The 72089-nt window shown below is 51.7% G+C and overlaps 2 protein-coding genes across 2 annotated transcripts in view; both read right to left on the bottom strand.

Annotated features, from left to right (window-relative positions):
• LOC119110910 (death-associated protein kinase 2) overlaps window positions 1-8369 on the bottom strand; it is a gene marked incomplete at its 3' end in the record, with an annotated part of 80187 nt that extends 71818 nt beyond the window's left edge. Inside the window, 1 exon segment of the mRNA XM_037234786.1 lies at window positions 8203-8369. Coding sequence (XP_037090681.1) covers window positions 8203-8276 — 74 coding nt within the window.
• Window positions 8370-44469: 36100 nt separating this feature from the next.
• LOC119110909 (DNA-binding protein SMUBP-2-like) lies at window positions 44470-70960 on the bottom strand. Its single transcript, XM_037234785.1, has 4 exons — window positions 70430-70960; window positions 69332-70351; window positions 69169-69247; window positions 44470-44570 (listed from the first exon to the last, which is right to left on the bottom strand). Exons 1-4 carry the CDS (start codon window positions 70958-70960, stop codon window positions 44470-44472), a joined length of 1731 nt encoding a protein of 576 aa, XP_037090680.1.
• Between the last annotated feature and the right edge of the window lie 1129 nt (window positions 70961-72089).

The following is a 72089-nucleotide window of genomic DNA, read 5'->3' as shown; positions in this document are numbered from 1 at the left end:
TTTCTGTTGGACCAGCTGCCACGGTTCACCTGACATCTCCGTCTGACCAGCTGCCGCGGTTCACCTGACATCTCCGTCTGACCAGCTGCCACGCTTCACCTGACATCTCCGTCTGACCAGCTGCCGCGGTTCACCTGACATCTCCGTCTGACCAGCTGCCACGGTTCACGTGACACCGCTGCCGGACCAGCTGTCGTGGCTGGCCGTGACTCTGCGCGCCGTCGCGCTCTGAGTCGGCCAGCGGCGGTCGGCGTCACGCACGAGCGGCGCTGCAGGGCCGCCGGACGGCGTCCGCTGCAGGCCGAGAGCCGACACCGAGGCGGCCGGAGAGCGGCTCGAGTGTCGGAAGCCGGTTCCAGCCGCGAGGCACGCTTCCTGGCGGAGCTGGAACCGCAGCTCACGACCTGAGCCCTCACATCGGGACCCGTCCCGGTCATGATCGCCACAGGACGGCGACGGAGCGTGAATCGGCCGCGACCGCATCGACCGCAGCGGAGACGCAAGTCACAGAGCACGGACTGTGATGACGCAGTGTTCCGACAAAATACGACCATCCCGTGGAAGCGGCGCCGTCCGCCGATCTACGCCGTGCGTGATAGCATTTTCAGCTACTTCCTCCTCGTCTACACCGCATGCGTGCGATCCTGCAGCACACACGGGCATGAATTGGTGCTCTGCCCAGTCGTATCCCACGCCACGCCTGGGAGAGCACGACTGGCACGCCATCTGGCCAGTAAGGCGGCCACTGCGTCCAGAGGCTCGGCTGCCGGCTCGGGAGCGCGACCTCCGACAGCCGGCCGCCATCGAAAGTGAGGTCAGCGGGCCACGCAGCCGCCGTCTCACGGCCTCGGCGACCGGCCCCGCCGCGCTCGGCATCAATCAAACGTGGCGCCCCTGCAATTGAGTGACAATGGGAGGGCATTACGGCCGGTCGTCGGTACCTGAGGGGCCGGCCTGCAGAGTCAGCTCACAGCTACCTCTCCGGCGCTTGGTGGCTGGCGGCGCGGCGAGCGCGCACGAGACACGAACGTCGCGCCGACAGGCCAAGAGAGTCACGCGTTCACTGTTTACGGCCTGAGCTCATGACGCCAGCCTGTCGGGCTGGGGTGGTCTCCCTTGCCCCCTGCGTGCCCAGTGGGCGGCGAAGCATGACACAGACCGGTCATGCTGGCGCCCTGCGCTCGCCCAGGCTGCGGCCACGCCGGCGCCGCGCCCCTGCAGATGGGGTGCTGTAGCCGCGGCGTGCGCTCCCGGGCGCGGCGTCTCTCCCCGCAGTCAGGGTGGGCAGCGCAGCGTGACACGCGGACGACGTTTTCCACCGGTTCATGGGCCCGCCTTCAGAGCAGTGCCGGCCGCCGAGTCATGCACCGGTGGCGGCCAGTCTCGCCCGGCCCGTCAGCTGCCACCACACGCTGCACCAGCCAAGCTGCCACTCCATCGCCCGGACACGAGCGAGCCCGTAATGTGCTGTAAGCATGAGCATCGTGTGTGCACTCAGGCCGGACCGTGTGGCGGTCGTAAAACAGCCGCGATCACTGCGGCGCCGGGCGCGGAGCGTGAGGGCCACTCTTGACTAGGCGCTGATGGTGGTGTAGAGCAGACCGGTGCCAGCGATGCTGTGCGGTGGCCGCCGGCTGCTCCGTCAGCCGTCACACGGTTCAGACCGGTGCTGACCCGGCGCTGACCCGCCGCTGATTAGCCCGCTGCCGGCCGGCAGACGTCCGTCGACCGTGGCTCATGCTGTCGTGTCAGTGTGGGGAGGCCCGGTGGCCGAGACCGCACTGCGATGGCATGGGGTCCAAGGGTCCGGGTCCGGGTCCAGGTCCGGGTTCGGATCCGGGTCTGGGTCTGGGTCCGGGTCCGGGTCCGCTACGATAGGCACCAGTTGGCTCGCACCACCTGTGGCCCGTCTGCAAGCGTCGGCATGTGCCTTACAGTTGGCACTCTTATAAGAGCACGCCGACGTTTGAGCATTGAGGCTTCTATAACTTTTGCCTTGTCTTTTCTTCTTCTTTTTTTGCTAGGGTAACCGCGCATTAAGCCAGAATCATCGGGAATCTAGGTCAGAGCGTTAAGGGCATGAGGTGCGCTTAAGACAATGCCTGATTCCGCATTAATTAAAAATAATTGATCCTGAGAACAACGGGGAATAATGTATCAAAATCAAGCCCACTTTCTTACTCATTGCTTATTGTTTTTGGTATCACACAGTCTCTAATAGCGAGCTATTCTTTGAACAATGCTGATAAACCTCAACGATCACACTTATCATACATGAAAGCTGATATTTAGTTGTCTGACGCCAAAATAGAACGCATCTCATCTGTTCAAGGCATATATATCTCAATTGAAGCACAAGGAATGACATAATCTGGCGTTAGATTGTCACCACTACGATATACACATATATATATATATATATATATATATATATATATATATATATACGTCAATCAATCAATATTTAAGGGGCAAAACCCTGCGCTTGGTGGCCTGCAGGGTCACAGAAGAGGGAAACAACTTGGACAGTGCAGCGGAGCCGAGCTCAGGGTTCAGAGCTTAAGGTCAGGGTAATGTTGCCGCGGGACTCAAGGTCAGTGTTCAGAACTCAAGGTCAGGGCTCAGAGCTCGAGGTCGGGGTCAAGCTGCCGGAGAGCTCAAGTTCAGGGTTCAGAGCTCGAAGCTGGAGTCATGTCGTAGCGGAACTCAAGGTCAGGGCTCAGAGCTCAAGGTCAGGGTCATGTTGCCAAGGAGCTCGAGGTCAAGGTTCAGAGCTCGAGGTCAGTGTCAAGCTGCCGGAGAGCTCAAGTTCAGGGTTCAGAGCTCGAAGCTGGGGTCATGTCGCAGCGGAACTCAAGGTCAGGGCTCAGAGCTCAAGGTCAGGGTCATGTTGCCAAGGAGCTCAAGGTCGAGGTTCAGAGCTCGAGGTCAGGGTGATGTTGCCCTAGAGCTTGTACCGGCCCACAGCGTTGATGGGATTACGACCTGCAGTTCAACAAAAACGGAAGGCTCATGGATGGCGGTGCCGCGTAGGCTCCCATCCATGGCTGGCCGATATGGTCGCCGACGAGCCAAGCCTGCACTGCAACACATTTCAGACGGTCGCTGACATTCATGTGGCAGCGCCGACCTGTCGTCAGGGAGGCCAGCCTCCCACGCGCCCGGCCGCGAGACGTTCCCCAGCGACCTCAGGCTCAGAAGCCCCTCTACTCATCGCCTGGCAGGCCCAGATGCAAACTGATCGACACCAGAAATATACGACCGTCTGTATATGGACACGAACAGAGGACGGATAGCTTTGATCCCAGTGACGTCCCTGGGTGGCTGACATGAGGCACGTTAGGCACAAACTCTGTACCAAAGAAAATAATACAAATAGACCAAATATGGTGGGCGCCCCACGAGGGTTGCTATGCAAGTATCTGTACCGTGTGAGGCAGGGGTAGAAGAACCTGTTCCGCAGCCTATCTGTGGTCTGCTTCTCAACTCCAGGCCACTAGCAAGCCGCGGTTCCGTGGGCTTTAACGAATGATCGAGGCTGCACTGATGAAGGACCTATTCCGCAGCCTGTCTGTGGTCTGCTTCTCAACCCCAGGCCACCAGTAAGCCGAGGGTCCGCGCGCCTTGACGAATGATCGAGGCTGCACTGATGGAGTACAGTTGGTTGATAGACCTAAGCCGCGGGGAAGATATCGGGCGTTGATGTCGATAGCTAATGCACCACACGATAACAACCGACAGAAGGCCCTTATCAGGATGCTAGCTACGACTGGTGTGGGGTAAATGTAGATGCGGTGTCAATGTATACAAAGCAAAGAAGGCATCAATGGGCTATAGAAAGCTAGTGAAACATTGAAAGTCGAATATCCATAAAAGGGTCAAATGCATTATGAGGTATGCGAATAGCTGTAAATGTTAAAAATAATCTCAGAGCATCTTGCCGATATTCTCGGTATTTTTCCAACCGATCTTTCCCAGCGAGCAATCCATGGTAACAGTTCTTGTAACCTAGGCGGAGAATCGGCGACAGTCACTGAAACATATGGCTGGTAAAATATACATGCGGAAGAAACGGCACGAAACATCCGGCTTTCGGTCATGCCTTCAGAGAAACGCGGTGAACGGTTCGACACGTCCGTTAAACATGGCGCCTGGCCAGCCGGGGCACGGAAGGTGGACTCCCCGGGACAGCCCACCAGTAAAACAAACCCTGACCGCAGGCAGCCCACCAGGTCAATTAATACCGAGCGCAGACATTCCAGCAGGTCAACTAACGTCGACCGCAGACATTCCAGCAGGTCAACTAACGCCGACCGCGGACAGCCCAGCAGGTCAACTAACACCGACCGCAGACATCCCGGCAGGTCAACTAGCCCTGACCGCAGACATCCCGGCAGGTCAACTAGCCCTGACCGCAGACATCCCGGCAGGTCAACTAGCACTGACAGCAGACATCCCAGCAAGTCAACAAATGCCGAGCGCAGACACCCGGACAGGTCAACTAACGCCGACCGCAGACATTCCAGCGGGTCAACTAACGATGACTGCAGACATCTCGGCAGGTCAACTAACGCAGACCGCAGACGCCCAAGCAAGTCAACTAGCACTGACCACAGACATCCCAGCAGGTCAACCAACGCCGAGCGCATACACCCGAACAGGTCAACTAACGCCGACCGCAGACATTCCAGTGGGTCAACTAACGCTGATTGTAGACATCTCGGCAGGTCAACTAACGCCGACCGCAGACATTCCAACAGGTCAACTAACGCTGACTGCATACACCCGAGCAGGTCAACTAATGCTGACTGCGGACACCAGAGCAGGTCAATTAACCATGACCGCAGATAGCTGTGCGAGATCAGTGGGCCGGAGTGAGGCGGGTCGGCGACTGACGCGTCCCGTGGCCGCCGACCGCGGCGACACCGTGTGGCAGTTAGATGCAAAATTATTCATGGATCGGATGATGGATGGTGGTCATCTGGCGGCTGCTTAATCACACACGGCTGCGGCGGGCCGAGGTGGCAACTCTAGCGCGAGGCGTGTCCTATGCCCGATCCGTCAGCGCTGCCTCCGGGGCCGCGTGTCCCGTGAGAGGCCCCGTCCAGCGGAGGTGGCCTTTCACCAACGTGAGGCTCTCTGACGAGTGGCTTGCCGGTGCCGTCTCCGGCGCCGCGTGACCCACGAGAGGCCGGGGCCTCCCCGGCCGGCGGAGGTGGCCTCTCATCGACGTGAGGCTCCCAGACGAGAGACCTGCCGGCGCTGCCTTCGGCCTCCCGTGTCCCGCGAGAGGCCCGGCCGGTGGAGGTGGCCTCTCACCAACGTGAGGCTCCCTGACCAGAGACCTGCCGGTGCTGCCTCCGACGCCCGTGACTCGTGAGGGAACACCCCGTGGTGACTGGACACTGGCCTGCGCTGCTTCCGTTCGCTTGCCGCTGGCGGGGTCGCGGCTGGGTCAGTGACCTGTGTGGAGGTCCCGCTAGCCGGAGAGGCAGAATCGGAGGCTGGACAGGGTGCAGTGCAGGACGGCAGCGGACAGGGGGCGGAAGGGATGGTAGCTAATGGCGCAGGCGCCAGACATGGCAGCGGACAGGGGGCGGAAGGGATGGTAACCAACGGCGCAGGCGCCAGACATGGCAGCGGACAGGGGGCGGAAGGGATGGCAACTAACGGCGCAGGCGCCAGACATGGCAGCGGACAGGGGGCGGAAGGGATGGCAACTAACGGCGCAGGCGCCAGACATGGCAGCGGACAGGGGGCGGAAGGGATGGCAACTAACGGCGCAGGCGCCAGACATGGCAACGGAAAGGGGGCGGAAGGGATGGTAACCAATGGCGCAGGCGCCAGACATGGCATGAGGAGTCCTGCCCGTCACGAGCAATGGCTGTTGGCTAGAGGTGCCAGTCCTAAGGCTATGTTCCTGCTTGCCAGGCGGCTGAATCTGGCAGCCCCATCAGCTGAAGTAGACCGCAACAGTCGGCTAGCATGGTAGCATTTGGTAGCGCCCCAAATTCATGAACCCTCTCGCTGGGTCATCCGGTCGGAGTCAGCCGAATCCTACGGCCAGTGCAAACCAACGATATGTTCTCCCCATTGTAGAAATCGCACAGATAACCTATATAACTGCACAGATAAGGCTGTTTTCATAAGCTGAGGTTCCCCGACAATCGTAGGACATTTCTTTCGCGCAAGAACATAGCCGAGAACAGTACTCGTGAAGTCACCCTGTCCTTTATAGACCAGGCTCCAACGGGCCAGTTCAGTTCGAATCCCCGGCGCTGCAGGCTCTGCGTGCACTGGTCCGCTCCGGCATCCCGTCATCGTCGGCGCCTGGCAGCACAAACGGGACCCGAGAATCCGCGCAGTCATATTCTGGAACAAGCGGCGCTGCGCTCGATTTGTCACGCCAGATGCGACACGCGTTCAATGCGAGGCAAGTGGCGCGTGCTTGCTGCGCGGGGCGCGCCGGCAGGGGTCGCCATTTGCACCATGACCGGTCGGCCGCCGCCTGCCAAGTGACGTCTATTTCCGTACGGAGAGGGCGCCGCGTGCGGCAGTAGCGTCAGAGGACGACCAAGTGTGAAGCGGGGGCGTCCGCGCTGGACGGCCGCGGTGCTTTGTGGCGCTTTACCCGGCGCTGCTGATTCAGCGTGCGGCTTCCAATGAACCTGGGTCCTTGGAATCGGCAACAGACTATCCTCGTCCTGTCTTTGTGTTCCCGTTCTTGCAACAACAAACAAAACAAAAACACACGCGATAACGGTCAAGCAATAGGCGTGGCGCTGTTTACCACATGCATGCAGGCATTTGTTTGTATAATTCGAATGTGCGAGTGAGGACAGCAGGCATAAAGTATCTCAATGGCCTATGAGAGGAAACGCCGTAAGAAACGAGAGCCACTTCGCTGGTTACCTTCCGCTTGGTATTTAGCCCGCACGTTCGTTAACAATAGGCTTAGTATTACACTATGTGCTTGCCGGAAACTGGACAAAATTGAACAAGGTATACTACAGGTGTTTGAACAAGATATTATGCGTGTATATATATATATATATATATATATATATATATATATATATATGTTTATTTTTGTTGAGCTTGGCCACTCCGTCAGCTGTTCTGATTACGGGAGCAAACACAGCACAATACTCTCTCTAGTCCGCCGAGCTCTGACCTTAACGTCGGCCCAATGAAAGGCAAGTGCCCGCCGCACAGTCACGGCTGAACAATGCTGAGAAGAGATGGTGCGGCCAAACTGCCGGGACGACCATCTTACTGCGACAAAACGTTGAACTCATGAAAATTTCAATGGATGTTGACGTGGCCCATTCTGAAACCAACATGCCGCATAATCTGCTAATGCACGAAGTCATGGTTCATTTATGGCAACGTTTTTGTTCATAACATTCCGACAGACTCAAGGAGCAGGCAGTGTTCATGTGCTCGGAATTTCTTGTGCCCAAAAACTGTGTCTTGAAATTGTAAATTTCTACTTATTTCAGGAACGAATATAGTAAGAATGCCTTGTTTGGCCCATTCTCACTAAGACTACGCTGTGCACCCAATAACCCACCCCACACATGCCACATAGAGCTCCACGAAGTTGTTGAGGTGGCCAGGAGAGTGCCTTTCAAGCCAAGTTATTATTTTGTCATGGTTACACGTGCCAAGCGTACCTGTAATCATACGGCCTCAGTGGCTGGAGAAATGTGCCTGCGCACAGACAGTTGGTTGGATACCCCGCCTCTCGTAGAAGATTTCGTTGTCGCCCTTAAGAGCCCTTATACATTATTACACAAGCTGACAGGGAACAGAGACACCCATTTCCCGGAAGATGGAATTGGCACACGTAGTACGTTGCAGACGCACGCTTTCATCGAGATCTCAATGTACGCACGCCGATAGGGAATATGTTGGGCTAAGCTTCAGCATGCAAGGTGTGGCGTTTCAGCGCATTTAACGGAAGTTTCATCATCGCATGTGCTAAATTTTTGAAGTGCTGAAGGACGTAGAATCAAAATAACAAAAGGTAAACATCAGATAACGCTTACAGGCCAGTAACATAGCTAGGTTCCGCCAAGTTCTTTAACGACACAGTTATCGATACGTTAATTTGTTGACACCACACGTTTAAACGACTTCTAGCCGGATACCAGTCAATTCAAGCACAAAACTTGATAAATCCTATTTTTGCGAGCTTACCTGCCAAGCTCCTCGAAAATGTCATAGAAATCCTCCAATGGTTCCGTTCGAAACTCCATATTCACCGCACTCATCTACAGCACTGTCATAGCACACCGTCTGTCGTACCAGCAGCCGCCGGCCCCTGACCGACACGCGCGCACGCACCCCCCCGGCGCCCTCCGACGGCTGACTGCCGACGCTGGTGCTGGCCGGGCACGGCCGCCCGTTTTTGTCCGAACCGCCAGTGTCAGCGACGCGCCGCCCTCTCGCGGCGCGCCGAGCCACCGTGCGCGTGCCGTACCTGTCCGTGCCTTCGGACGGACACACGTGGTGCCAGCCGGAATGAGATGGCCGATCAAAGAGTCACAACTTCGTAGATGTGGCCTTGAGCGAAGAAGATGTTGCTGCTGTAAGTGTGCCAAGAGCTGAAGCAGCGGAAATTTCAGAAGGGCCTGGGGCTTTTCTGATCTGTTGCTTTTCCGGGGGGGGGGGGGGGGGACTGAGGACGCTGCAAAGAAAAGCAGAGTCTGTCCCATTTCCCAGAAGATGAAGACGCAGAAGCTTTCTTGCTTTCTTGCTTTCTTTTTTTGCTTTTGCAGAATACGCAGATCTTTATTCTCCCGGATAAACGCTTCACATGGAGCACTGGCCCTTTTAGGGTGATTGTTGGCGCCAGGTGCGACCTGGTTCAGGAACAATGCTGGTCCTGGGTTGGTCCTATCAAAAGCGCTAGTTCTATACGAGCGTTAGCAGTCGGGATTCAGGTTCGTGAGAGATGTGGCGCATGTCGTCATCACCGGAGCTCAAAAAAGGAAAGAAAAACGCAAGTATTATGCTGGTGAAAGCAAGGAATACCGGCAGATTTACACGAAAATGTGGAAATCTACGATAATCAGCTTATAACTAAGTACCAAGAAGGCTTAGATTACTCAGCTTACAACTCAGAGCAAGATGTGTTAAGTGTTTAACTGTCAGTCAGCGAGATGAAGTATCTTCTCATAAGGTCATCGTCTTCAAACTCCAGGTCCTCGACCGCTCGTTTCACTGTGTGAACTTCGAATGAAAATATTTTCTTTTCGCATGCTGGCAAAGGATGACATTTTGGCTCCTCTGATGGTTTTCTGCGCAAATCGAGGATGACATATCCATGGTAATACGTTGAAACATTTCGGAGACAAAACGTTGGGCTTTTGCTCTCACAAAGCCTCTCAAAACAATCCGTTAGTAACACAAATCGCGCTTGTATGATCTTTCTGAGTACTGCCGTCCGCAAAGGTATTTTTGTTTGGTCAGAGCGTTCGGCCGGTAATCCTTGCGGTCAAGCGTTGTTGGTCCTGGGAGCGACCCGAGCACGCTTGGTCCCCGTGAATGTAACTCAATGGTCAATCAATCATGTATTCTTGCAACCTTGACAATGTGGCTTTTCTGGCTATGTGTCAAGTTTTCAAGGCACACACACATGGATCAAGACACACTAAAACCGGAAACCCTAGCTTCGGCGGGTTATCCCCCGTGCGCACTCCTCGCAGCTCTAAAAGGCTGTTGGCGGCTCCTGGCAGCTCTAAAATGCTGTCGGCGGCTCCTCGCCTGACACTGATTGGCAATGCATCGCTGTGCGGCGCGTGTTCTCTCCGAGATATCGCTGAGCAATGGGTAAGGTTCCAGCTGAGCGTCCCTGGGTAAGCGTATTAGAATGAAGTCACTTTTGATCGGATTTTCCTTCAAACCATTTTAAGTGATCTAGGAGCCAACTGACGCCAAAATTTCCCCGATGTTATTTCTAAGACGATTTGAAGCGTTCGGGTGACGTGTATCGACAAGCTATAAATCATTCGCATGCAGTCGTCAGACGAGCATGCAGTCGGCGATGTGAGATGGAGCCCGTTGTAAACAATAAGAATAAATTTGGTACTAATATCGAACCGTGGATCACACCGTATCTCAGCCGAAAGGCGTCATTTCCATCGAGCGCACGCTGTTTACGATCACAGGATCAATTACGGAACCAATGGGAGCCAGTGTTACGCCACCCAAGCTTCTCCATGAATTGGCCATGCTCGACGCTATAAAAAACGTTGTGTGTCATTCGCCGTTACCGAGTCTGTGTTTTCCGTTGTTAAGTGTTTCCGAGAGATTTATCACCTCATCCAGCATTGCCGTCTCCGTGGAGACCACGGTCCGGAGCCATGTTGTTGATCACAGCCTGAAATCGCGGGATAAATGCATCATCAGTGAACCGCACAATACCCGTGTAACGTTAAGCTGTTATCGCCCTGTTCCGCAGTGGGCGAGAAGCAATTATGAATGCAAGCAGTCTCTGTATCCGTTCGTTTCAGCTCAGTATCCATTTAGCAACACTGCACCCAGCCCAGCGTCCAAACCTCAAAGGCCCAACCCTCTCCGCACCAGTGCGCGCGCGTGCGTCTTCCCTGCCTTCCACCTCGCCCCAGTTGGTGCTGCCATCTGGCCATCCACAGTCACCGCAACTACAAGTTATGTTATTATTTACTAGGTATCGGTAGGTGCACAAGCCAAGCCAAGTGTAGGGGAAAGCGGGGCAAAATGAGGCACCTGGTAAAATGGGCACCCCGCGATTTCGGCTGTTATAGGTGGCGTCATCGGAAATAAACGGTTTAAGCTAAAGCTTCTCTGACAGGGGACGTAAATGACGCGCACCGGGCCTTCCTGTCGACGGCCGTCGCTGGAGGAGGACGTGAGTTTTGGCTTTCCATCTTTTGTTATTATTTTTATGGTGATTTAAACGTTGTTTATTCTACGAGTATAATGAATCGTGAATTCAAAGTTGCTGCGCTTTGATGGTGCATGCATGCAGATTCCTTGTAGGCAATTATGAATTTTTCGGGTTAGTTTTCGTTGCGTGTCGAATCATGTTGTGTTGTTGGCGTCCATGGGGCAGAATGGTTGGGGCAAAATGGGCACTCAGGGGGAAAATAGGACACAAAAGCTCCCGTTTTGCCCCACCTGAAATATGACTATCGCAAGGAAAGTTTGGTTTAAATAAGCCATGAACACAATGTTTCAATGGTAGTAGCAGGCGCATGAGGGGAGCCCGAAAAAAGTGAATCGATCCTGTTTCAGTTCTATGATTAAATAGTGGTCAAACTAATGCGTCAGACTGGGAATGTGTGGTCTTGCGATTTGTCGTTTATTAGTTATTGAAGGCGCGCATGTGATTGCTCTATATTTATCGTTCCTTTTAGGCCTCATTCATTGTAATTCTGTTGTTTAACAAAGCTTATTTGTGAACATGAGAATTGTAAGTACCTACCTGTGATGACTTGATTTAGTATCACGCATTTGCCCATCTCTTTGATAGCCTCTATAACTTACTTGTTAGTCAGCAAACAAGCAACGACTTTCGACCGACCCGTTAGGAAAAGAACATCCTAAAAAGTAGCTTTGACTATGAAAAAGGTGAAAAGATAATACATTTTTGGTCATTATTGCATAAAACTCACAATACATCTCGTACTTTTCCGTACATTTAAATTGTGTATTTCTCTGCATGCACAGGCACTGGCGTAAATACTAACGCGTAGGTATTCTGCCTGACAGAACTGGCGTAAAATACAAATTTAAGTTTTCTTTTCTCTGTTTATGGGCAAGACTCAGCAAATTGTAAAAAGTTTTAATGTTTATTTATCATGTTGTGCCCAGAAACGCTGCCAACTCCAATAAAGTGGGAAAAGCCTTACATTCGCTTTAGACATATACGATTCAGTGTTTTGTTTTTAAATCATTAAATAGTTCAACGGCTTCTTGTTCCTTAAACATTAGGACTGACTTATTGTAAAGTATCACATAGAAGGTGTTTTATCATATCGCCCTTAATATTAAACGTAACTATTTTAACACAAGGAATGCAATGCCCTATAACCAACTAATTATAGGTATGCATTTAGGCATTTTGCTTTGATAACTGTACTTAATTTTTCATCGTAGGCAAACGTTTTCCTAGTTTATAAAAAGGAATATAGGTACACTGGCGGGTCCAGGGGGTGGGGTGGGAAGGGAGGGAGGGGGGGGGGGGCTTAAGGGGCAAATGACCGAAGAGAAAAACCGATCGGCAATCCTGGAAGCAGGATGCGATGGCGAAGACCATCAAACCAGTCAAGATGGAAAAAATGTCCACCAAAGAAGCGGCAGACCGCTTTCTGGTCCCGAAGTCGACTCCCGACAGACGGCTGAAAAAGGCACGAGCAATGTCAATAACAGAGGCCACAGAGAATGTCCTGGGTCGACACGTACCTGTTTTCACGGAAGCTCAGGATCCAGATTTGGTACAGAACATAATGGAGCTCCAAAACCTGATGTTCGGAATAACGCTGACTGACCTCAAGAAGCTCGCATATGATTTCGTTCGCATCGTTCGCAGACAGAAACAAGATCACTCACCCATTCAACACGGTGACGAAGATGGCAGGGGAGGTGTGGATGCGATGCTTCCGCAAGAGGAACCCCACGGTCTCACTAAGGACACCAGAGGCCACAAGCGTTGCTCGTGCCGCGGCGTTTAACTCAGTTAGTGTCAACGCGTTCTTCGACAACCTTGAGTCGCGGATGGATTCTGCCCAGTTCGGTCCCACACGCATCTTCAACATGGATGAAACGGGATTCAACACAGTCACAACAAAACAAGAGAAGGTGCTGGCGAGGAAAGGGTGCAAGCAGGTCGGCCAACTGACATCTGCGGAACGAGGCACGCTGGTTACCGGGGTGATGTGTATCAACGCTGCGGGGAGCTAGATACCTCCAGGTGTGATATTCCTAAGAAAGAGGGCCAACCAGCAGCTGGAGAAGGGTCTTACCTCAGGTAGCCTGGCGCTGTACCATGAGTCTGGTTGGATGCAGAAGGAGCTGTTCGTGAAATGGCGTGATCATTTCATACAGCACGCGAAGCCCTCGAAACAGGACCCAGTCCTTCTCATACTGGATAGACATGCCAGCCACACCAAGATCCTCGCAGCCATCCTGCTGTGCAGGGAAGCAGGTGTGGTGATGCTCATTACTCCTCCGCACACCTCACACCGCCTTCAACCACTGGACCGGACGTTCATGCTTCCCGTCAGCACCTTCTTCTTCCAAGGTCAGAGAACGTGGCTCCGAAACAACCCTGGTAAAGTCACCACGCTGTATGAGATGGGAGAGCTGATCGGGTCAGCCTACGTGCAGGCGGCAACAGTGAAGACGGCGTTGAAGGGCTTCGAAGTCACGGGGATCTTTCCCACAAACCGCCATGTGTTTGCGAAGAAGACTGCGCAGCGGCAGAAACAACGAACATCTCGCTGGCCGGCACCGCAGACGCACCAGTGGGTCTCAACTCAGCAGCAGCTCCTCTGCCCATGCCTGGGCCCTCTGACGTGGATGTCTTGGTGAGCACGAACGTTTGAGAGTCCTCGGAAACTGTCGCCGGAGACGCAACGCAGGCTGGAATATCGGGGCAGGGAAGCTCGACTAATGCCGAAACTCCGGCAGAGTTGCTCACCGCTGGGGCACTGCCAGATGATTTCTCAAGCTCTAGCGATGACAAAGATGATTTCCTGATGTTCCCTCACATGTGAAATTTATTCTGCCCACGAAGGCTAACATCTATCGGAACGAAGACCTCGATCGCTCTGGAGTTTAGCTTGAGAGTGATTTTGTTCTATTCCATTGGTATGTTTACATTATATTTCATTGGTATACTTACATTTCATGCCATTAGTATATTTACATTTTGTTTCATTGGCTCATTGGAGCACGGACCGGAGCGGTGGTCCGTGCTGCAGACGCCGAGCACGGACCGCCCAACGACGCGCCGACGTCCGGGTGCCCTCTCTCGGCCATGCAGCACACTTGACATTCACGCATCGTCCGCTAAGTTAGCGACACGTTCGTATTTGAATTCAGCGTCGTGTACCGATTCCGCTTAAAATGAGGATTTAGGTCAAACACAACCTGCTGATAACGAAACCCAGGCTCACGCTCCTCTATCTCAACCAGACTGACCCCAAAAGGTCAATTGACTAAGTAAGCACGCCGTACACCACCGCATGACATTGATAACTTTGAATCCGACCTGATTTGGAAGCCAGTCATCAGTTCGGGCCTGCGATATCAAAACGTCAGATTTCAAGGTCCATTGTAGTGGCAAAAGCAACCCTAAAAGCACATTTTCAAGGTCAAATAACAATGTATTGTCGCGTTGATGCTGTATGAGACGGATTTATAGAAATAAGGCGGCATTGGAAAGCCCAACCATACTGGTTCTCCATAAACACCAGGGTCAAAGCCAAAACCCGTGGTCAAATTCAAAGTTAAAAGACAGGGTATCGCCGCATTGGCGCTGTATGGGACTGATCTTCACAAATAAAGTGACACTAGAAATTCGTCATTAGGTTATCCATTGCCGATTCCAGTTTGTGCCTTAACAAACATCAGATCATGCCAAAACCCAGGGTCATATTCAAGGTCACCGTATGTTGCTTCACGGCAAGTTTTGACACGTAACAGAGATTCTCCACAGGGGCGTATGCAGGATTCTATAGGGGTGGTCTCTTTCTGTACAGTTTCAGCATCAGTTTAGCGCGTTGCGATCGAGAGAAATACGCTACATGGCAATGAACAACACGGTGTGCTTTCGATTGCTATTTTAACGCATCTAACCCGATTTTGGCCTTCTGTTTTGCATGGGAACAAGCGTTTTACATAAACAGGTGTCATTTATATGGAAATCAGCGAAATCATATTGGCCCACGAAACCAGTCCTGTTGGCTTCCATGTCAAAGAGAATATTCCACATTTGAATTTATTCAAGCAAGCATTAAATATGGTGAAATAAACTCACCTGTACCTATTGGTATGCTCTTAAGTGAAAAGGTTTTTCTCCGCAAGACAATGTGCATATTTAGTAAAAGTGCTATTTTAACGTGTCATTGTTTGATTGCACAAAGGGCTAACGTTAAGAGAGGTCTACACAAATAACAATATACTCGGGTACTAGCCCTCATATCAAACCAAATAGATATAATACAATAGTTCAGTTCATTACATTTGTATAGATAAATGCAAATATAATTAATTTGAAATAAATGTGCTTAAGTCAATAATAATAATACAATAAGTATCATATCAATACCTATGGTACTCATGAGATAGTGATGACGTGCTGTATTGGTTTCTGCAACAAGAAATGCCATTCATAAACTATTTGCTATTTTCCATTAGTCATGTCATGCATATTAAGCATGAACGCATGGCATACCCGCCGTATTTGGGATAAACGTAAAATGCGCCGTACTCGTGGTACAGCGACTCGGGGATGAGTACCTTAGCGACAGCCGGGTTTAGCCAGCCAGCCAGCGTTCAGCCAGCCAACAGCCAGGCAAGCGTTCGCGGGCCACACCACCCTGTTCTTAACGTCAGCACTGAGCCACAAACTATCAGCGCAAACCCCTCACACCATGACAAGTCAATGTAGCTTTGCAACGGGGTGCGGTCGCAACGTACAACATTCTTGCGAACTTGCTGCTTGTATCCTTTTAAGAGTTCTCGTGCCTTGTGGGCACGTCGAAGGTGATGCTAGGACGTTGCCGTCCTCAAGTTATCGGTAAACTGCTTCTGCAACATTCCGCAACCTTTTTCAACAGTTTAAAAGATTTTCTCTGAAATCTATCGTGCTCTGGGAGAGCTATCGTGCTCTGCTCGGAAATATGGAAGACGCTATCGGCGAAGACGCCTGCAAATGGAAGACGCTATCGAAGATGAAGCATAATTAACAACCTTATTTCTCGCAGAATAAACGTGAGAATGGAGAGATCGATGTGATATTTCAGCTGCACGGCTTTATCAAAACGAACAGCGGGAGTAGCTTAAAAATTGTTTGCCAATCCTTCTCGATTTTTCAGTTTTTTTTTAAAAAGGGAGCCAGATTTTTACAGGTCACCAACATGCAAGGGATCAAACAAAGAGCCACCGCCAGCCATTTGTATAATAAAGTACACATCTAACAAAGATTTGAAATACGCAAAAATACGCGTACATGCGAACAAATTTAAGTTAACAGGCATCACGCATAACACATTCATGCACGCAAACGATTTCAAGTAAATGATTTTAGGTAAACAGACATCACGCATCATGCACCAATCGTACATGAAAACGATTTTAAGCTAGCACGCATCACACATTAAGTCGCTAATCATATTCGCATAATCGGTCATGATGAGCCCCGTACGTTAAGGTCTGATCACCGACTTCTTATAAGAAAAGATTCACTTATTTTCCTGTCTGGATGGGCCTGAATCTGCGTATCCAGCTTCCACTAAGCACAATTCAAATCGTAGCATGCTCCATCGGACTCTAACACTTCATCAAATTGTGAAAAAGAGAGAAAGAGCATAAACAAAATCAGTGTCCTAGAATTGCCGACCTTGGGTGTAAAGCAACACCCTATGAGGAGAAATTTCTCACTCCCTTTCCCCCAATTTTATGTGAATTTTCCCTCCTGCCTGACATTGTCTAATCGCACATGCCAAACCCCTATTTCCCTTTCTGAGGTTTTCAGATGGCATCCAAAACCGAGCTCACTTGAAGCCACCAAGCATAAACGAGGCTCTACAGAACCTGGACACCTATGGCTATGTCCTGCCTCACCTACGTCTGATCATGTCTATGTATACACAGAGCAAGGCGCGAGGTACCTCCAAGCCCAAGACCTCCAACGACTCCAGCCGCTTGCGTGCATTTAGTTTGGTTTGTTTACAAAATGCATCACGATCGGCAGCTGTGTGCCAAAGTCAAGGTTTTCACGCATCCCCTATTTTGTCGGTCTCACCACCGCACCACGAAAGCAGAGCCTGCAAGCGCCAGCAAGGCTTGGCAGAGAATTTTACTCCACGTATTTTTTTCCCGAGGAAGCTTGACCACTAAATTGTATCACTCCCGAAATGCAGGGGTGAAATATTCAAGAAATGTCTTCTAAATTAAATTTACAAGATAAATATCACCAATTGAGCACTCTTGTTAACAGATTTTAAGTCAAATCAGCTCATCACACAATTAAGCCAGAAAAGCATCAGTTTTTATATTCACTTAACTACTTTTGTTTTTATTGGTATCATACGAGTGTGATACAACCTTGTTCTTCCTTCCTTTTTGGTTGCCTTTAGAGATACCATCTGTTGCTTAAAATGTCGACCAATTTCTCTGCAAGATGCTCCAACTGCAAACATGTACGTATTTCATACATAAATTGGATCAATTCACCAGCCGTCCAAAACATGTTTGATATGCACCCAAGAGTTAACAATTCACAGGGAATGAAGGAGACAATTTGAAGCACGGAACTTATTTTTACCGCCATTTTTGCCCTGATAAATCCTCGGTAAACCGTTTTCTTGGTTCATGGTGGTGCTCAATAATGATAAATCTAAGCCTTTCGAGTGTCTAACTTACCAGGCTACCTGACAAGGCTATCCTAATGCTGCCATACAGAGCTTTGAGACAGACCTGACGCAGCTAATACAGAAGTGTTTGATGGCGAAATTCTGTCCTCTGGAGGTGTTTATCATGCACACCTCTTACTTGTTCCGCATTCTAATCTCATAGGTTGGTGGACATAATTGACATTTATGTTTGGGGGGTGAATGGGATGACCCTCTCTGCCAGCAGACCATGCAAAAGGTACTGATCTTTTGTTTTGGGGGAGCAGGAAGAGGCCAGTAAGTCTCCTGCGGACCAAGTAATTGTTTACCTTACCTGCTTTCAACGCATGATCGGTAACCAGAGTTAGCCATTTTCTGTTTTGTCCATCAAATTTTGTCTTAAGACAAGTTATTATGCCACAAATCATGCGATGGGCTTATTTTGTTCCATATTCTTGAATATTTGCCCCAAATTTCTTGAAGTGATCCCTCATGGCTGCTTCCACCAGATGTTTGCTATAGTTGTCATGGTTTGCTGACTGGCAAATGACTGTACTGTATACATGCACTATATGTTTAACACAGGGATACTCTAAGCTGTATAGCAACTATAATTTGAGCTAAATATTAGTATGTAGGAAAAAGTCAGACCATCCCATTTAAAATGTGAAGCCAACATCTCACACTTTGTCATTAAATCTGAATAAACAAGCAATCATAGATGCCTTTGCTGCAGCTGAAAAAGCAAGCAACAATACTGGCACGGTCATCTAAAAGTTATGTTCCTTTTGGAGAAGGGAGATTGTTTTGTGGATCATAACCATTATTGCCCTTGACATAGGTTAACCATGACAATCAAGATAAGTTGTTCAAAGTGATTTAAATTATTTTGATTTGTGTGTTGTCAGCTTTGTCTGACGTCAACAAGCATACACAGATGAACTGAACAAAAATGCAAGTTGAAACCAGCCAAAAATTATTTTTGCCATGTTCTTATCACAAGTGCTGCTGTCAACAGATAGGTGAGTTGAGACGATATTCAACACATGGGCTACTCTAAGTTAGGTTAAGTTGGTTAGGTGCATGACAAATGACAACAGGAATTGTGCAAGACTCAGCAACTCACAACCGCTGCTGTGATGCGAACAGGTTAGACAGGATGAGATGAAGTGAGGCCTCTTTAGGTTAGGCATAGTTAGGCTACTTTCATGGAATAACCATTGATATTTTGTAAGAAACAGTGACAAAATGCTTGTTTCCCTGACCCCATCCCAACAGAGGCCAGAAGTATGTCTATTGTATTTGTCTTGGTGATGGGCTGATGTGTAGGAGTCCTACGTTTTTTGTTTGAGTGTTTTATGCTTGATGCATTTTCTGTTGTTATTTTGTTATTGAATTACGTTGCTTTGTTTTGTGCTAAAAGTGCTGTGGAAGGGGAGTGCGAAGTGCAGCATCAAAGATCTAGTTCAATGTTGTCTACCGGATCTCGGCATCCCCACCCAGTGGTGAGATATGGGCCGTTCCCGCTCCCAGCGCCATCTACAGGAATTTTCCAATGCTTGAGAGGACATTTCCAAGGAAAACCGACATTTTTCTTTTTGCATCATCTTGTTATGCACCAAACCCCATTAGGCGAGACCTCAAACACTTTCTATATGCCACCTGTCAAGATAGGCCATGTAAAAAACAGTAACGAAAGCTGGAGGCCAAAAACCAAAACAGGGAATCAACGTTCCGTGCATCACGGTGAATTTAACCATGTCTAAGTCACATTGATTTGGACCGTTTGGTTACAAGTTATGGGAGTCAAATGTAAGGGTGCAATGAGGCAGCTCAAGCTAACTCGAAGATGGCATGCTCGGTGACATCCAAAGTTGTATGACTTTCTAGGGTTTGACACTTTGCGATCAGCCCATCTAAAAACTTTGCAAAACATGATTATGCACATGTGAAACTTTGCTTGTTTTAACGAGAAATGCTCAGAGAAGGATGCTTGGCTCGCAAAAAAACACCTTTCATCATCGAAAACATGGCTCAACTGACGTGCTACATGGTCAACACTGGATACCCGCTTTATACGAAGGCAAAATGAAAGTTATGATGCAAAGGAATAACGGAGTAACGAACTAACCTGCAGCGGAATAGCCGACCACGACCAAAATTCAAGTTAATGGTTTCCTTACATTTCTGCTGTTCAGTTAACAAGTTTATTGTCACGTTATTCGAAGGAGCGGTTCTGTTACGCGACTCATTGACGGAGTAACGACCTGTGCCCACCTTCGCCCAGACATGAATGGTCAAATCCCTTAACATATCTCGCTGAATCACGGATCGCTGCGTGGTCTGCTCACGGATGCATCTGTATTTGTGAAATCAACTTTCCAACACAGCCGTGTTGGTATGACGTACTCATCGACAGTATATTTCTGTCGGTGTATTTGATGCCGTTTCTTGGCACATAGACTTGAGTATGGATCTTTCCTCAAGCTCACAATACAGCGTAAGGACTTCTTAGATTTTCTGGTATTTGTCGGTGACTTCCGTGAGCTCGGCGGGAGTGCAGGCACCTAACGCTTGGTCATGCCATAATATTTGTATGCGTGCGTAGCTGTTGTGCCATCTGACATGGACATTCAGCTGTGCCGTTACGTACGACAGAGCATCGCTAGGTGAGATCACAGACATTCAGCCGTGTCGTTACGTACGACAGAGCATCGCCAGGTGAGATCACAGACATTCAGCCGTGTCGTTACGTACGACAGAGCATCGCCAGGTGAGATCACAAACATTCAGCTGTGCCGTCACGTACGACAGAGCATCGCCAGATGAGATCACAGCCATTCAGCTGTGCCGTACGTACGACAGAGCATCGCCAGATGAGATCACAGCACGGGACGTTTCGGCCCTCAGATCCGCCAAACGTCCTGTTATCAGGTGATTACCACAGATAGACGTGTGATGAAAGCACAACTGATGTCTATCAGTTCTGCAATCGCTGCCGTAGTGTACGTAACAAGTGACGACCACGTGATGTGAGATGCATGACAGGCATGATACCCGGCCTCTCCGTAATGCCTGTGTTTTTATTCAAGACGAACACCGCTGTGCTCCGGTCAGTAGGTTTCCAGGGGACGTAATAGCTCATTACTGTGACAATCTATCATTTGCACTCGTTGGACCTAGTACTGTTGCCTTTCAATTGACCACCGGCATAACATCATAATCACGGCCGGGAAGGAAGGCGGGTGTACAAGTCAGTGAACCGCTTATTCCATGAGAGTGACCCCGAAATCTCGAGCATTGCAGTCAACGCCGCGATTCATCGCAACCATGCGCCAAAACAGCCGCGCTACAAAGCTCTGCGCTTCGACAGGCATGAATTGCTACCGAAAGTTCCAGTGCGGCGAGGCGGCATCCAGGCATATCTGCACCCCCGACGGTATTCGGCTGGCAACACCCCACGGCGGCGCAGGCGCTACCAGGGGGCGGGGTCGTGGCGGCGACTGGTTGGGACAGTGAGCCGAGGCGCCAGTGGAGCGCTCCTCCAATCAGTCGTTCTCCTTCACAGGATATCAACGATACGGTCACCATCTGTTGTTGCATGTCGACCGTCAGCTCCTACGACTGCGTGGTCCGTTTCGCCAGGCGACTGCTGGGCTGAGTCGGTGACTGCTGCCTCGAAACAGACGTTTCTGAACGCCTCGCGCTGCTCCTCCACGATGTTGTGAGGCGTTACACGCGTGTCAGAATAAACTCGTAGGTTGTCTCTGACCGCTTTAGCAGTCGATGCCACCTCCTCCAAACCAGTCAAAATAGTGCTTAATAGGTGTGCGGGTATGGCTGAGCCTGTTGTTCAAAAGGTCTTGTTTTCGGTCGCGGCCACCAGCGAAGCCTTTCATCAGCCACGGCAGGAGTGGGTACGCTGGGTCGCCGGATATCATCTGCGGCACATCCAGCTCACCAGCACAGCGCCGGGGAGGAGGTGGGAGGTGGATACCAACAACAGGACTAGGCCTGTGATCGTATTTAGTGCACCTGTAGTAATCCACGCATGCGTCTGAAGTCAACAGCTATGCAGATATTATACAGGTGTGCGTCGTGCACGACGGGTTGTTAACAGAAAAATGTGTTAGGAGAGAGGAAAGAGAGAGAGAGAGAGAGAGAGAGAGAGAGAGGAGAGCGAGATGATGAGATGGAGATGAGAGAGGGGAGAGAGAGAGAGAGAGAGAGGAGGAGAGAATGGAGAGAGAAGAAGAGAGAGAGAGAGAGAGAAGGATTCGAGAGAGAGAGAGAGAGGAGAGAGAGAGAGCTGAGAGAGGACGAGAGAGAGAGAGAGAGAGAGAGAGAAGAAAGAAAGCAAGAAAGAGAGCGAGGGGAGGGAGGGAGGGAGGGAGAGAGCGAGGGGAATGGAGGAAGAATTGGAGGAGAGAGTTAGCTTCGTGAAGCGTGGTTTGCGGGTCACGCTTGAACCGTTCCCGGGGTGAATGGCGTGACCAAGTCCGGACATGGCAATGGTCACGTACCGTTACAAGCTGATGTGGACAATGATGGCGCGCCCAGGCGTGTTATCGATTGCCTGCTGCATCCTCCTCCCTGGCAATAAACTCCATGTGTGAAGTTATTCCGGCTCGCAGTTGCCTGCACGTTACCTGGCAACGGATATCGCTAGCTACTTTTTCCACGAAGAAATAGTTTTTTCTCCACATCTCGGATTTGCATAAAATTTGCTGGGATGGAGGTACCTGATCGTATATCATTGTATCGCCTCGTGTGAAATATGGGGTTAGCACCAAGTGGCATGTGAGGCTTGCAATTGTTAACGGTCCAAAACGGCCTTGAATCTCCATGTTCTTGCTAACACATTCTGACAGTTTTGACACTATGAAGGAGCTGCTTTTTATGGCTTTTGGATGTGCGGTACTTTTGTTTGTTACCATTGGTCCGATCTTTGACCTAACCAGGATAATTGTATTCTTTTTTAGACTGGGTCATGTTCGGCCGATTTGACTTGAGTTACTTTTCGCATTAAACACCTTAACATATTTGCCACAGGGTGTCAAATTAATCATTTGGTAGACGAAAAGAATTTGAGATATGAGGCATTGCATGTCTCCTGTTAGCTATCATCTAACAGAGATCAACAGAGATCAAATATGAATACATGAAATTTCTTACCTTTTTGCGTTTTAATCCAGACTGGAACAAATCCGGGCTGATTGTGGGCTATCCTCCGCTACATCATTATGTTTGCACCATCTCTTGAGTCTGAACGTCGCTATATGACTGGCACGAATTCTGGCTAAAATTGCATATCCTTCATATCCAGAAGGACAGTTTGTTCACCACGACACCTCAAATTTAAAAGACAAAAACGTTAATTTTTAGTGATGTTTTAAAGGTAATTGGCAATAACAATGACAACATGTCCTTGGCGCGTTAACTGCGCTTGAGTTTGGTTGCGTTATTACCATTTCGCCAAGGTTCTCTTTTAAGTTTTGCCAAACATTTTCGGTAATCTGGTAACCGGTAATCAATGTACGTAAACGAAGCCCCTGCCTGCACACCATAAAAGACCAATCAGAGGCTGTGGGCGATGCTGCGGGCAACGTTGCTGTTGGTTTGGTTTGGTTTGGATTAGAGGCCTGCCGGTCGGTAATGACTATTCCAGCACTATTGGGTGAAGGACAGTACATAATGGTGGGGCGAAGCTAGGTGCACCGGGTCCCATCCACTGACACACAGACCGCTCAGGATTTGCCACAAGGGGTATGTGCTCGGCGCTTGGACCGGGCCTCCACCAGGGGACGATTAAGCCCACTTATGGCTGGTGTATGTGGCTTTCCCCGGGCAGACAGGGCGTCGCGAGAATGCAGAACCTGGCGAGAATGAGGAAAAAAGAGCAGATACGACAAGGTCGCTTCGGATAGCTAGATTTGAGCGTGTTGGTTCTGTTCAGGGCGTGATGGACGGGATGCCGTTGAGGGCGGGTAAAGCGCGCAGGAGTCGGCGTCCCAGCCACAGGTCAGCACCACCACACCCGTATTGTGCTATGTTGTAACTGTCAGGGACGCATGCGTCTGATCAACAGACAAGCTGTCAATCAAACGTGCGCTGAAATACAGCGCATTTAGAGGAGATAGTCATTTACTAGACATATCGCTCATAAAAGTGGTGGAAGCAACAGCGACAGCTTTTAAATGACGCCAGCGTACGGGCACACAAGATGCTCTTGAGGAGTTATAATCAATCGAGATCGTGGGGATGTGGCGTGCCAACGTTCATGAAACACAAGTCCTCACTTTGTTCGGTATAAAGCGATGTGTGGTGCTCCGTTCACCTATCGTGGTCAGATCAGCTTTACAAATTCTATCATCACTTCGTCGGTGTTTTACTTACCCATTATGTACATATCCAAAGGGAGGCTGAGGAAAAAGTGAAATCTCAAGAAGCCGCAGATAGCGCCGATACAGGCCACCACGTGGTGCCCTTGCGCCAGCGCAGAGTCCCAATTAATCACAATTACTTATAAGATTACCTCACCCTCATTTATTGGCCGTTGCGCCAGAGGAGACCTTGGAGTCGGTGAGCAGGAGTCTCGGGCGGGCACGAGCAGCCAGACGCGCACCACGGCTATGCTTTGGCCTGTGGAGCCACGCATCGGTCGCAGCACTTCGCCGACTCGGTCCATTAAGACCACCGCACTATTACAATAACCAGCCCGGCGTAATTAACCTGATGTTTAATTCATATTCTCGGACATCAGAGCGAGCGTTAACGACTTTGGAACTCTATGTGGACCAACGGCTGGGTCGTGTGCAGAACCGTGAGTGTCTGCCTCGGGCTGCTGTGGTGGCTGGCGCCTGCACAGCCACCCGCCCGACCACCTGCCGACGAGCTCAATAACGACGGCCAGCTGATGACGAGCTCAATAACGACGGCCAGCTGATGATGAGCAAACGGGATGGGCAGGGCCACCCTCTGCCTCTGAAGGAGCGGCACGCTTTGAGGCACCGCTGCCAACAGCCGAGGGAGTGAGGCTGAGTGGCCACACCTCCTCCAGGTGTAAGGCGTGGATCAGTCAGTTACGCCTCCACCGGGTATCAGGCGTGGATCAGTGAGACAATCTCACGCCAAGCGACAGGCATGGATCAATGAGACAATCTTACGCCAAACATCAGGTGCGGATCAGCGGGACAATCTCACGCCAAGCGTCAGGCGGGATCAGTGAGACAATCTTAAGCCAAACATCAGGCGCGGATCAGCGGGACAATCTCACGCCAAGCGTCAGGCGTGGATCAGTCAGACAATCTTACGCCAAACACCAGGCGTGGATCAGTGAGACAATCTTACACCAAGCGTCAGGCGTGGATCAGTCAGACAACCTTACACCAAGCGTCAGGCGTGGATCAGTCAGACAAACTCACACCAAGCGTCAGGCGTGGATCAGTGAGACAATCTTATGCTAAGCGTCACGCGTGGATCAGGCAGATAACGCTGCGCCATGCGTCCCAGCCTGTTTCACCTGGCCGGTTTACACTTTTGACTGGAAGTTCGCAAATATATTTCATGCATACACATGCATCATATGTACATAGTGATATCATACAGCTGGCTATCAGTCAACGTGGTTGATACCAGACCATGAAATCATGAATCTGGCAAAGGCGAAGCTTCACGAAATTCGTTCAGGTGCAGAGAGATTACCAGCGTCCCCCGTAAACTTAGGTAATTTGCTTTTGGGGAATACATTTTAGGGGATAAGGATCAAAATGTTGAGGACATCGGCACAAACGCAGGCGGTGTGGAGCACGGCCCCTACAATTTTATTTTACCAATGTTTAAAAGGGATGATTCAATGCGCAGTCAACTCTGCGCAGTGATCGCCCACATACTCACAAGTTTGCAACCACTGAGAACCACATGACCTACGCCAAGAAGTTTGTGCAATCAGTTGAGTTCTAAGAGGCGAAAGATTGCCGACCAGTATTGAATCAGCTTCAAACATGAAATGGCGATCCGAAGCGTTCTGATCCTGTTTAGTCGGAGAGTATTTCGGGCACTTCATGAAATGTCTAAAAATTATATATATATATATATATATATATATATATATATATATATATATATATATATATATATTGTGAGAGCGCAGTTAGATAAGTAAAATGTAGTCTTGCAAATGAGATAAAAATGATAAAAACAGAAGGTGCGCGCAACCTGGTAAATATTTCAAATTCAGACAGAAGTTTTGGTTAGATTGGGTAATAGTGGTAGTGTTAGGTATGTTGCATGAAAACCAATAATGTACGAAACGCCAACTTTTTTCTATAAAACATCACCTTACGCCTTAAAACGCCTTCGACAGATAAACGGACGCGACTTGTTTAGAAAAAGCGTTTACTTTTGTCCTGCATACAAAAGCAGATTAAGTTGGCTACGTTAAAGGAATGTCTGGATGTCTTACGAATGAATGTCTGGCGAACCAGTGATCTCTCAGGGACACAGCGGCCTTACCTATGGAGTCGTTAGTCTGATGATGAAGGCAAAACCACACGAGGTGACAGCCGATCTAACGGATGCGGTCTTCTACAAAAAGGTGGCTCGTCCGTGGGGAAATTTAGGGAGGCGTTCACCAACGGACTTTTCGGTGGCGAAAATAAGGCAGCAGTGGCGCTGCCAAGGGGAGGGCTCATGGTGCTTGAGCCACCCCCCATCACCCCACCCCCTCCCGTCAGGTTCGAGCGCAGTTTTTGATAAGGACGATACTGAATATAGTTCCGGAATCTGGTGATCAGGAGAGTTGTTTGGTTTTAAATCTCAGCTTCACTAACATAAACAGCGACACGCTGATCATGGCAGCCGTGATTTAGCAACAAGATGAGTGGATAACTGTATGTAAATGTACGATACGCAGCTGGCACGATTGTTTGAGGCACCAGGGCAGACCAACATCAACATCTCCTTGATGCGCTGAGGACTGTGCCTATTAGCGTTTGTGCGGTCTGTTGGTCTGTTTGCAGTGTGTGGGTACTGTCAACGGGATTGGGACACGCTCGTAAAAAATTATCCCCCGTCGCGTGCGAATGATGATAGCCTCTCTGTCGCCAATGTTGACTGCGCCTCCGTGAGACGCCCGCATGAGAGGGATCCCTATAACCAGCATCAGTACGACCGAAATGCTCTGTATGTAGGTGATGAAGCTTGGCGCATCAAGATTGTGCTACTTTCACACTTAAAGTGGATGAGCCCGTCGTGGCAGCACGCCCTGAGCTCTTTCTACTTTGCGCGTAGGACTGCATTTCCCAATAATTTAGGCATTATTGCGCTGTTGATATATGGTCCACTTATGGTCCACTTACTGCAGTAGAGACTATTCATGCGAGGATGCACTGGTGCACTGTTTGGAGGAAGATTGAGCGGCGCTTTGAACGCACATGACCATTACAATAGCAACAAATGCTACCCTTCTGTCTGCACTTGTTGCTGTTTCAAGAGAGTGTTCCCCATTTATATGGGGTTTTAAACTGAAATAGTCATCTTGAAAACATTTCAGTGCTGTTCAAAACAATATCCTTCTAAGATCTAAGCCCCTTAGTTTCTGACGAGTCCGCGAAAATCGAAAGTATTTCGGAGAGAGTATTTTAGAGTCACTTCGGCATTCATGACGTCATAATTATGTCATTGAAATCCTGCTATTCCATAAGTCATGCGGCGATCAAGGCCAGGAAAAATATCATTGTCGGGGTGGTCATATCTGGCGTTCGTGAGTGCGATTTCCAGACATAACGGCCGACAACCGACTCTCAGTCAATATTGTGCAAGGTACGATGACGTAATCAAATCATGACGCAGTGAGGTGCATATTTACCAAAAAGATAGTTGTGTTGTCTAGAGAAGCCTTCTCCACTTTACAATTATACCAATAGGTATAAGCGAGCTTGTCTCATCATATCTGATGTTTGCTTTAATATCTTCAAATGTGAGTAATTCTCTTTAAGGCAACGAACATCACCAAACTGGGGAAAAGTGGGATCAGTAACAGTTTCTTGCAGCCTAGGTCGAAACCTTTTCTACAGATAGGAACTACTAGATCCCTGACCGCCCGCATACTTTATGTGCATAATGTGGATTTTTTAGAGAAAAAAATGTGTGAAAGTAAAGCATATTTGGCATGATGTGTGTTTCGGGTAGTCAAAACACATAAACAAAGCAATGTTTAGACATGCCGTGTAATTTGCTGAACACTTCCACAATCCAAGCATCACTCAATACAGTCCATGCCATTCAAAACGTAAGATTATGTGGGCTCTGAATGCCGACAGCGTGTCAGCGCCTTTGCGTCGACAATGAGAAAAACACGACAAAAGATGGGGGTCGACGAAGAAGTGTGGTTAAGTTGAGTAGACCTTGTTTATATCTTTATAACTCATTGCTTTGCTCTCGACAAATCAGATCTTGACAACATCAATCAGGAAAAGATCAATTGAGCTTTTTTATAGCACAGAGCTTCTAGAGACCCTGGCAAGATTAGGCCAATAAATAATGCGCATGGCTTATTGCTCCTAACAGCCTTAACGAGCATTACCCCACTTTTCACCGAAGGCAATGTAAGGTGGCTGGAGGCAGCTAGTCATTGCGACAGCGCCGAGAAGGCTGTGTGTTCCCACCTAGGGGTGTTGACGGGCTGTCGAGTGCGCGCTCTGGCTGATGGAGGTGCCGTCCGGACTCATTACATGCGCATCAACGAGGCCTGACGCCACTCTGTGTAACAACTCAGCTCGGGATAGGGGGCGCTGAGTGGGGAGGGCTGGTGGAAAGCCGGGCGCTAGTGGCATAGTGGAAGCGCAATTTTAAGAAGCGTATAGCGTTAACGTCAGGAGACAGTGTCTTTTTGCCCTGCTTTGAAACTGAAACAAGGACAGTGACGAGCACGCATGCACACAGTACGCGGAGAGTTACAGCGCCAGCGCCCGACAAAAAGTAACTACGGTAAATTGTCAAAAATATAAAAAAATGGGTTTGAAATGTGTCACATGTGAGAATGGGAAAACAGGAACAACGTGCATGACGAAATGAACTTCAGGTCCATGGAATGACATTTCACAGGCTCTCATACAGGAAGCTTCATGGCCTCACTGCACTAAGCGCTTAACTTTCTGCAGCATCAATGAAGCACGCACGAAGGGCGTAACACAGCCTCTTTTCCGTGATTTCATAACTGTCAGTGACGGCGAGAGTGGACCAAGCGCCGCCTCTCACAGAAAGGCAGCGGCCGGCAGAGTAGGGCACGACCTTGAGGTGAATGCGCTAGCAACATTCATCATGCGTAAATGCCGATCGAGTCCGGCATGCCTAACGAGCTCTCTTTAAAAGGCTTCGATATGATCTGCCCCGAGCGCCGGCTTTTCTCCACAGAGATAACATTAACCGCCCCGTAACCAAACGTCGGCAACTGGCGAAGATCTTGAGTGAGTTTTGCATTCCTGTAAAAGGTATTTGGTCCAGCAATCGTTACTATTCAAATCACAGCACCAGCATGCAAGGATCCCCCATCGCATTCCGCGCTGTACCGAATGCGTCTCTCTGGTTACATATATGACTAGCTGTGACATTGTCTGATTCTTGTGGAATCTTTCATTGTCATCCGTTGAACTTTTGGATTTGACTCAAACATGGTAATGAACGGCTGGTGGATGCAGTTTGTTGGAAGAAGCCAACTTGCGAAAAGACGCTGGCCATGTGCCCTATACATTGGGACGTCTGTGACCCGAGAACGAACTGTTAAAATAGAATTACTTAGCTTGTTGAAAATACCCCTTTTCCTGCTACGGTTTTGTATGAGATAACTTTGTCACCAGTGCGTGATATGGTACACCTCATCCACCTAAGACATACCATGGTCACCTGTGCGGACGTAGCCTGTGACCGGCCGGGCCGCCGTCACCCGCGCTGTTGACGCGTCTCGCACGGACCGGCCGGGCCGCCGTCACCCGCGCTGTTGACGCGTCTCGCACGGACCGGCCGGGCCGCCGTCACCCGCGCTGTTGACGCATCTTGCACGGACCGGCCGGCCGCCGTCACCCGCGCTGTTGACGCGTCCCACACGGACCGGCCGGGCCGCCGTCACCCGCGCTGTTGACGCGTCTCACACGGACCGGCCATCTGGGGCGTGGTCGACGCTCTCGGGCCGACTAACGGACGCGCGGGGGAGCAGCCCCCACCGCCGGTCTGTGCTCGGCCGCGCTCACCAGCGCAGGTCCGCATGCTCACCTGCCAACGCCTCCCAGACGTGCCGACCCGGTGCCGCCGGCTCGGCGCGATCCACGCCCCTGAAGCAGAGCTGACAGCAGGGTGACGGACGGGGCGTTCCGCGGCGCCTGGGGCCGACGCCAGGGGCAGCTGCGCTACGGCCGCCCAGACAGCTGTGTGTGGCCGCCAGACCGGAACAGCACAGAGCAAAGGTGCTCCCAGCGCTGTGAAGAGGTGGCGTGAGTACCTCGATCGTGTTCACCTCACACTCCCCAGACCGGAACAGCACAGACCATAGGTGCTCCCAGCGCTGTGAACAGGTGGTGTGAGTACCTCGATCATGTTCACCTCACACTCCCCAGACCGGAACAGCACAGATCATAGGTGCTCCCAGCGCTGTGAACAGGTGGCGTGAGTACCTCGATCGTATTCACCTCACACTCCCCAGACCGGAACAGCATAGAGCAAAGGTGCTCCCAGTGCCGTGGATAGGTGGCGTGAGTACCTCGATCGTGTTCACCTCACACTCCCCGCTCACCTGACACGCTACCACTCGAAGACGCCACTGTTGACCACACTCAATAAAACGGAACATTTTGCATCTTACGTGATGTTGGAAAGGCTAATTATGAACTATTCCTCTTTCGGAAATTTGTCACCAACGATTCATCGGTTGCGTCATGTCGGCTGTGAGCAAGCAAATGTGAATAGCTATGGCTTTTCATCAGCTGATTTCATGGAGTTGTTGGATATATGTCGCATTGGCTTTGATGTGTAATTCAGAGAGGCTTCGGCCGATGTGCGTTCGCGTGCAAAAGAAAACATCAACATCTTGCTGCGCTTGGTGAAATGAAAGCGCATTTCAGTACGACCCAATCAAGGGCAATGACTGATATCGACATCAAATTAAGCTAATCTCTTCGTGGGAGGGCCGTGGGTGTGGTGGTGCATCATGGGAGGGGCGTGGGTGTGGTGGTGCATCATGGGAGGGCCGTGGGTGTGGTGGTGCATCATGGGAGGGCCGTGGGTGTGGTGGTGCATCCCACACAGGTTAACGCACTCGCAGATTCTGAAAACGTGGCCTTGAAACGTGTGTATAATGTACAGTCGACAGAGCTTCTGACGCCAATTCAAAAGGATAGTTTCCATAGATGTTTTTTCTGACGGGGGTTTTGCCGGCGCTAGCGGACTGGCCTCCGGAGCGTTTCATGGCGTCAAGTCAAAAGACAAAAATTCAAAAGACTTGAAGTCAAATGTTAAGAAATGAAACGGGCAAAATTCAAATGCAAACAGTCAAAAGGTCAAAGTGTCAAAGGGATAAAAGTCGAAGGCAAAAAGCAAAATAAGCGAAAAGGTATAAGGGAATCAGAAAAAATGGATGCATTCAGAACAGGGTAGGTTGAAAAGCCGAGTAAGCAAGAAAGCATAAATGAAAAAGTAGAATGGATCAATTAAGAATAGCTTTGGGTGAAAAAGAGAACAGCGTTAAAGAAAAGAGTAAAATAGATACATTCAGCACAGAGTGACAAAAACCCGCTTCCTGAACAGACTTTTATAAGCATGTTCTAGGAGCCATTGATCAGCTGCTCGTACAGGAGGGTGGGGCTTCGGGAGGGGCGAAGCTCTACCTCTGCTTAGCCAGTGGGGCCCAGCCGCTTGACCGTCTCGCGAGTTTGTGGGAGGCGGAATTTACATTGGAAGGGGCTTTAATGTGATGCTAGCTTACTGAACGCGTGGCGATTTTGCGCCATGTGATACCTTTAAAATCAATCTACTTCAAGTCCATTCAAACTCAGAACATGATGGTCAGTATGAAAACCATCCATCTCATTTGTACACGCATATTTTCCCGGGATATGTTGAGCTGAGGGAATCATTTAAGGGGGCCTCCCCGCGGATGGAGAGTTGGGGCTCCTCGGCATGACTTTGCAAAGAAATTCCTCAGTTTGGGGGAGAAGAAGGCAAAGAAACGCCATAGCAGCCTGTACTCCTCTAAACGGTATCCAGTGTAATGTCACAGTTTGGAAGATTTACAACTCGCATTCCTGTCAGTTATTTCTTGGGTCTAGGGCGGCAAAGAAAACGTCTTTCTCAGGGATCACGGATAGCAAGGCGTGTGTGTATATTACGATGACCAATATGACAACAATTAGATCTACTCACGCCTTTAAACGCTATCTCGCTTTGCAGGCATACTTCTGGAAAGCAGGGCTTCGTCGTAGTCGTGAAAAGTTACCAGGAATATCTTTTATATGTGATACGGTTGTTATTCTGTACAAAGCGGCCAGAAGCTCGATAATTATGAACAAATATTCATTTGACGTCAATTGCAATGTTCCATTGACTCTGTAAATGGACAACATAGAGGCCAGATTTATTATTATATAGGAGCCTGAACGGTCAGACTGTCTGCTCCACACCGGTCTTACCTCTGGAAGACAAGTGAGTCTATTTATGTGCTTAGTCTGATCTGTCCGCTGTACATTACGCAAACAAATCAGTCATGGAAAACACGGCATGGATGATCCACGCCTGCATGAAACACTCAGATTAGTTTCTCAGGACAGATACGGCATATGTAAACCCGACAGCCACTATTCTGGGATCCAGGCCAGAATGTCCCTGGTCTGAGTATATGGGGTGTGGTCATCTGTCCGACTGTGGAATTTTTTTGGGGGGAAAGGAGGAAAACCTGTACATAGGAGCGCGCGTCAAAAATAATCTGTCATGACCATATGTCTTTTTCAAAGATGGATTGATGTAAATAAGGGACCCCAATCCAGTTAAGGGCTTCTTCATCCCACCTACATTTTCCTGATCCGGAACGTAGGTCTTCTGGAACAGGACGTCACGTAATGAATGGAACTCCTGATCCATAACAAGAGGCAGGGGCTTCCTGGCCTACGTAAGATGCCTCCTAAACTGGAACAGGGGCGATCTGATTCATAAAGGTGACCTCACTAGCCAGCACCCCTCTAAACACAACACGAGGACTCCTGGTTCAAAATAGGACCGACTTTGTGATTTTGAAATTTCCGTGTGACTTTGACTCCTTTCGACATTTTCCATTTTAATTTGTCATATTCGGCATTTTGACCTTTGGCTTCTTGGCTTTTGACAGGTTCCACGCTTACCCCTCCCCGCTCCTCAAGAGAGCTACCTTCCGCGCGGATCTCCTGCTGGTAAGTGTTCCCAGTCATGTGGTCAGTGCACTCCCTTCGCGCCCTGGCAGGTGCGTGCCTGCCGTCCGGGCACGCGCCTGCCTCACGCTCGGCCGCCACTGAAGCGGAGAAAGTGCGGCACGCCGGCCCGATCAGTCAGGCGGGCGCTGGCGTCCGTCGGCGGACGGACGGGACAGCGGCGGTGGGGCCAGCCACCTCCGGTGACCTCCTCAGCGGCGGGGCCCGATCCGTCAGGCCGGCGCCGCCTGCAAGCACTCGTAGCGACGGCAGCGGCGGAGGGGACCGCCGGCCGCCGGCTACCATCCGTCAGCACGGGCCTGCCTGTCCGATGGCGCGCGCCCCTGCCTCCACAGACGGGCGCTCGGTAGCGACAGCGACCGACCCTCAATAGCTCGGTGACGACACCGACCCTCAGAAGCTCGGTGGCGACAGCGACTGACCCTCAGTAGCTCGGTAACAACATAGACTCTCAGAAGCTCGGTGACGACACCGACCAGTCGGTGACCACACCAACCGACTCTCAGTAGCTCGGTGACGACACCAACCGGCTCTCAGTAGCTCGGTGTCGACACCGACCAGTCGGTGACCACACCAACCGACTCTCAGTAGCTCGGTGACGACACCAACCGGCTCTCAGTAGCTCGGTGTCGACACCGACCAGTCGGTGACCACACCAACCGACTCTCAGTAGCTCGGTGACGTCACCAACCGGCTCTCAGTAGCTCGGTGTCGACACCGACCAGTCGGTGACCACACCAACCGACTCTCAGTAGCTCGGTGACGACACCAATCGGCTCTCAGTAGCCCGGTGACCTCACCGACCGACTCTCAGTAGCCCGGTGACGACACCAACCGACTCTCAGTAGCTCGGTGTCGACACCGACCAGTCGGTGACCACACCAACCGACTCTCAGTAGCCCGGTGACCACACCAACCGGCTCTCAGTAGTCCGGTGACCTCACCGACCGACTCTCAGTAGCCCGGTGACGACACCAACCGGCTCTCAGTAGCCCGGTGACGACACCAACCGACTCTCAGTAGCCCGGTGACCTCACCGACCGACTCTCAGTAGCTCGGTGACGACACCAACCGACTCTCAGTAGCCCGGTGACGACACCAACCGGCTCTCAGTAGCTCGGTGTCGACACCGACCAGTCGGTGACCACACCAACCGACTCTCAGTAGCTCGGTGACGAGACAGATCAACTCCCGGTAGCACGGTGACCACACCGACCGACTCTTAGTAGCTCGGCGACGACACTAACCGACTCTCAGTAGCTCGGTGTCGACACCGACCAGTCGGTGACCACACCGACCGACTCTCAGTAGCTTGGCGACGACACTAACCGACTCTCAGTAGCTCGGTGTCGACACCGACCAGTCGGTGACCACACCGACCGACTCTTAGTAGCTCCGCGACGACGCCGATCGACCCCCAGTAGCTCGGTGACGAGACAGATCAACTCTCGGCAGCACGGTGACGACACAGATCAACTCTCGGTGGCATGGTGACGACACCAACCGACTCACTGTAGTTCGGTGACGACACCACCGACTCTCAGTAGCTCGGCGTGTCGGCCAGGCAACAATCGGGTCTTCGATCCCAGATCAGTGTGTGCGGGCATGCTTAACCCAATATCCGCGGCAAGCTGACTCCCGGAGGCCGAGAGGCAGCCTCAGTTTTGCTCAAAGTCGTGCGCATGCCATGTGGGGATATCCAGCCAAAGGGACGGTGCGCGGTGCGTACCAGCCTACACGACATCGATGCAGATGCAGGCTGTCATGTTCCTCAGACATGCATTGCACTGAGCGTTACAATGCCTGCAGAAGCACAGCGGTTGGATAGCTTAATGAAGCGTAAATGACTACAGCTGCGCCATGGTGTACCCAGCAGACTTGCATGACTCTCAGCGCCAATTCCTTAACCTTCGCCAGACGGTCGTCTGTCTCAATTTGCCGGACATAGGTGTTTCAAAGTCCTCCGCTTTCTTTGAAATTACTGGTTCTAGAGTCGAGCAGAACGTGGCACGGGATGGGGTCGGCCATTGGCCATTTGCCATTGAGCATCCGTGTAGGTGATTTTGTTTACCAAATGTAGTCAACGGGGCTATATTCGGGCATTTTGGCTGTGCTCATATTTTCAGAAACTCTATCTTTCACTGCAGTGGGGAAACATTGCCTTGGCGCACTGCCCATTAGTGGAGGCGTGACCTGTGACGCATTAGGTCACGTGACACACTGTCGGACTTGACGTGCGTAGGGCCCACCTCCTTTTCTCAAGAACCAAGGATGGTGCGACAACAGATAGCGCCTGTTAAACTGCATTAAACGTCCTCAATGTAACACAAGAACATCTTTTGCGACGTCATTGACGGCCAACCATGCAGCGAATTCTTCACGCGGCACACCTGGCTCAGTTCGAACTTGGCTGACCTGAGCAAACGGCATTCATGCAATTTCATCGCCATCAGCTGCGATCAAAGGCAGCAAATCGATGCCAGGAACTCCTTTATAACTCGCATTGCACTGTCCAGTTACCATGTCGGGCGTCGGGGGAGTCATTCTTTGAAGCCCATGAACAAACGTGCCTCCATGTTTTCGGCGTGCGAAAGGGTTGAAAACCGCTGGAATTTTCAGCAGTATGCACGCTGCAGCTGTACGGCAATATGCTTGAAATACCACAGAGACCTCTAAGGCCTTCGCGGCGCAAGTTGATTACGTGTAAACTTTAGCCACGAGAGGAAAATAATTACGGTTTGACACCGGTTCACCACTCAGCAAGGTGTATTAAGCTTTAATTTTATCCAGCTTAATTGTGCAAGACGTCATAGGCTCGAAAAATAATTTCTGTGTCCATTCCATGTACATCGAGATGCCAGAGATTGGTGTCACGAACTATGTCAATGTAAGCGACGACAGTGAATACATGCGCCTTGTCTCATCATATTATGCGCACGGTGATTGGAACGCTCCAATCATGGTGACCAGTCCTCTCGCCCACCGAGATGGAGGGCGGTTTTCAGTAAAGATGAGACAGGGCCCGCTGTCTGGCCCTAAGCGCCGGCCGCTAACCCCGTGACTTGTGACGCTGACCCTCTGACTTTTGACCTTCGACCACGACTGAGGTGGGCCATTTCCATACATCGGATCCCATACATGGGTGACCCCATCCATCGGCAACTTACCAGCATCTTCACAGGTGTTGGACGCCTTACCAAACCGTGTCTGATTCTGAAAGTGGACACTGCTGTTTGGTTGGATGGACAGCTTTATGCTGTTTTCGTAGCAAAATGTACCGGCATATTTTTCCGTGCTCAAAACGAGAAGGTAAATTGCAAAAACGTCAAGGCGCCATCATCGTCATGGTATATTTTTCATCTTCAGATAAATGAGATGGATAGCAAATGACTGTGCATGGCTAAAAGACCAAAAAATGCACGTAGCAACAAATCCACCTCCACAAATCAAAATTAGTGTTGTTGCGTATTACTCAGGTGCAATTTTCGGCGTTTTGTCGGCGCATTTTTTGCATTTTATTGACGCATCTGGCGTTTCGTTGGTTTTGTTGTATTTGTATACGTCAATGTTGAACGCTTGAGCTGATGAACTCATGTCCTCGACTGCAGGCACATGTGAGCGGACGGGGGACCACTGGCAGCTGTGAGAGGACGGGGTGCTGCTGGCACCCGTGAGAGGACAAGGGACCGCTGGCAGCTGTGAGAGGACAGGGTGCTGCTGGCACCCGTGAGAGGACAAGGGACCGCTGGCAGCTGTGAGAGGACGGGGTGCTGCTGGCACCCGTGAGAGGACAAGGGACCGCTGGCAGCTGTGAGAGGACTGTGAGAGGACGGGGTGCTGCTGGCACCCGTGAGAGGACAAGGGACCGCTGGCAGCTGTGAGAGGACGGGGACTGCTGGCACCTGTGAGAGGACAAGGGACTGCTAACACCTGTAACAGCAATCTGGAAGTTCGTTTACAAACCGTTAAAATATAAATTAAATGATACAATTACGTTGGAGTTGAGCCAATAAAGATTTGGTTGGCACAGCCCCGACTTCAATGCATATGACCAGCTCTAAGAAATCGAGGCAAACTTGAGTCTTGATTTGATTTATGACTTGACTGCAGACACAACCAAAGTTAACGGCTAGTCTGTCCCACGGTGTGGCAATGCTTTCAGCAGACACTTGAGACCGCGTCTACTGATTTGCCAATATGCTCAATGTCGGTATGATTAAACGTCACGCGAGACATGCCCTACGGGCATGGTTCGGCGGCACTTTGAACAGAACCACTTTTGCGGCTTGAGAAGGCAATAACTGGCCACACTGTGAGAGGTTTTTGAATTGTGTTATGTACAACTAACCAATGGAGGTTTGTAGACTGTTGTTTGGCGTTGAAGTCACCATACAAACGAAGTGAGGTCACGTACGTGATAACGGATTCCCGACAACTGCGCTAATCGCATCGCGATGCTCTCATCGCGGGCCGGCTCACACCTGTCCGGTCGGCTCCCCGTTCCGGATCTCCCGAAACCGGGTGCAAGGCGGTCAGCGGTCCGGGACGCTCCACTTAAACATGGCCGGACCGCTCTTCCCACAAACCGATCTCTCGCGTCTGAGAGTCGGCGCGCCTCGAGCGCCTCCAAAGAGTCCGCGCCGTGAACGCCGTTTGAGAGTACGCGCGCTGTGAACGCCGTTTGAAAGTCGGCGCGCCGTGAATGCCGTTTGGGAGCACGCGCGCTGTGAACGCCGTTTGAGGGTCGGCGCGCCGTGAACGCTGTTTGCGAGTACGCGCGCTGTGAACGCCGTTTGAGAATAGGCGCGCCATGAACGCCGTTTAACGCTTGATAGTGCGCACTCTTTACCGCTTGATCCTGACAGGCAAGGAGGGCAGGGCCAGGCCCGGTCTCTGGCCCGATGCAGAGGTCCCAGTCCTGTGTCCGGCCCACTGCAGAGGTCCCGGTCCTGTGTCCGGCCCACTGCAGAGGTCCCGGTCCGGTCTCCGGGCCGCTGCAGGGGTCTCGGTCCGGTGTCTGGCACGCTGCAGTGGCCCCCGCCCCACCACGATGAAAGCCAGCGGGCCGACAGCCGGGTGTGGTGTAACACTAAGTGGCGGGTATTCGGCGTCGACGGGGGTGTTGCGGGTGTTGGCCGGCAGACAGAGGTCAGGTGCTCCATTCTCACCTCCATCAGCCTACCCGGTCACTCGGAAATAGCCCACGGGGATGGGCTCGTTCTGACCGGCCCTGGTTTGGAGATCGCGTAGGCCAACCGAGCGCCAGCAAGGAAGAAGCGAAACAACAGCTGCAAAGAAAATATGCAAAGGTATCATAGAGGAAAGTCATGGTTTCCTAATTCGGGCTTGCGTGGACAAAATTGGTGGCAGCGGGTGGTTTAGTGTACGGGTGGCAGCGGGTGGTTTAGTGTACGGGTGGCAGCGGGTGGTTTAGTGTACGGGTGGCAGCGGGTGGTTTGGTGTACGGGTGGCAGCGGGTGGTGGCAGCGGGTGGTACGGGTGGCAGCGGGTGGTTTAGTGTACGTGCAAATTAACGGGGACGCCGCAAGTCCACGCTATTTGAATGCATGTACATCATTCTAGGCAGACGGCGATGAAGGAAATGCACAGCAAATTTTAAGTGGACGGCATTGGACGTCCCCATCGTTCGACTTCGTTTCCACTTCGACTTCGTTTCCATTCGACTTCGTTTGGCGTATATTTTGCGTCGCGCCGACTTTCGAGCCGGAGGCTTTGCCGGGGGAAGATTCCTTATCCACGCGCTCTATTGTAACGTCATTGAAATTTCTTGCTCTCACTTACGGCGTGACAGAGGAAGAAATGATTTAAAAGCATTGCTACACATTCTATCAGATTTTATGGACCCACATGTGGTCTAAGTAATCTTCTTTGATGGCGATGCGATAGTGGAGAGCATATGGGTTGGTCAAGTTCTCTCGGCTTGTGAGGAATATGACAAAGGTGAGATAGTGCAGCAACCATTAGCATTGGATAGAGTATGGTTTACGTTAGTTATTACGCTGCATTATTAACTTGTTCATCAACTGACGTCTGTAAGACATCAGACACCACAAATTATCACAAAACAGGAAAGATAAGAGGGGCCTTCAAAATATAATTATTACGATAACGACAGCAGATGTCAATCAAACGTCGGTCTGTCAGACTGATGGCATCGTACTACGGCAGCAAGGACATCCTGACAGATCAAACAGCGATTGCTTTTTCAAGGTAGAACCTTGCGCACTGTTTGCCGGTTGGCCGATATGGAGGCTAAATATGACGTCTTAATATGGTAGGTACAGGACATGAAATGTGATATTGACCCCTAACAGGGTGATGGGGCACATTGTCCCGTTGCATGGGATTCGGCGAGGAATGAGAAGCAAGATGGCGGCTACATATAACGTATCAATGAGGTAGATTAGGTTCGGTTAGGTTAGGTTAGGTTACCGACTGAGGGGAGCTGGCCGGCAACGCAATAGCTAGCATATGGCGGCCCAGGAGAATGCTTAAAAGCGAACGCAAAGACAGCCAATGTGTATATTCGCTAGTATTGCTCTACGCTTTCGGCTGTCTGCGCGAGAGCGTTCTTTAATGACGTTATCGATTTGTTGTCCGTCGGTGCCCCAACGCCGTATCATTCATTGCTTGCGAAGCGGCCACCGTGGGCATTTCTAGAGTTACTGGTGGCGATAAGAAATATTTGAGTAATTGACCGCTCCTCAGATGTTATTGACTGCTCACTAAAAATGTAAACCCATTATATGAACCTTGTATGACGTCATGTAACAGTGAACCTGATATGGTGAATCAGATTTGTATTGGAAGACTTAAATAAGTAATTCAGGCGTAAGCACAATTCTCAAGACATTTCTTGTAAAAAAACTGTATGGTGCAGCAATGGTGATTTAAATACTAATGTCGTCATTGTTATATTTGTGCATAACTTCGTTCTTGTCAGAGAGGCGCGGTTTGTCTTTAAAATGTGTTATTACAGAATTTATTACGTTAGCAGCTGGTAGGAGTAGGCAAATTTGAGTGTAACATTCGGTGGGTGAGAAGTACGACTAGAAGCTAGCTACCTACATATCTCGGTAGAGGCATGTAGATAGGGCATATCTAACTTTGCATAAGTGCCTGTCCAATAAAATGTGTAGGGTGTATGACCGTGAATGGGACATAGTATCGAAAATCTAGAGTGCGAACACTCATTTGAGACAGAAAACAAACAAGACAAGACAACACAGACAGACAACACAGACACTCATAACCGTTTCATTAGTATGTGAAAATGTTCATTTCACTGCATCTCACTGCTGATAAAAGGCTTTCAACATAAGGCCTCAGCATGGAAAGAGCATTACTGGGAACTTCATTTGACTCATTTTTGAAGAAAAAAAAAACACTGGAAATTGGTCAGATTTGATAACATCTTGTTGGGACTGCATTTGAGCCAAATTACATTATGGTACTGGCTCATGCAATTTTTGGGATAAAAGAGTACATTTGCTGACAGGTAGTGCCACTTATAAAGCAAAAGAGTGGTGCTTTGCGGGCAAGATCCAGGCTGGCTGGTACATCCCATTAACACCTTTGACTCTTTCTCCCCATGATGACGACCGTTGACATGCCATAATGGGCCCAATCATTGAACTAACCGCAAGGAAGCTAGTACCGATCGTGAGATCTCGTTTAGACCAATCCGCTGGTGTTCTCTGCTAGGCTGCATCTTTAGTACTTTGGAAGCACCGGGTGGCGGATTTTACATCACCCCCCGCCAGTCATTACATCAGTCCGCGTCATGAAAAACGGCGAACCAGGGCCAGGGTTAGGGAGACAGATCAGACCATTTGTAGTTTGCGGGCTGTAAGCGTAAGCTTTTTTTACCTCCGTTTATACACTGCAAACAACTTAACTGGCACTTTGTCCTATGAGTGTACTTCCTTTTCACTTGGCGGAGGAAGGGCGGAGACTGGAGCTTTACCCCAGTCCATCCACTCTGAGACCACAGTGTGTCGAATCCGGGGATAGCCCCGTTTTGTAGCATGTATTAGGGATAGCTCCAGCCTTTTCACACAAATTACTTGTGAGAGGCTACAAAACTCAAGGTCTGCTTGGTTCATAGCCTTCTAAGTTATGTTGTGAGGCATAAATGCTCCACAGCAATTTATGTTTGCAAACTGGTGGACATTTTCAAAACCTCGTTTAAATAGCTTTTCTTGTCCGAAGCAGAAAAGGAGACGGGTTTCGGGAAGACTTGGGGGGGGGGGGGAGGGGGGAATCTGAATTGGATGAATGGGAAAGCGTCTGAGCTTTAAAATGGGGCCATATGGAGACATCTTGACCACATGAGCTGGGTGACAAACCTGGCACGGATGCCAACGAAATGCTTGGGAACGGGGGAATCACATCCCAACTATCCCTGCCCCTTATCGTGTCTTTGCCCTAACAACCCAATAACTTAGGGAGGTACCCCTAATCAGAGTCTCGAAAATCAAGGGAGCCAGAACAGGCAGCGCCGTCCGCAGCTATCTGAAAATTTATCAATAGCCTTATAGGCATGAACTGGAAAGAAACATCACAACGGGTTCGGCGCTGACGCTGACCCCCTCCCCCGTCCCGTTTGGAATGACCTACAGCGGTGTCGCTAACCCTAAACATCGTTTTCACTGGACCTAGATTCATTTATTTCACAAGGTAGCTTGTGGTGCCCTTAGGTAGCACTTAGCCATTTCTGCCCTAAGCTTTTGCAGATGCTACGCCATGTTTGATCGTACGCTGCAATGCTGCCCCAACGCTATCTCGTCAAGGTCTGCCATATTTTACGTATCGGCATATTGGCAGGGACTGATCTGTATTAAAATCACTGCTAGACTTGAGTACTCACTTTAACCAACTGCAATGTTTTGAGGCCATTATTTCTTTGCACTACCATAGATATAGTGTTGAAGCTCCCAGCCAGTGAAATGCGGGAATCAGCTGTTTACATTCGAGTTGCATTGTCATTTTCCATGGCTCTAAGATTTGATTAGGCCGAAAACTGGTTTTATAAGAAGTACGTGTTTAGCCTTGTTTGAAAATAAAATCCTTTTGCCCTGGAAAAGCCTTTAAGTGTTGCTTAGTGTTCAAGGTGAAGCACATACAGAACATGGTTATCTCACTTTTCAATATCTAATACGACCATCAATCCTGTCAACCATCTCCTTGAGATCATGCACTGCAGAGCAACGCCGTGGCCAAGCGAACCCTTGTTGTCAAGGTATGCTGATGTTTGTTTATCTTAGTATACAGCTGTAAGTTTTTCCTTCTCATTATCTTATGTTCTCTCTTTCCTTCTCATTATCTTATGTTTTCCTTCCTATTATATTATGTTCTTCTACTCTTCGGAAGGCTATCATGTCTATCCAGCACGAAAACGGAATGACCAAGTCCATGGTCAATGTCGACACCACGTAGACAACACAATTCAGATTTTACATGACGTTTGATCAGGTGACGTGCGGTTGCCATGACGTTGATCAGATGACGGATGGTTTTTACCAGAAATATCATCTCTGTAGTAAGTAAGTAAAATTGTTGGGAACATAATTTGTAAATTTCTTTAATTTGTCAGCCTTTAAAACATGAAACATGGGGAGGACGACAAAAGTAATGAACGTGAAGAATTGCTGTGTCTGGCTACGGTTAAGTCTCCCGACGACACGGGCGGGCGGCCCCTCTTCGAAGCTATTGACCACCCTTATTTCCCCACGTCCAAACACATCTTACCTTAGTGTTACAAAGTAAGTGTTAGGTGAAAAAACGTCTGATAAGCCTTGATATCACTGGCCTTTAGCCACTGGTTAAATTCCCCTGGTAAGGATATGTCTAAGGCATGCTTATTTGATCATAACACTTGTAACTGTGCCCTTATTCATGCAGACTGCTATTATTCCTGGTGTTTTGCCACGTGAAAGTAAATTGAAAGTGACTGAACATGAGCTTGATTTGTTTTTCAGAACCGACTTTTGACGCACACCAAGCATCGAGAAATGACCTTCTAAAAGTATCTGGCGACCGGTAAACTGGCTTGGCAAAAATCTGGCCCTGTGGTGCAAGTTATGAACCGAAAAGAAAACGAACTTGGCCACATTTTGTCTAATATGGGTGCAGGTACTTCGGTGCACCGAGAGTACTACGGGCTCCAGGACGCTTTCGTACTATCAGTGTCGAGCTCGCGACAATATCACGCTTTTTATCAGCACAGAGGATCGGCTGCTGCGGTGATGTTGAACGGTGAGCTGGATGAAGATGTGGAAATGAGGCTGTTAGATGACACCTGATAATCTGCGCGAGGGACGTGTGACATGGCCGCGAGCTGTGGTGCGTGCACTGGTCAAAACACCTCACTCTTTACTTCACTACTGGAACTACCTGCCACGGAAAGAAGAAACCACTAAAAATGAGCAGGCTTATCGCGGTGTGAATCCCAAAGTTTTGTTCCCCAGGTAAGGGCACCGGGACAGGATTGCCAAGCAGAGCGTGATAGGTATACCGACGTCAGCGGCCCCACGTGCTCACTTGTTGCGGTGAGATGTGGTGGGTTTCCTTTGGAGATGCACCAGAGGGAAACAGGTCCGGCAGAAACCTTCACCTGTCATTACCTGCGTGATTCGCCAGCCAGAGTATTTAGCCTAACACTTGGCCCACTACTGCATTACCCACAGCTCCGATTGAAGCCCGATATTTGCATATGCATCCCCGTAAGAAAGAGATATGTAACACTTATAAATGAGGCCTTTGACAAACCTACAACCTAACGTTACAGGTCCACTCTTATGACTTTATGCACCCTTTAATATCCCCCAAGTGTATTTTGCTACCTGTTTTCTGAACAAGGATGAGGTCGATCAACTGGCTCTGGACAAGAGGCCGACGGATATGTCATAGATGGCGTCCTCGTCTACCACCATGTCACGTTTCAACCCTGTAACGCTACTGGTTAGGGTGTTCATGTAAATCTAGAAAAGCAACCATGTCCACGTAAGTCGGAGTTTGGCGAATAAGTGATCTGTCCGTGGGTTTTCATCAATTAGAGCTCGTAAATTTTCCTGATCATATTAACCTACAAGTGAAACTTGCAAGGCCATTCTTGTAAGACCCACAAAAATATCATGTTCCCAATATTAGCGGCCGATCCGTCTTCATTGTCCCGCTCCCACAGCGGCGGCGGCACTATCCGATTTCATCCGGTGCCACCTCGAGGGCCGCACTTCATTACGGCGGCCGCTGGGGTCGATCGGACCGCGATCCATCAGACCGGGGCTGGAGGCTGCCCAGGCACCGTCGCCCGTGCTGGCGTCGGCCCTGCCGCCGGCGCCCACCGGCGTCCGCGCCACCGCCGCTCATCAAAGCTTATGTTCAGCTCCTCAGGCCCGGCAGCCTCGGTGGTAGAGCCTGAGGTTGCCGGCCAGCTCTATCAGCGCCTGGTCGCACGAGCGCTGGTCCTCCTGAGCACCCTCAGACGTGTCTACCACGGGGCAATCTGGTCAGGTCTTTCCTGAAGCGCTAACGTGCTCCTAACCTGGTGCGCCATGCCACGAAGTCTTGACCCATATTGTTAAGACTTCAGGTGACTGCGTGCAGAGGTCCATACCTCACGCCGCGTGCAGAGGTCCACACCTCACGCCGCGTGCAGAGGTCCACACCTCACTCCGCGTGTAGAGGTCCACACCTCACGCCGCGTGCAGAGGTCCATACCTCACGCCGCGTGCAGAGGTCCATACCTCACGCCGCGTGTAGAGGTCCACACCTCACGCCGCGTGCAGAGGTCCACACCTCACGCCGCGTGCAGAGGTCCACACCTCACGCCGCGTGCAGAGGTCCACACCTCACGCCGCGTGCAGAGGTCCATACCTCACGCCGCGTGCAGAGGTCCACACCTCACTCCGCGTGCAGAGGTCCACAACTCACGCCGCGTGCAGAGGTCCATACCTCACGCCGCGTGCAGAGGTCCACACCTCACGCCGCGTGCAGAGGTCCACACCTCATGCCGCGTGCAGAGGTCCACGCCTCACGCCGCGTGCAGAGGTCCACACCTCACGCCGCGTGCAGAGGTCCACACCTCACGCCGCGTGCAGAGGTCCATAGCGTGCAGAGGTCCATACCTCACGCCGCGTGCAGAGGTCCATACCTCAGGCCAACATATTCGTGAGTACTTCGCGCGTCCATTCCTGCACACAGCGCGTATATGTTCCTGTAGGTAAAACAACACCACTCGGGAAGAAAATATGCTTCAAATCTACCAAGTCAGAGAAGTTTTCTCGGTGGATTGCTCGGTCCGTGAAATACCCAACGTGAACAATATACGCCGCTGCGGATGCGACGAGGTGGCGGCGTGGGCGTGAGAGTTCCCAACGTCAGCTTGTAGATCAGAAGGCAACGATGCTGGGCCAGGTGAGCGATTTGCATCTAGTCAACCTTCACGCGCTTTCAAATGTGCGACTCTGGTCAGTTTATCAGTACAGGATCTCCGCAAACTTATTTTGTCTACACCGTTACCTAAAAACAGGAAACCAGGAGTATCCCGCCCTCTATCCCAGCGGTGCAATCAACCGTACGTTGACACCAGAAAACATAACATCAAGTCGTGGCACTCCTAGCTAAGAAGAAGAAACAAACGTAAAGAAGCAGGCGAAGAGGTGGTGCAGCCCCGGCAGGAGTCGTGAAGCAGGCGAAGAGGTGGTGCAGACCCGGCAGGAGTCGTGAAGCAGGCGAAGAGGTGGTGCAGATCCGGCAGGAGTCGTGAAGCAGGCGAAGAGGCGGTGCAGACCCGGCAGGAGTCGTGTCATGCAATCGGCAGGGACAAGTCATACGTGAGAGGGCCTGAAGAAGTCACAACCCAAAGTCAGCTAATGATAGCACGTGAGAACCACACCATAAATTACTACCACACATTCAAAACCCCAGCTAGGCGGAGCTTGTTGCTAAAAGCACTCCTGGGTACAAGTATACGAATATGGCTATATAGGAACGTGATTATGGAGCATAAAGGAGGTTATGCATTGTGTGAGTTACATACCTACAAGGCAAAGAATTGCAGTATCCTCAAATGTGTTTTGGTTACGATAACATGTGTTCACAAAATGTTTGGAGTTTGACGTAAAAGGCGTTTTCTCTGGACTATGAAGTCAACCATAGTGAGGGACGTTCTTGGCGATGGAGACAAAATAGCACGCATAGTGACTCCTAAATGACTCATTAAAAACAAAACTTGCACAGACTAGGGGTGTAGTTCACAAAATTAGTTGGGGAGAAGGGCTTAGCAGACAAAAATGACCCCACTTATCCCAAAGTTATCTTAGCTCAGCTCCAGACCGCAGCCACCTGTGGCTGAGCAGGAAGGCGAGGTCGTGAGAAGTCCGTTGCGTTTGACGACTTCAGGCATGGTTTTCCGCGCGTTGTGTCTCACATGGCGAAGAACGGACGGGGGAGAGATGCCAGTGTATCCACCAGGGGGCTATATTTGCCCCTTGGTAAATACAAAGGGTTGGTTCCCTCTTGCCCTCTGGTGGCGCTACCTATGGGCGCCTTCGTGGGGTTGGTATACGCATCTTCTTCACGACCCGGAATAAGAATTTTGCGAGCTCCAAAATGAGGAAGAAGTGAATCAAAACGGGCCCTTTCGGGTTAAATGAGTAATACGTTGCAATAGAATGAATTTAAAACAGAGCACTCTCCAGGTTCTATGTTTTCGTGTGGTGCGGCTTAAAAACCCGTGCCCGACTGCTTGGAGACATTTGTGACCTCTTAAAGATCTTACAGCGTTCCGCGAAAATGGAACGACACAACCCCCGCCAAATCTTCAGGACCTTTTCTTCAGAATTTCTTCCAAAAACCTGCGAATTTGGACCTAATTCCTGCGAAATCGCCCGGTGCCGAATGCAAACTTCCAAGCTCAGGGGATGTGCTCTCCTTTGTCCCATCTTTGGCTAGGTTTCAAAATTTCCTTGAATGGTTTTTCACGCAAATCTCACATCCAATGAGTCTGAGCGCCGCCCCTTTCAGCGCTTCGTTACGATCTCCCGCCTCCGCGCGGGGTGGCGTCTGTCTGCGTTTGCCCGGTGGACAGGCGGGGTGGCGTCTGTCTGCGTGTGCCCGGTGGACACGAGGGGTGGCGTCTGTCTGCGTGTGCTCGGTGGACAAGCGGGGTGGCGCCGTCTGCGTTTGCCCGGTGGACACGCGGGGTGGCGTCTGTCTGCGTGTGCCCGGTGGACACGCGGGGTGGCGTCTGTCTGCGTCTGCCCGGTGGACAAGCGGGGTGACGCCTGTCTGCGTGTGCCCGGTGGACAAGCGGGGTGGCGTCCGTCTGCGCGTGCCCGTTGGACGGGCAGGGTGACATCTGTCTACATGTGTCCAGGGTGGCGTGTGCCTATTTGTGTCCAGAGGAAAGGCGGGATGGCGTGTGCCTACGTTTGTCCAGAGGATAGATAGGCGGGGTGACGTCCGTCTGCGTGTGTCCGGTGGGCAAGCGGGGTGGCGTCTGCCTCCGTTTGTTCAGTGAACAGACGGGGTGGCCTCGGTCCGCTTATGTCCAGAAGACAGAGGGGTGGCGGCGCCCGTCTGCGTGTCCAGTGAGCAGGCGGGGTGGCCTCGGTCCGCTTATGTCCAGAGGACAGAGGGGTGGCGGCGCCCGTCTGCGTGTCCAGTGAGCAGGCGGAGTGGCCTCGGTCCGCTTATGTCCAGAAGACAGAGGGGTGGCGGCGCCCGTCTGCGTGTCCAGTGAGCAGGCGGGGTGGCCTCGGTCCGCTGACGTCCAGAAGACGGAGGGGTGGCGGCGCCCGTCTGCGTGTCCAGTGAGCAGGCGGGGTGGTCTCGGTTCGCTTACGTCCAGAAGACAGAGGGGTGGCGGCGCCCGTCTGCGTGTCCAGTGAGCAGGCGGGGTGGCCTCGGTCCGCTTACGTCCAGAAGAAAGAGGGGTGGCGGCGCCCGTCTGCGTGCCCAGTGGACAGGCGGGGTGGCGGCAGTCGACGCTGCAGCCCCGGCGGCCAATTCCAGCGGTACATTCACTTTCGTTCGCGGCGGGCGGCCGCGCCGCCGGCGGCGTTCGGTGCGGCGGAGCTGCGCCACATTCCTCCCCACCGCCTGTGACGAATGCTGCGGCCGCGACGAACCGCGCCGATGGGTTTATTCGGCGCTCGGAGCGGTTTCCGCGGCGTGGCAGACGAGTTCGTCATCCGGCATAATCTGCCTCTCAGCCTGCGGTGTCTGGGCGAGTCAGCGCCCGCTCGCCCTCACCCAGCCGGTTTGGTGTCAGCCGGGGTGGACTTCTGTGTGTGCCCCATTCGTGGAGTGGGCTTCAGCCTGTATCTCTACTCTCCTGCTTTTTCTTCTCCGAGGAATAAGGCTAGTACTACTACCTCATCAGTTTGCAGTTACACTGATGGCCGTACCTGCGTATTACGGTGACCTGCGAGCGTCGCATGACGCGGGTGGCCATGCAGCGGTGGCCGCGGCTGGTAAGCGCCTTCGCGACTGCGCGTAGCTTAGCGTTTGCTGCGTATCTGACGCGGGCTGTATTGTAGGCATTGGCGTGCTTTGTGATTGCGTTTTGCACGCATGCATACGTATGTAATTATACGAAAAATTCCCTATATAAAAGCTATATAAAGAATTCCCTATATAAAAGCTAAATTCAGATCAAATATCGAAGCATTACACGCTGCTGGTGTTCGCGACAGCAGCCTCTAAACATGAACGAAGTGAAAAGCTGGCAATGACAGCTAATCACGGGCAAATACCGAATGAAACACATGGATAGATCGCAACCATCTCTAAAATCACAATGCTAAAATGGGAAGCTGAGTGTGTAAATGAGTGAGGGTGCAAAACTCGGACCCCCCAAAAAAAAAACATGCTGAATGCTCCTGGGTGCTGGGACGCTCATGAAAACTTCTTTAAGTGGTGAAAAGGACACCATGCGTCTGCAGATCTGATCATCGATTTCAAGGATCGGCGCCGCACGTGGCCGCCGCTGCGCAGGTTGGCGCCCGCCCTGTCGTCAGCCGGCCCCCTGGCGCCGCTGCGCAGGGTGGCAGCCCGCCCTGTCGTCAGCCGGCCCCCTGGCGGCGCTGCGCAGGGTGGCAGCCCGCCCTGTCGTCAGCCCGCCCCCTGGCGCCGCTGCGCAGGGTGGCGCCCTCCCTGTCGTCAGCCGGCCCCCTGGCGCCGCTGCGCAGGGTGGCAGCCCGCCCTGTCGTCAGCCGGCCCGCTGGTGCCGACCACGACCGTCGCCTCTTTCTGCTGCGTGAGAACGTGCACACGTCGCCTGAGGTGTGTGACGGGCCGCCGCGGCCGTCCCGACCCACTCCCGCACCCGCCCCCTTCCGAGTGACCAGTCGCCGACACCGCTGCGTCTCTCCCTGCCCCGACTCAGGTCGCCGTGCCCTGGCCCCGGACACAACAGTCCGTTCTGCAGACCCATCGCTCAGCCGGAATCCGTCGCACGCCGTGCTGGGCGGTACCGTGCCTTAACAGGTAGTAAGAAGCTGGGCAGCACCATGCGCAAGGAGGTAACAAGAGGATGAGAAGTACCGTGTCGTAAGAGGACAGGTGGTAAGAGGCAGGGCAACACCGCGCCGTAGGAGATAGTAAGAGGCTGGGCAGCACCGTGCCTCAAGAGATAACACGAGGCTGAGCAGTACCGTGCCTCAAGAGATAACACGAGGCTGGGCCGCACCGTGCCTCAAGAGATAACACGAGGCTGAGCAGTACCGTGCGACGGCGGCCACGCACGTCAGCCGCGGGCGTCGCAGAACGGTCCGCTGAGGCCGGCGCTCTGCACCTGTGGTGGGATTGAACACCCGGCGCCCAGCTTATGGCCGATTCTCGCTGCCGTTCGCCGCATTGGCAAGGTGAGACATGAGCCACACGCCTGTTACAGTCTCTGCCGCCCGCCTGTGCTGATATGGTGGTTATTTTGTGTGCAAATTATGATCTTGTTATCGGAGTAGTAAATTTAATTCGCAGTGACTCCCGACGTGGTTCAGCGCGGGCCTATCTCAGCTCGCACAGGAAGAATGTAGGTCAGGCATGTCTGGAGGCAGCGGGACCTTGCTCTTATAATGACGGGTGCATTACGCAAGGAAACTCTATGCACTGCTCAAGTTTGCACCGCTTCGAGGGTCTACTCATTATGCGTGATTGGATTGCTTTGATAATAAGTGATAAGAAGCCTGAAAATTGCACGCAGCAAAGAGCAGGTGATTTGCACCGTATGACTAAGCTGAAAATATGACCAGTTATCGACGTCATCTGGTGAATACAAAGTAAGATCCCGGTAGGAGCAGAATGCCGGTTGGAACAGTACTGGTAAAACAAACTAACATGGTCCTTACCTGAAACAGTACGGCATTTGGAACTGATCCATTCCGCCTGTATAAGGAAACAAAACCATGGGACAAACCTTTGTGATAACACTATCTATGCAAGATTCCACCTGTAAAGATTTCTGTTGGCGTCTTGTGGCTTCTAGTTGTCCTGCAAATTGGCCGAAGAAAAAATAAATTTGGAAGTAGTGTAGGATTGTGCAGCAGATGCATTAGTGGTTAAGGTGGAATTTAGGAAGGATCTCAGTTCAGACTACCTTTGAGGTTTTCACATTATATGTCCCGTGGATCCCGGCGGCCTTACCGCAGGTTGGCATCAATCCATCAAGCTGTCCCTGCTGCTGCAATGCACAACCGTGGTACTCTCGTGGATCCCTCGCGGCTGCTTCATGGCGAAATAGGAGCAGCTCAAAGGTTTGAGTTTAGCAAGGTTTGACCTTCCTGCAGGAACTGCTGCCGAACTTTACCGAAGCCCTCAGGTTCTGTACCGATGAACTGGGGCCGCCTGAGCGCAGTCGCCCATGTAACTGGCTCACACTCCTTTGGCTCAGAGTTCAAGGGTGGTATGCAGCTGGCTGAAGCGACCCCACAATCCAGCCGTCACGGGGACCTGTCTGCCGTTACCGCCGAGCTGCCCGCGCTGAGCCGAGGGCGGCGTCTGCCCACATGTTGCCTGCAGCCTGCCCACACATTGACGGCGGCAAGGTCGCCCCGCCCTGCGCCCGGTGCGTGTGTCCCCACGCGCTGCCAGCGGACCGGGGTCTCGGCTCGAAGTGGGGATGGGGCTGACGGTGGACCGGGGTCCCGGTTCGGAGCCCGGAGGGGGACTGGAGACGGACTGGGGTCCCGGCTCAAGGCGGAGATGGGCCTGACATTGGATCGGGTCCCGGCTCAGAGCGGGAGGGACTGCCAGCGGACAGGGTTCCAGGCTCGGAGATGAGGGGGGACTGGCAACGGACCAGGGTCCTGGCTTGCAGCGTTGGGGGGGGGGGGGGCTGACTGAGGACTGGCGGTGAGGGCTGCGGGAGCAGGAACGAAGGCGTCATTACTGATGCCCTTCAGCGCTATTGGTAGGAATCGGTACTTCCAGGACCTATGAAAAAACATATCGGCACGCGCCAATGCCGAATTGTTTGCGCCATGAAATTTTCTTTAAGTAAAACTGCAAGCTCTGTTTTCCTGCTATCGTGGCTTGAGACGCGGATGCAGAAATACGTATATATATATATATATATATATATATATATATATATATATATATATATATAATGATTCAGTGATAACTGAATATCCTTTGATATTCAGTTATCCGTTGCTGGTTATCTGGTTATCTGTGGTGGGATTGAACACCACATGTTGCCTGCAGCCTGCCCACACATTGATGGCGGCGAGGTCGCCCCGCCCTGCGCCCGGTGCGTGTAAGTTTGACTAATATGGTCCTGGGATTGATGCCAACTCTGCGTGTGAGTTTGACTAACATGGTCCTGGGATTGATGCCAACTCTGCGTGTGAGTTTGACTAACATGGTCCTGGGATTGATGCCAACTCTGCGTGTGAGTTTGACTAACATGGTCCTGGGATTGATGCCAACTCTGCGTGTGAGTCGGGAGCCAAAACCAGCAAGTTTTGAGTAACACCAGACAAAATGCATATATATATATATATATATATATATATATATATATATATATATATATTTATATATATACATATATGTGTGTGTGTGTGTATATATATATAAATATATATATATATATATATATATATATATATATCACATCAGTAAAATGCTAGAATTGTTTAAATTTATGCGTCATTAAAGGGAAAGTTCTGCGTTTGAACGGGTTTTGAACCCCGCTAGCCATTTTGAAGATGACTCATTGCAGTTCACAGCTCTGCTCTTTTAGAGAATTAACACCCTCTGGGTTTTGAGGCTGCTATCCGCGAACTTGTGTTGATTATTTCGTGCTGACTATTTCATGGTCACCGAGGTATGCATAACGCTAAAGAAATGTGACCCAAGTACTGCATTGGCCATGTAGTGCCCAAGGCCGAAAAGAATGTTGCCATCGAGTTTTTTGTGTCTGGCGCACGTCAGCATGATTTCTGGTATCAAAAGACTTCATTTGACGCTCAATTAATTTTATACGTTCAGGGCAAGTTTTGAACACAATTTGCTATTTGTGCTACAGTAATTTGGCAGTGGTACGAGTTACGACGGAGATAAGGCCGAGAATCGAATAACTTAGAGAAGCACCGTAAACGAGTATGTAAATGCAAGAAAACAACAAAAATCAAAAGCAGTTATGCAAGAACATTACCAGAAAGAGCCAAAACACTTGCGCGTAACTGCATTCAGTTTCGCAAACACGCTCCAGCAAAGCGCCGCTTCCTTTCGGCATGCTGAAATACTACAAATGGGTCAGCTCGTCCGCTACGGCATGGCAATTCTGACACGGCCAGTGTGGTGGCGACTCTGACGCTGTAAAGACGTTCCATGACGTAATTAGACGATAACGTATTGAGCGGCATATTTGCGAAGTAGTGAAATGTTCTCTCGAGCAGTGTTGGAAACTTCAATGCAAACCAATAGTTACGTGAGTTTATTTCATCATATCTGATGTTTGCCTTAATATTTTCAAATGTGGAACATTCGTCTTAAGCGCTAGGGTGAGCCAAACTATCCTTTATAATCCATTGGTTTACGCCCCGCCAAAAAGTGGCGCCGCTGTTGTATAATCATTATGAAAAACTGAATGCTGCTGCATATGGCAGTGATGCACAAACGTTACACCGAAGCGAGGTGGTAAAATGCACGTGTACACTGCTCTACACTTACTCCGTATGCCGTCTCCAAACTAAAATCAGGCGCAACGTGCTACATATGTAAATTTGTGACTAAATTGCGGCCAAAATCTGCTTGTATGTGGTTAATTTCAACCATGCCTTTCAACTGTGCTTCCTTTATGGGTCGCCCTCTGCTGCGTTCCGCCCACCCACGGACGCACGAACCATTGAGACAGACAATGACAACTCGGCCAAGGGTTTGACCTCCTGTCGCAATCCCCACGCCCCGTGTGAGCAAATATGCATGTGTGCAAACAGGTGTGCAAATATCGATATCTCGTGTTGATGCTGCCGACCATTGCGCGCAGAGGAACGTCACGGACAATAGACGGACAGCCCGCGCGTGGCGAGCTCTAGGCTGCCTTGCCGGCGGCGCCCAGTAGTTTCTGAGCTGGCCGCCAGAGGTGGGCTAGCCGGCCACCGCTCCCCGTACGTGATGGGGCGCCACGGCCTGGGGATCAGTATGGCGGGAGTCAAGCGGCGTCTTTGATCGGAGGCTGGTGTAAACTGCGGGTCGGCTTTGATCGGAGGCTGGTGTAAACTGCGGGTCGGCTTAGCGCAAGTGCAGCGGCTGAATGGACCTTGCGTGACGCGCGCTGTCGTGGGATGGCGGCTCCGACGGAGAACGTCCATGGGCTGAGGCGCGTACGATAGTCGTCCCACACGACTGAACCAGTGAACGACGGACACCTGCTGCCACCGAGGACAGACCACAGGCCTCCGGCCGGTTCAGAGGAGTGACCACATGCCTCCGGCCGGTTCAGAGGACTGACCACAGGCCTGTAGACAGCTCAGAGAACTGACCACAGGTGCACCGGAGTTCTCGGTGGTGTGGGTCACTCGGCCGGGGGTGACCAGGTCCGGCCTCAGGACGCCCGTGTCGGGACCGACAGCTGACGTCAGGTAAGCCCCACTGGAGTGCCGTGACCAGCGACAGGTTAGGCCGGGAGCAGATTTGCTTTTGACTCTAGGTGCTGGCTCCTGGACTCCACTAAGCCTCCGTTGTCACTTCAATGCAAGCTTTTTAGGGCAACACATGACACCAAGAGCGCAGCCAGGGCTTTCTGGCTGCACAGGACGGTGAGGGGGGGGGGGAGGGGCGAGCGGCGGGCGGAGCTCAGGAGAAATCATGACGCCTTTTTCAACGTTTTGCTAGAGACTGTTGTGAAGAGGGAGGATTGCGACCCTAAGTGCGGCCCCAAGTGACCCCGACCAAGCCGCGCCTGTGTAACAAATGCTACGGAAAAGATGCAAACCTAATCTTCCGCAGTGACAACCCCGTGCTTTTTCAACCAAAGGTGTAGGAACAGGCAGGGTGGCAGAGGGGCAGCTGCTCCCCCAAACGCTTAGGCTGAGAGAGCACGCCTTCGGACCAAAGAAGAGTAGGCATGTTTTACTATGTTACGAAGACCGCTGATGCTGTTATGCATTACCTGCACCGATGGGTGTGCCTTGCCATTTGCGCGAACGATGTTCTAAGCGAGAAATGGAAGCAGTCCACACAGTGAATCTCAAAATGAAAAAGGTTCTTTGCGGAGCATATCACAGTTCTTGCATAGTTTTGACTAAGTTTGGCGGACAAGATTTTGAACGAAAGGCCGATTGCTACCAGATTATTTGTATGATGTGGAGCATATCTCAGTGTTTTTTTCCAAACGTTTGCGGTTATGTTAATTCATGACAATCGGTTTGTTCCTATGAATCAGATGCTGTGACAGGTGATGGCAGGGTTCTGGTTCGGTGTAAGGCATGTGCACAAGGTTGTTTTCCAGCTAGACCGGCCGACCCCTGCGACCGCACGACAGGGCAGCACAGCGAGGGATGGGAGCTATGGAAGGATACATGGGTCCCAACTGCGGGCCACAAAGCTAATACATCTATGAACAAGCGCTCGGTGGGAGGCTCACATTGCCCCCCCCCCCCCCGCCCCGAAGGTTCTTTTCGGAATTATTAGTGAAAGAAGCAGCCTGGCCTCGCCAACCTTTGCGCAGACGTAGGCCATTAAATGTAGGATTTGTTGCATGCAAATTAAATGTATCTTGTAAGGAAGCTAACCTATGGCAGGTCAAAGTCAGGCCGTGCCATCAACAAAGGCATTGTCTAGGAAGTCCATAGGCAGATCCCGAGGGGGGGGGGGGCACGGGGCCATGGCCCCCCCCCCCAAAAAAAAAACTCTGAGAGTATGTTTTGGCCCCCCAAGCATTCCCAGAACTTCATAAAAGTTTCGTCCACTTACCGTCTGTTTTGACTTTGATGGTGCGGTATCAAACATTTCTTTCCGTTTCGGAAAAAACTTCATGAAGAAAAGTTGGCAGCGATTTGAATATAAAAACGCATGTTGACGCGGCTTAGTCATACTCGGCGCAAACATCGTGTTTGATAAGTGCACTGGACCTCGGATCCCACCCCAGCCAGCTGGCGACGAACGGCTGCCCCCCCCCCCCCCCCTCCCCAATCTCCAGGCTAGATCTGCCCCTGAGGGAGTCGTTTAATCTGATGCGACAGCGGAGGGCTAGACGAAACCAGCATCTCTGTGATAGTTTGTTAAACAAAGCAATAGCCGAATTTAGGGTTACAAGTTCCACTCATCTTGGGTCAGGTATGAAGGTATGACTGAGGCTAAAACCAACCTGCGTTTACTGGAGAACTTGCTCTACAGGGTTGTTACGATACCCATTTTGAGCTTCTTGATAACATGGACCGCAAATAATCTCCTATGGACTTCTTAACTCGCGCCCGGGTGCCGGTTGAACACCATTCGCTCGGGTGGGGGTCAATTTGAACCCTCTAAGATTTCAGAAACTAGGAAAGCTAGAAACACCAAGTTCACCGGGTGTATTGGCCTGTGCGTAAACTCACTTGTGTCAAAATTTGAGGTTCCTAGATTATGATCTTTGCGTCAAATGGGGTCAAACAAGGTCAAACTCCAGATTGGTGCCCAAAGTGCCTCCAGACCTTTTCGTGCAACCATCATGAACCTAGATAACTGTTCTAGGCAAAAGATCCTGGTGCTCATTTTACGTCAGCGATCTTATTTGAACTTCAGAAGATCGTGGTGACCAATATCATAAGGACTGTTGAGAATTTTGCATTTGAATAAGTGTCAAGGATTACGCTAGGCGGTATGATACTAGAAAAGAAATATCGACCTGGGTTATTTTAGATCACTGACCTATTCTGACCTTTAAGAAGTCCATGGAATATGTGTAATGCAGTTTCTATTATCAATAAATTCAAAATGAGCACCAAAAGCTTCTCCAAACAGCAAACTCTAAAGTAAACACAGGTTCAATTTGACCTTGGTTTGACCCACAAACCTGACCCTAGGCCAAAATAACTTGTTCATTGAAGTGTCGTGTTGACCAAGAAACTATCTCAAAGATGCATGGCTTTGTCTAACACTCCGTTGTTGCATCCGGTTGTACGACTCTCTAGAAACTGTCCTCACTAAATTAATGGCCTGATTTCGATCTGCTGTAGGTCAGGAACCTTACAGGTTCACCTCAGCTATTCATATCAAAACATTTGCTGTTCAATCGTTTACAACTATGAAAAATTCGGCGCTGCTGTGCCGCGCTGTTTGGAAATCATTCCGGAAAACCTTCGGGGGTTAAATCCATCCCCACCCCCACCCGAACGCGTGCTTCAGGTCAGAACAGGTCACTGACCTGAAATGACATATGTCAACATTTTGTTTTAGGAGCATGCCGTCTAGCGTAATTCTTAACGCTTATGCAAATTCAAAAATTAAAACAATCTCGTAGGTTCTTGGTCACCATGACATTTTAAAGGTCAAACAAGGCCGCCGACCTAAAGAGAATATCAGTGACCTTTTGCCTAGAACAGGTATATACAGTTTCGAGGCGGTTGGATGAGGAGATTTGGAGGCACTTGGTTCATCACCGGACGCGTGTTAGCATGCTCCCTTGTTCTAGAAATGATTAGGTTGGAAAGTAGTTTAGTTGGGTTCCACCGTTTCACGACAGCTACAACACTAGTTTGACAGGACGGTAATAGGCCCTTCGTGTAGCAAATATGCACATAGTTTTAGGGAAGGAATGAGGCAAGTTACCAGTATCACGGATGGAGCATTGGTTCGGACTATCGTGCGTGTCTGCTGTGTAATGTGGCAGGTACTCACGTTAAATTAATAATGGTTCGGACTATCGTGCGTATCTGCTGTGTAACGTGGCAGGTATCCGCGTTAAATTAATAACACACCAGGCGAGGACATAAGTATACGAACAGGTATTCCCTTCGTGAAATATGCATATCTCCCTTCATAGCACATATTCACATGGATATGCATACATAGCTATATGTCGCATGGTGCACATGTGGTATATATGTTGAACTATAGTACGCCATTTCCGGACGTCATTCCGAAAAAGTAACGCAGTAATGCTTGGTCTTTGGTAGTGCTGGTGTGTGACGCAGGAAGAGATGAACCCATGAACTGATGGCGAGGCACTGCAAATGCTACGGCCTTTCGGCTAGGGTAATGCACTTGGGTGAGTGATGTGTGTCTTCAGCTGTTGATGCACGTTATGTAGTACCAGTTAGCTTGAAAGCTTTCAGCGTTACATGGGTACTTACATCGCCTTTCAGTCTATCAGAAGTACGAGGTTAGCATAAGATAATTGGTTTTACTGTCTTTCAGACTAATAAACCTACCCATTCCAAATATCTGTGTTATTTGACAACTTGCACGCATCGACACAAGCATTTGGAAAAATACAACTGAACACAATTATTGCCTCTTCCCAGATTTGCGCCCATCCGCCGTGTTCTTTGAAAAAGGCCCGCCGCCCAGGAGATTACATTTTCACTGACAAGTGGCTATGCATTGGTGCTCCCCCCCCCCCCCCCCCTCTTCCTCCGACAGCAGCGTCAGCCCTCACTCGCACGGTCCCGCAGCACGCCGTATTCGTCACGGGTCGCCCATCGCCTTGGATCATCGATGTTCAGCCCAGAAATTTCATCCTCATCCTTAGACAGCGTTTTTACCAGCCTAGCTAGTCTGCAGACGTTGACGTAGCCTTCGGACGGCGTTGTGCCTGCCCAACTGGCCGTAGCGTGTTCAGTCCAGGCAGTGGCTTCACCGGCGGCCCCGGCAGCCGACATCTCAGCCTCCGCAGCGGCTTCACCAGCGGCCCCGGCAGCCGACATCTCGGCCTCCGCAGCGGCTTCACCGGCGGCTCCGGCAGCCGACATCTCGGCCTCCGCAGCGGCTTCACCGGCGGCCCCGGTAGCCGACATCTCGGCCTCCGCAGCGGCTTCACCGACGGCCGCGGCAACCGACATCTCGGCCTCCGCAGCGGCTTCACCGACGGCCCCGGCAGCCGACATCTCGGCCTCCGCAGCGGCTTCACCGGCGGCCCCGGCAGCCGACATCTCGGCCTCCACACCGTCCCACGCTCGGCCCGTGTCATTACCGGCGGTTATTTCTCGGCCGGTAAACAGCCGCTCCCAGCCCCTCGGGCAACGGCGCCCGGGCTCTGCGGCGCTCCGTTCTGATCCCGCGCGACCACATCGTACCATGAAAAAACGCAAGACCGCGCCCGGCGCCGCACCCAACAAACTGGGTTGGGGGGGGGGGGGGGGGGAGGGCGGGCAGCAGAGCTGGCTGTGACGTCAGCCGGCCGGTGATGACAGACAACTGGGGTCGCCTTGGGGCAAGACCGCGCTAGCTGACGAAGGCTGGGCCTGATCGATGGGCTAATTTGAATTGATATAAGACGGAGCGCCCTTCCCCTGAATATTTCGACGAGCTGAAGGTCACTCGAGTTTGGGGGCTTCCGTCCAGCCATGCTCTGGGGCGTGTTCGTGTTGCTTGTCATGAGCGTGGGAGCGCGCTGGAAGCGAGGATCAATATTGGAGATGTGTCAGAAGTGAACATGATTTGCTGAGTAGTTTCTAACCATAACCAGAATATGCATGAAAGGGAAAGAATGTTCTGAATCGTGACTCTTCCGTGAACGAGCTTGTTTGGCCCGAACCACCAAGCACCACCTGCCACGCTCCCATTGGCGCTGACATCCGACTGGCATATTGAAGTATGACTATGTATGCTTATTAAGTTATAAGGTTGCTCTAAAATTCTATCCCTGCCCCTTGTCTATGTCAAAATTGTAACGAACTCCTTTTCGTGGAGTCATGGGCGTAACCACAGGTGGGGGTTGCTCAGGACGGGGCTCCAGTAACTCTAAGGGAAAATTCGGCACTTTTGATGCTTGAACTGTGTTAAACAACGACAAAGCTGACTGAACTCAAACAACCTTCACACGTTTGCTAAATTCAGGATTCAGGGGCTCCAAATAGCTCCTGAACTGTGGCTACGTTGCGCGATGCTGGTATCAGGGTGGGAAATTTAGTTCTTTTTAACGGCGACAGAGTATGCAATTGCTCAGTGATCAGAGAGCAAAATCGTCTGCAAACATATGTCTGTATTTTTTGGAAAGAATGTCTACACAGTGGATCTTGGGTGAAGTACAACATTCTCCACTGCCTTTTATGGGTCCACATTCCATCAGTGCTTTTTCTGCCAGGTAATTTGTACATCAGCCTGTTATTTTATATTTCAGTGGCAAAAAAAAAACGCTTACTGTGCTTGGGACGCCATGCAGACTCTATCGGTATCTCAAAATAAGTGCTGTAAGTTTGGCTGTACATGCGGTGTTTGAAAAAAAATGGCATAAGACTTATGAACTGAGCATGTAAATATGTCCGCGCGGTGCGCCTGCTCGGTTCACAAGCCCGTTCCCTACCTGCCAATATCATCCACCCCGAGCAAGCTAGGATAGGTATAGAGTGGCACAGCATTCACCTGATGTATTACACCACAGCACACCTGTCAGTGCTAACGCAGTGCCTTGAGTGAAGCAGGCACCGCACTTGCCGCAGCGTAGCGCGCATGCTATAGAATATTAAATTTGCATTCGTTCTAGTGAAGAGCCTGGCGTACAAATGCTCTAGGTGCGATATCTGCCATAAAACGGAGGTTTTCCCACACTGGTTGGCATCCTTCAGGAGCACTAGCAAGCTCTGAGGAACGAACCGAAGGAAGAACACACATCCAACACAGTCCCGTGTGGTTCTCGTTAAAAATTAAGGCACTTCGCTTTGTCCAACCTTGCATGGATGAAAACTCATGCTTTTTATACGCAAAGGGGATCCCGAGGTGCTGTTTATTTTTCGGCGTTATGAGATTGGGTTTTCAACACCGGCAATAATTGCTTCTCAGTATACCCGAAGGCAGGCACGTAGCCAAAATTGTTCTCAGAAGCAGGGAGGTAATGTCAAATGCTCTCCGAAACCCTGTGAACTTGGATCAGATTCCAGTGACGTCCATAATCAGAATCACATAGTGTAAGCCTCTTAGCTCTAGGAGGGGAGGGAGGCATGGCCCCCTGGCCCTTCCCCTTGCTACGTCCCTGCCAGGAGGTAACGTTTAGCCGACGTTGTCAAGCAAGCACTGATCGTTGCCTGTACCTAAGTGATCTTGTATGGTAGCTTGAGCATTGCACCACATGAATTCGCGCCGCTAGATGTGATCTTCCCTGATTCGTGGTTTTGTTACTTTGCGTATTATTGCATTTCTACCACACTGCGTTTTGCGATTCTACCATTGTAATCCCCCCCCCCCTCTATTTCTATGGAATGATTCGTAAGCATATCGCTAAAGGTACCGGTGCTGGTACTGAAAGGTAACTCGACAGCATCTTTTAACCCTGGTATATCCTACAACATTGTAAGTCGGCTGTTGTCATCGTAAGAACTCATGATGCTGAAATGCCATGTGCGCCATGCTGTCTTACGTTAGTAAAGTACTTATGCTATTATGACCCTTGTCAACGGCATCAATGTTTTCACCACGTTTCAGACCGTTTTATGTCGTATCCACGATCGCAGTATGGCTGTAATAGCTTCCCGATAGTGAGATGCTAGTGCAGTAAGTCGGTGTTAACGTGGCGTGTAAAACCTTTCGTAAACATAGGTCCTAATGGCTTGCCCTTGTCACGTGCAGCATGACTAACGATAGCCGCGCGGCCTCTTCGTTGCCCTTGAGGCGCTAATTTTGATCTTGTAAACACTATCAGAGCCCGAAAAACCAGGGAGTCTAGGGTTCACAGTAATGGAGTGCGATGCTGACGCCTTGTCCGAGGCGACTCCACACGACCGACCTGTTGTTATGGAGAGGAAAGGGTGGAGATGAGATGCAATGGATCTCATCAGATGGATGATCATCTGATGATGATCATCAGGGATGGATGGATCAGAACTGGATCAGAAAACATTGGAGATGGCCTGACCTCGTGGTCGTGCGCCCACGCGCTAACACTCTATTCGGGTGATTCGGTACGAATTGTGCGTATTTTTTACAAACAGTTTACTTCGTCTTGCTGTGTATTTTGGGGCAGACGGGCAGAGCTGAAGACTATTGTAGTTACCACGGCAGCTTTCGGGAGAAGCCTGGCCCGGCGCACACAGCCGGGCGCGGTCGGCAGCGGGGTTGTTTGTCGGTGTGCGGTTGCATGGTATTAAACATGATTTGTTGGTGTGCGTTAGCATGCCTGTACACATGATATTAACGCTGCAGGCGGCGGCCCTTTCGGCCCAGCCAGCTGACCCAGCGTCAACGTATGGCACCACAACCTATTAGATGTAAAAGCCCGGCTCATATCTGGGCGTTTCACTTGCATCCGTTGAGTCGTTCAGTCTCCTTTCATAACAGAGGCGTCTCTCACTGACTAAACGCAGTGTGCGAAGCATGATCACCGGTCGTGGTGGGTCCTTATTAATCATTGTCCTTTACCATCAAAACGGCTTTCACTTTTTGGTAGGGAAATAAGAGCATCAATCTTGGGATCAGCGGGACATTTGTGTAGAAAGCCACCACGGCCTCGGTCCTGGGAATGATGACATGCGTTCGGCAGGGCCCGCTGTACGGTCCCAGTTTGCGCGGCCGCCTATTGTTCCCAGGCATGCTGAGATTGTGACGTTCGTGATGTATTGAGACCTACCTCTAAAGCTTATCAACGCGTTCTAATTAATAACTTGCTCAGTAATTTGAGTCGTTGGCCTTTTGGCAATGCAGTTATTCCCTCATGACATCTGGACGTAGACCATATTCTGAATCAATAGAATGATGCTTTTGATGACCGGAAATCGGTGACCGGTTTTCGATGACCGAATGTTTTTGTGTGTGCTGTTGTGCGTGAAGTTTATCATGGCATCTGTTCGTGCTACTTGGCACGTGTTTTAAGGTAAACAAATGCTTTTAGCAGTGACATTACATCGATAGAACTCTTCGTTGTTCAACTTTTGTTGGGGCTGTTGCACTGAAACGCTGTGATTGTTTTCGTCCTGATTGCTTCAAGTATGTGGAGTTTACACGATGCATGTCCAAAATATGAATTATATCATCAAGCCCTCATCGGCAAACAATCGAAGCATTTCTTCTATATTTGCAAACACTGCTGCCGAAGCGCCATTTCATCTTTGTACGGTACCGAAAAAAGGGAAGGTGAGACGCTCTTGTCATGCTTCACAAATCCCCCAGCACAAAGCCCGCATATCAGCACTGGCGCCGTCAGCAGGCGCCGGCGCGGCAGCGAGCCGCCCCAAGGTCGCGTCCGCGCGTAGCGGCAGGGCCGGGCCGGGACGCCAGCGGGCCCTCCCCACCTCCCCCATCCCCCGGGGGCAGCGCGTCGCCGGCCACGCCGCAGCCCGCCGGTTCGGGTCGCCACCGATGATATCTGTATCGTGGCCTCGCCCCGGCCCGGCAGGGCACGCAGTCACAGCCGACGGCTCGAGTCGCCACCGATGATATTTGTATTGTGGCCTCGCCCCGGCCCGACAGGGCCCCGCAGCCGCAGCCGACGGTTCGGGTCGCCACTGATGATATCTTTCTCATGGCCTCGCCCGGCAGGGCCCGCAGCCGCAGCCGCCGGCTCGAGTCGCCACCGATGATATTTGCATTGTGGCCTCGCCTCGGCCCGGCAGGGCCCGCAGCCGCAGCTGACGGCTCGAGTCGCCACCGATGATATTTGTATTGTGGCCTCGCCTCGGCCGGCAGCGCCCCGCAGTCACAGCCGACGGCTCGAGTCGCCACCGATGATATTTGTATTGTGGCCTCGCCTCGGCCCGGCAGGGCCCGCAGTCACAGCCGACGGCCGGACATACGATTAATTCATTCAAAGCCTGGGTGAGGCGGAATGGGGCTATTATGATCCTCAGCGACGCGAAGTGGGTTTTCATATCCTCCAGCAACTGACGCCAGTTGTATGGACGCTTCAAAGGAACAGAATGGCACTGGTGCGTCTGATGTTGTATAGATGCAAAGCTATCGCTGGTGGACGTGTATGAAGCTAAGCGCCTTTGATGATGTCTGATATCTAAGCAATCGCGTATGGTGTGTTGAGCTTCCTGTGAACACCGTGAGCCAATTTCACAGAGACTGGCTACCAAAAACTCAGTTAGTGCGAAACTTGTGAAAAAAGTCCACGATATTGGTTGTTAACAATCGCAATAGCACACCACCGGCCGCCTCTAAAATTTGGGTGCGTGGTCCTTAAGGCCTCGACTTGCTTCCAAGATAGCGAATAGCGGATCGCAACAGGTCGCCTTAAAAAAAACGCTGCGATCTACGGCGGCGCCATTTGCCGGCTACGGATTCAGTGAAACAATGTCGGGAACACGATTGTCGTACGCTCAGACCTTGGCTCTATCATTATTGTCACAGATTACAACGCACTACCTCGTGAACCATAGAATGTCCCCGGACATTCCCGCCCCCCCCCCCCCCCCCCTCCTCTCCCCTCCGGCTAGCGAGAATGCCTGCTAATGAACACTGGCGGCGTAGCTCTTACTTTCATTGTGCACCGGGGAGAGCGCGGCTGGTTCCCAAGGATTCCCGGGACGCACAGGCATCCCAGGAGCGGCGCGAGCGGTGATGCAACGCCAGCTGAATACTCCTCGGCGTGGCGGTGCAACCCCAGCTGTGTCGACCATCTGGACGTGCTGATGGTGCAACCCCAGCTGTGTCGACCATCTGGACGTGGTGACGGTGCAACCCCAGCTGTGTCGACCATCTGGACGTGGTGACGGTGCAACCCCAGCTGTGTCGACCATCTGGACGTGGTGACGGTGCAACCCCAGCTGTGTCGACCATCTGGACGTGGTGACGGTGCAACCCCAGCTGTGTCGACCATCTGGACGTGGTGGCGGTGCAACCCCAGCTGTGTCGACCATCTGGACTGGTGACGGTGCAACCCCAGCTGTGTCGACCATCTGGACGTGGGTGACGGTGCAACCCCAGCTGTGTCGACCATCTGGACGTGGTGACGGTGCAACCCCAGCTGTGTCGACCATCTGGACGTGGTGACGGTGCAACCCCAGCTGTGTCGACCATCTGGACGTGGTGACGGTGCAACCCCAGCTGTGTCGACCATCTGGACGTGGTGACGGTGCAACCCCAGCTGTGTCGACCATCTGGACGTGGTGACGGTGCAACCCCAGCTGTGTCGACCATCTGGACGTGGTGACGGTGCAACCCCAGCTGTGTCGACCATCTGGACGTGGTGACGGTGCAACCCCAGCTGTGTCGACCATCTGGACGTGGTGACGGTGCAACCCCAGCTGTGTCGACCATCTGGACGTGGTGACGGTGCAACCCCAGCTGTGTCGACCATCTGGACGTGGTGACGGTGCAACCCCAGCTGTGTCGACGATCTGGACGTGCTGATGGTGCAGCCATAGCCGTGCTGACGATCTGGATGTGCTGACTGTGCAGCCCCAGCCGTGTCGACGATCTGGATGTGCTGACTGTGCAGCCCCAGCCGTGTCGACGATCTGGATGTGCTGACTGTACAGCCCCAGTCGTGTCGACGATCTGGACGTGCTGATTGTGCAGCCCCAGCCGTGCTGATGATCTGGACGTGCTGACGGTGCAGCCCCAGCTGTTCTGAGGATCTGGACGTGCTGACGGTGCAGCCCAGCCGTGCTGACGCTCGGGACGCATCACTGGGGACAGTCGACGGTCGCGAGGCGTACGTCGTTGGGGCGCGCCCTGACACGCAACAAAACGGCTGATGGGAGGAAGGCCACTGGAAACGAGATGGCTTGAAGATCAGTCCCGGCGCTTGCCACAGTTTTTTACGTCGTATTTTCTTCGGACCAGTTTCAGACTTCTAACACTGGCCAGGTAAGGCAAAACTCGGATCCAGGATTCCCACCCACTCGGGATTCCCCATACTCGTGGAATCGGATATGCTCTATGTTGAAACAGCTGTATTGAAAAGTTAACCAGCATTCTATGTTGCGCCCATTATCCTGCAGTAAACAGGGCAGATGTATCGGACGAGGACCTGCCCCATTGAGTTAGCCAGTAGCGTCAATGTTATGCTTTTCGTTCCCAAAAAAGAATAACAACGTTGGTTTTGTGCCTGTTTGGGCCCTATGGTGCAGCCCTATGGCTCTTTCACAAGCAGGGGCAAAGCCAAGACCTGCAAATACCAATCAGAAGGCTTCTTGCATTGGTAGAGGCCCCGGGAATATTACACAGCCCCTGTGCTGCTCAGGGGCCCACAGTGCCAAACAGGGGACCCTGTGCCGGCAACGAGCACAAGTCGGTCATGGGCACATTTGCTGAACATAGGCGGGGACTGGACCCCGAATGTTTCAGGGCCAGACCCACTGTTGTGTTGGTCTGGACTCACTCGACAATGCAAGGAGATGAGAAATGCCGATGTAAGGGTTAACATCCAATGTGAGACTGTGGAAATGTTCTGGGTTCATCGAAGGCCCCATTTTCGAAAGAGAGGCCCTCTGCACCATTTTAAGCAGGGGCCGACAAGCTGAATAGGTCTCGATGTCAATTAAGGCACCCCATGCGCTTGTAAGAGATTTTTTGCATCACTGAGGGACTCTGCCTTTTTCCCGCGTCAGATATTTCTGTCAGAGTGGCAGCGGCATCAGAAAGGTGACCGGCGCATAATACATATTCCTCTGAGGACCTCCGCATCGACCAGGGGGTCCCTGCCCGCGTATCGCCGACGTGGCAGTTGCTGGGGCCTTCGGGCTGGGATGGTAGGTTGCTCGGCTTCTGACCAGAACATTTACCTGTGCAGTTTTGAGGTTGATTTTCTGGGTGTCTGGGGTACGGTGTTGCTCTGCCGGTGTTTGGAGTACCGTGATGCGCTTCTGGTGTTTGGGTTACGGCGTTGCTCTGCTGACGTGGCAGCGCTACCTGTGCCGCATTTCTGCACCCGTTGTGCTGTGCGTATCTGTCCGGCTACTATCGGTGAAAGTTACATGACATTGCACCGATGTTTGGCACCAGAAGCCTTGTATACCCTGCTTGCAACGTCCGTCCCAGCAGCATTTGTTCGTTTGCATGGTTGCACGTTTTTTCTTCTCCTTTTGCACGTTCTCACGGTTGACACGCTTGTTATATATATATATATATATATATATATATATATATATATATATATATATATATATATATGTATGTATTGCCATCTATTTGCCTGCCAAAAGACCTTGATTGACCTCGGCCGGTGTTCGTCACACGCCGTCCGATGCCGCATCACGTGACGGCCGTCCGATGACTGGGCAGTCAGCTGAAGCAAACAAGCCATTATGCCGTGGGATTTGTTAGACACGCGCACGTCCTGGCAGACCATGAACCTTATCTGCTGTCGATCTGACGACCGAAGGGTCGAGCCGAACCGAATTCCCGAAAAGATGGTGCAGACGTTCGCAAGGCTATCTGGCGATCGGGCCGGACGGCGCTGGCGTGTCGGGGGAGGGGACTGACGAGCGTCTCGCATGGCGTCGTGTTTGTCTCGCGCATCGAGCCGCGCGACCAGCACCGCCGGCCTGAAGCCGGCCACGTCGAGTGCAGGCCACGCGCCCGCCGGCAGCCGTGTGCGCCGGCGGTCGAGAGCAGAGATGGGCTGCCGTGAGCCGCGGCAGAGACCATCCGTGAGGGATGGAAGACTCATGTCAGTGTGCCGAGCGTGCTGACCGGTCTGTGAGGCCCGCCAACGAGTGTGACGGCGCGAACCACGCGGCGCTGGGCGGCCTGGCCTTTCTGCTCTTGACGGAATTGAAAAAGATGGCCTTACGCTTACCAAGGGCGTTTTCCTGAGATCACGTCTTTGTTATCAGAGGCGAATCTTGCGAGTCGATGATTTGAGCATTGGACGCTATTTAAGCATTTGAGATTAGATTGGCATTTCCCGAACAGTTATTTTCATTGTGTTTTCTGTGTGGCTGCCCAACAAAACCAATATGTACTTCGGGGTTGGACGTACCAATGTTTTATGTACCAAGTTGGACCAAAATAAAAACGCCACTATTATAACCTCCGTAATGTCTTGCACCATCTCCCAGAAATAAAGTGAAAAATGTATTTCTTTACAGGTTCCTTCGCTGGTCAGGCTACATCACACTTATAGACATTCAGGTTGCGACGAAGTCGCTTTACATGGCCTATATCTCCCTACCAGAGTCGCCATAAACGTGAAACATGTGCTCGAGAACAAAACAGGGAGAGGCGATTGACGAAAACCCCCAACTTTAAAGGAAGTTCACGTTACGCCGATAGCATAGCATGGATCGAAACGTCTCAGACAGCCGTCTCGATGTCCTCGCCTTTGGACCGCGGCTGAGACTCATGAGCAACGTTACAGCGCCGACTACATGGGAACCTCTGGCTCTGTGCCAAGGCTGCTGAGCAGGTGTACGTAGTTCATCAACTCTTGGCGCGATTTGCAATGAAAACTTTCGGCACGCGTTCTGACATCGCTGATTGGAGGCTTACTCTGTTGCCTGGGTTCTGGTGGTTGACAAGCAAAGGAAACACGTTGTGGCTGGGGGTGCTGATAACTGACACACTGAATGAGAACTCCCTGTCGTTCGAGGAACTGGTGACTGACGCCGAGGTGGGGAGTTCACCATCGCTAAAACCACTGGCGGCTGTCACACTGCTTGGGAGCCCTGTGTCTTTTTAGTTCGCCGGGGCTTTAACACGCTGTTGGGGAGCTTTCTGTCGATGGGAGTGCCGATGTTAAACTCAATACCGAAAGCGTTTTTTCGCTGGTCGCACTGTTGACCGACTCACTGCCTGGAAGATCTTTGTTGCTGGGGTTAACGGTGACAGACTCACTGCTGGCGAGCTCTCTGTCGCTGGGTGTGCTGGTAACAGACTCACTCATGGGGAGCTTTTTGTCGCTGGGTGCGCTGGCGACACACTCACTGCTGGGAGCTCTCCGTCGCTGGGTGTGCTGGTGACAGACTCACTTCTGGGGAGCTCTCTGTCACTGGATGCGTTGGTGACAGACTCACCGCTGGGGAGCTCTATGTCGCTGGGTGCGCTGGTGACAGACTCACCGCTGGGGAGCTCTATGTCGCTGGGTGCGCTGGTGACATACTCACTGCTGGGGAGCTCTCTGTCACTGGGTGTGCTGGTGACACACTCACTGCTGGGGAGCTCTCTGTCGCTGGGTGTGCTGGTGACAGACTCACTGCTGGGGAGTTCTCTGTCGCTGGGTGTGCTGGCGACAGACTCACTGGCGGCGATCTCAACAGTGCTGGACTTGAGGCTGGCCAACACATCGCTGTTATCGGAGACCAACACACCCAGGACGGTATCGGCGCTGCGAGCATCAGGAGACCCGTCCGCCAAGCCGCAGGCCGCCGAGCCCTCCGTCGGCTCTCCGCGAGGTCCCGGAGCTGGGGCCACCTCACCGCAGCGAGCCGGCTGAGCGGCGCTTCCGCGCCTCGTCGGTGGCGCTTCGCGCGAGGTGTCGGTCGCGCGCGGCGGGCGGTACCAGCGGCGCGCGACCGACCCCAGGTCGTGCCGGTACCGATGTGCAGAGCGAACCTCACCATGCTGCACCATGTGATCAACCAGCGACGCGATGAATGCGTCGGCCCGAACAGTGGTGGTGTCGCAGACGACGACCAGCTGGCGGCGCGCGCGCGTCACCGCCACGTTAATGCGGCGCCGGTCGGCCAGGAAGCCGACCTCGCCGCGGCGGTTGGAGCGCACCAGCGACAGCAGCACGGCCTCCCTCTCGCGACCCTGGAATCCGTCCACCGAGCTGACCTCGACGGGAAGCCGGAGGTGGCGCAGGCGAGTGCCGATCAGCTCCACCTGGCGTGCGTACGGCGTGATGACGCCGATCCCGCCGGCCGACAGCCCGTCCCTCAGCAGGGCGACCACGCGCGCTGCCAAGATGCCCGCCTCGCCGTCGTTGCCGCGTGAGCCGGTCTTGGCATGTCGCGTCTCCTGCGGCCGGCAGCCGGCGGTGTCGATCAGCAGCAGGACGGGGCCCGTCTCCACCGTGTCTCGAACACCCGACAGCTGCGACAGTCGGTGCCGGCGCACGGCCGGCGCCGCCTCCAGCAGGCCACCGTACATCGCTTCCGACGGCCAGCGCTGGATCAGCTCGTGCATGCGGTACTGGGTGTGCAGCATGCGCACGGCCGCGTCGCCGTGCAGCGCCACCTGGCGCTCCATCAGCGATAGTGCCAGGCCCTGGTGGGCAGCCTCCTTGCTCAGGATGGTTGCTGGCAGCTGGTGGTGGTCGCCGGTCAGCAGCAGCTTCGCCGCGTACGGTGCCACCACCCAGCAGGCTGCCTCCAGCGCTTGCGAGCACTCGTCTATCACTGTCAGGTCGAATGGATTGTTGCCGACCTCCCGCAGAAGATCGTTGTAGACGCCGGTAAGGGTGCCGAGCACTACAGTGGCGCTTCGCAATATGGTTTGCGATGTAACTTTTGGTTGGGAAGTCATGCAAACCCGTCTATCCAAGCAGAATCGGTGCAGAGACGGCCTGATACGTCCTGGGTGGCCCAGACGCAACAGGTCTGCAGAGGCACCGGCCTTCCACAGTCGCTCCAGCAGGTTGTCGACGGCCGTGTTGGACGGCGCGCAAACCAGCACGCGATGGCCCAACCGTCGATGCTGCAGGATGATCTCGACCAGGAAGGTGGTCTTGCCGGTGCCGGGCGGGCCGTGGATGACGGCCAGCCGCCGCTGGCGCAGCGCGAACTCCACCGTGTCCCGCTGGCCGTCGCCCAGCCGCCGGTCGATCAGCCGCAGCCGGCTGTCAGCGTCCGTCAGCTGCGGGGGCAGGCGTGGCACCCGCTTCTCCAGCGGCTCCTCGGCGAACAGGGCGGCCCGCATGCGGCCGACATGACCGTCCGTCGTCGATGCCAGCCTCATCAGAGCCTTCTGCATCCAGTCGATGGTTGGATCACCGATCTTGGGCGTCACGGCTAGCACCTCTCCCGGGGCGATCCCTGGGTGACCCCTGATGACCAGCGTCAGCAGGTGGGAGGTGACGTCCGACACGACGGCGGGATATGTCGCGCCACCCGAGAGGCGTGCCACGTCGACCCGACCCCCCTTGTCGACGCAGAGCGCGGCCAGCGTGCGTCGGCTCCGTCGTCGGACCCGCTCTGGTACCTTCAGCGTCACCGTCACGCTGCACGGAGTCCTGCCGGTGTTGACGACCCTCGGCTCGGTCGGGCTGGCGTTCTTCAACCTCCGCTGCCGCTCGCGTCCCCGCTGCTCCTGGGCCTCCAGCTCCAGCAGGCGGAGGTGAAGCGTTACCAGCGTGGCGCAGGTCACCGGTTCTGGTGCGCCTCCCTGCCGTGACGCACCGTCCGTCATCCATTGTCATACCAGAAGCAGTCGTTTGACACTGTTGGAGACTAGCTACTGAATGAGTCAGATCAAAAGCCTGCATTCTAGGGTGATCCACAGCTTGCAATCTTAAATGTGGAACATTTTAAACTAATTGCCGATTGTGTGCATCATTTTCGTATGCCTAGTTGATACAAATACGTTTGTGTGGCATTACTGTATTGACTTACCGGTTCCTACCATTCATCTACCAATTTCACTTGTTTGTACTTCAAAGATGGTGGCGGAAATCGCCCGCAGATCTGCACAGAAATAAGTAAAATAAAGTCGTGCGCTGTGGTAGGATATTTTGAAGATAAACATCCATGGACTTTTGAAGCCGAGCAATGAAATTGGGCGTGTCCGTGGCCAGGCGGCTGCAATGGGTGCCTATGCATCCCCTAGAATCTGCTATGTAATCCTCCGCCCCCCCCCCCCCCCTCCCCCAGCCTCGTTCCGTGCAACCCCTGTACTTAAGGTAAAGGGTGTCTTACAAAGATTGGATGGAGCCCTTCCTTTTGTTAGAGCCCTCAGTAACCGTGTCGAGAAGTGTTGTTGTCAGCGCTTGGCTCATGCCAGACTCTCCACCAATCTCAAACCCCGTATTATTTGTCGAAATTGCGTTTCGAGGGATACTTAACCTCTTGTGTTGACATAGATTTCTTTTCATCTTAGATTTCCAAGTTTTCCAGCAACCAAGGGACATTCGATCGATTGCAGCAATCGCTTTCTAAGCGTTTTTCACGCGCGTTCAATGACGACTGACATTCACAAGCGCTTTTGAGTGTTTGTGGGTGCATGGTTGTGGTGCGAGCAGAAATGGCGACAAAGCCAGCCTTGACCTCGGCCTTGCGAAGCTGCAGCTTTTCTTTAACGATTTCGCTCTCGGCTTTGGGTCGTTTTTATGATTGGCCTTAATCTTGTGTCATTTTTATTGTTCGGTTAACCTTCGGCTTCAATTTTTTTGGTTTCAAAATAACGCTTTTGATTTGATGCGAAAATGAATGCTTTGTCATGGTGACTTTTTCATCAGTGGTGACCTTTTTATAAAGAAGCATACGCACCCGTCCTGTCACCCCAATAAGTAATGCATTACGTAACACTGCGTGGTTGCGGC

Source organism: Pollicipes pollicipes, unplaced genomic scaffold, assembly GCF_011947565.3.
Source record: "Pollicipes pollicipes isolate AB1234 unplaced genomic scaffold, Ppol_2.1 Scaffold_724;HRSCAF=833_pilon_pilon_pilon, whole genome shotgun sequence".
Taxonomy (NCBI): Eukaryota; Metazoa; Arthropoda; class Thecostraca; order Pollicipedomorpha; family Pollicipedidae; genus Pollicipes; species Pollicipes pollicipes.
This window is presented reverse-complemented; position numbering and strand designations above follow the sequence as displayed.

Bases quoted from the DNA above. Each gene is read 5' to 3' on its own strand.
- LOC119110909 (XM_037234785.1), bottom strand. From the start codon at position 70,960: ATGACGGACGGTGCGTCACGGCAGGGAGGCGCACCAGAACCGGTGACC. The intron at 70,352-70,429 runs GTGCCACGCCTG...GGCGACGGCCAG, and splicing joins AGGAGCCGCTGGAGAAGCGG to CGGGACACGGTGGAGTTCGC. The intron at 69,248-69,331 runs GTGCGCTCCAAC...GCGCGCCGCCAG, and splicing joins AGGCCGTGCTGCTGTCGCTG to CTGGTCGTCGTCTGCGACAC.